Genomic DNA, 72,089 nt, shown 5'->3' on the forward strand with positions numbered 1-72,089 from the left:
GCCAGATTTGAAACGTGGCTGATAAAAGCAACTTTGAAATGAACTGCACACTGGACATGTGCACATGTATAAAGTGTGGATTCTAAATCATGTGTTACTCCCAGCTGATCTTAGAGTTTTTAAACGTGTTGGTGGCTAATTTTTTTGTTGTTGTTTTGGAAAAAAAAAATTTGACCTTTCACACATTTGATCTTTGACATTTAAAGGGGGTGTACTGTTACATCCCATCATTCTTGCTCTACGGATGTCGAAACGTTTAGGCTATGAGCGAAATTTAGACCTGAAGCAGCTTGTTTCGGACTTCAGTGACCTATGTCACACAAGTCTATATTTAGGCACCTGCTTGCTGTGGGAGACACGCCCACTGAGTGGTTGTTTACATCTCCCTCCCAATGGAAATGGGGCATAAAGACTACATACATGTGTCCAAATATGGACTTATGTGGTGAGCAGCGGCTCTTTCCATTTATCAAACAGGTTATTTATTTGAGCTCTGAATGTGTTTAAAATTCATCAACCTCTGTGTCTGTAGTATTATTGGCTACAGACTTATGCCCTGTCCACACGTACACGGGTATTTTGTATAACGTAGCTTTTTCTTTGTATTTCGTCCACAAGTAAACTGCATTTTATATCACTGAAAATAGAGCTTTTGCCAAATGTCTTCCAGGGAGAAGATTTTTAGAAACTCTGTTTCCATGTTTACATGTAGACAAAGAAAACAAAGCTTTTTTTTTTCTTGCTGTGACTGTTTGCATGAGACAGTTTTGTGCAATGGAGGTAGCTAAAATACAGTTTCTTTTAATGTTGCTATTGAGACTGTTACACATACACATTCAGTTACTGGCCTTCTGCAGTATGTAGAGAATCGGCTTCAGACGTTGCTGCTTCTGTCATGGCAGACACTTCTATGACCCAGAGACTGCCACCGACATCCTCATCAGTTTTGGATGAGACCCAGTGGGACCCTGTTGCTTTGCCATGCTCTTGACAGCATATTTTGTGTTTTCACGTGGATGTAAATGTATTTCAAAATGGTGCCTGTGTGGACGGAATTTAAAAAAAAAACACACAAAAGGGGAAATCCCTGTTCATAAAAGTAGCTGTGTACGTGCCGACTTGGCCTTTAATGTTTCATTTGAAGATACCCAGTGACCAATATCAGCTTGTTGAAAAGGCATGTAATACGACCCCTTTAAAAATATCAAACTGTGCTTTTTAGCAAAAACTCAGCCCCTGATTAAAGCACTTATAACCAAAATTACCCATGATGTTGTCCATAGTTCTTGAATTTGATCGTCCTCTAAATTCAGTTGCTAAGTGACCTGCAGTATTGACTAACTGATAATTGAGTTGTATACAGATTGAAGAGTTATCGATCACTTCCGAGCTAGGATGAGTTTCATTTAAACTAATGCTTGTTTTGTTATTTTGAGATCTGTCAACACAGAATATTCTATGCCTGACTGGGTGCTGATGTTCTATTTTTTGGACTCAGACACAATTTACACTTTCTTGTGGCTGAATTATAATTTGACTTGAGCAGTTCCAAAAGAGACAATATAATAATTGTTTGTCTGCCCCCCCCCCCACTGAAGGTTATGAGCTTTTAAACTGTTTAGAAAACAGTTGAAATATTGGACTTTATAAAAAGCAGAACCCATAACATTTTGATGATGAGTTTATTTTTTTAAAGTGCAATTTTGATGGTTTTCTTGTCGTTTTTGTGTTTTAATGAGTGCTGATCTAGTTTTTCTATGTTTTGCTAATTCAGAGTCATACTTTGGGTCCTTTGAGCCACTTTGGAGGATTTTGACATTTGTCTAATGCTTGAAGGAAAAGCTTTTTAACTTAAATGGACTGAAAACGTTTCCTCGTTTCAACTTTCTAGCGTTATTTGTACGAGCGTGTGCTAAACTTCCCACATGCACCGGGGGGTAATGCGTGTAGGTGCGTGTTACACTTTTATTCTGAATGTCTTTCTTGAGATGGAGGCCTCGATGGCAACTTTATCGATGGAGGAGAGCCGTGTCCTTTGAACATATCATTTTCTTCTCTGAGAAAGGACGGCCGTTTCCTTGTTAGCTCAAGCTGATGTAGGGTAGTTGTTTGTATGTCATGTCTAGATGACAATAACTTCTCTCTTAGGCGTTGTGTAGTTCACTGCTGCTGTGTGAGTGTGCGTAGTTTCTGTCGGTTGTGCACAGACGTGCAACAATTTTCTAGCAGTGCTTAAGCAATTATAAAATATAGACAGCAGGTAGTTTGTGAGACCTGCAAAAATAGTATTTAGCAATAGCAACCACAGTTCTTTCCTTACTTGAGTTAATGCTAGTTGATAGAAAATTTCGCTCATAATGCTGACATCCATCACGCTTCTGTTTTTTGCTCAGATTTGCAGACTTAGTGTATTTGCTGTGTGAGCTGTGCTGGGCATAGGCCCGGCATTCGAAGTAGTGTGGCATTTTGAAGCTACAGTGTGTAGGATTTTGAGGTGATTATTAGCAGAAATGAAATATAACTGTTTGTTCATTAGTTTGTAATCACCTCCAACAATGAAAGTGTTTTTCCATGAGCTCCTAATGAACCTTTCATATCTACAGAGGAGAGGGCCCCCTCATGAAGGTTGCCGTTTTGCGCCGCCATGTTGATTCAGTAGAACAAAGTGACATACTCAAAATTTCACATTGTTCAAAGTGGCCAGAAGACTGAAGGATGGAAAAAGAAATCAGTAGTTGCTCCCCTGTACACTGTCTACTGGTTGCTAGCGCAGGCTAACGAGTTTGAGAACACTCATTTTTATGAAATAGCGGCTCAAATACATTGTTTATCGCAAGAGAAGGCAAGGGGTCATGAAACCCGTCATTAAAGAAGCCAAAATTGAACGGAAACAAATTTTTGACACACAAGCTTAATGCATTCACCTCACCACTACATGACACTACATCCTACACACTGTAGCTTTAAATGCCTTTTCTTGACCATGAATTGAAATATTTCTAATTAAAGATGAATTCTTGGGGGTTAATTTCTGTTCCGTCTTGGTAGTGAGTAAAAAACACAAAACACTCCAAATCTACCTTCAGTGCCAGTGTAGGCCAAGGCCTGACATAAGACTGAGATTTAAAGGCATAAGACTTATGTACTTCTCTATTTCAAAATTACATTAGTCGATATTTGTACTACCTTTAACATGTAATGCCAAAACTTGGAAGAATGAGCCCACTAGTCAACATTGATAGACGATGTCCTCCGTTTACTTGTGCAACAGCAGTATTTCGATCCGTTTTTATATGTGCTAGTATGTGAATAGTTGAGATTATTACTACAACATACTCAACTTTGAGAGTATCTCTGTGCTATTTTTATTGCAGCTGTTTAGCGTGTTGTGTGCACGACTTATTGTCAACTGTGTTGTGCTGTTAAATCATTGTCGCTTATTACCAGGCCAAAGCCAATTATTATTTTTCATATTTGTTACTACAGATAGCCACATATCAACATTTTTAAGAGTGTGTCTTAAAGAATATCACATTAGTTGTGTACCTCTGTGGTGTGGAGACGCATATTTTTACATCACATCTCTTGGTGCTTATTTTGGAGGTAGAATTGTGTTTCGGTTCAGTGTCGTCTTTTGTTTATTCTGTTTCTGTAGATTTAACTGCTGGATGAAGAATTAAACTTTATTCAACACAAACTGTGGATTTCGTGTCAAAATAAACGCAATCAAGTGCTGCACAAATGTGTCCACGCGTCTGTATGAAACATGGCAAAAGTTTTGTTCTGGCAGCAAAAGAGTTCTGAACAGCCGCTCGGGATTTTTTTGGAAAGCTTCATTATTTCCACTGCAAACTACAACAGTTAGTGTACCATGTTTATGTTGACACCCACAACAACTCTTCCAATAATAATTTTATGTGTACAGATTACAGGTGGAACAATACATCGCACATTGTGATAATCATTGTGGAGGCTGTACTGAATAGTGTTTTTTTTTTTTTTTTTTTAAATGATACTGTCAAAATTGAGCTACTAGATGGGAAAAATGATGGCATGTTTCAGAAGAATCTACTACTATAAGCAACAGGTTGGTCATTGTCATGTCACAAGGTTCTTGAAATAGAGCAATATCTCCGCCTGGTGGACATTTTCAAGTAATGCAAGTACAACAATTAATGCAACTATGGTAGAATTTTCCCAAGAGCTTTGGTCATGAATGATTTATAAAATATACAAATAAGAAATATAAAATTTATACTTCAGAATAATTTGTTTCTTTGATGTTAAATACCACAGATTAGCTTTTATATTATTAGTGTGGCCCATGTCAGTGATGTCATGTATCGACTTGCAAGGCGGTCCATCGCTCCACCCTGACAGGTGTCTCTGTCTTTTATTTGGTTTCTAGACACTTCGCCCCCTTTTAATTTTGCCTCATGACACTTCGCTTTGCCTCCATGCTATTTCACCCTTGTATAACTGCGAAACAGACGGTTGTGGAAGACATTAAAACCACTACAAAGTTCACTCATGGTACCAACATTACACTTAACTCACTCATGGTAACAGCAACATAGCACTTAACTAAATTGACTAAACCAATTGAAAGACAAAAATCAATAACACAACACTGTTAAACTAACATGAACCACAATAACATTTAAGACCCCGAACTCCCATGCTGCATTTCAGCACAATGTCCATTGCTTATTGGTTAGCTAAAATTGCTAATTTCTCCAAAAATATTTGTCCTATCAACTTTCTGTTTTTTTGCAGCATTTCACCCTTGATCCAGAATATATAAGCATACCAAACTGCAAATGTCAGCTTTCCCCAGTTTTGTGCGATTGAAGCCATATACATGCACACAGAGGTCACTTGGCTATTATACATAATAACAACAGCCCATGTGGGTGAGGTATTACATCAAGTCACTCATCACATGGATACATTTCCGATTAAAAATGCACTTTTACATCTTATTTCCGCAGAATTGCTTTGCATTCTCGTGTTTACGTGATAAGGTGTCTAATTTCTATTTTTTTTTTTTTATATCCATATCCAGGGAAAGATTTCCAAAAAGCAACAAGACTGTTGCCCCCCCCCCCCCGCACTGTGATTGGTCCGATCGGACCAGCACCCACCCCTTGCACTGGCCACTCCCTATTCGCGTTTTCTCCACGTGACTTCTGTGGTTGGCTCCGTGCAAAGTTATAAACAGACTGTTTATCTTATAAGCTGTTTGCTGAAATAGTCTGACGAACTTTACCACGCAGATCCTTTCTTTTCTACCGCAGACTAAACGTTTACAAAGTGTTTAATTCCGTGTTTGGGTTGCGAGCATTTATTTTTAACATTTTTTTTTCCGTTCCAGTGCACACTTTGACTGCAGCACTTTTAAAGGGTCTCCTTTTCCGCGACCGTGTGTGGATTTGTCGCAGAAGCAAACCGTGAGGAATCGTGTTCTTTTTTTCTTTTGTTAATCGGGAACTCGTTTTTTGAGAGCGCCATGGCGGCCGACGTGGGGACGCGCTCCTCTTCTCAGCAAGCCGACGGTGAGTGACTCCTGCACAGTGTAATCGGTGCACGGTGTGCTGCTGCTGCAGGCACCTCGGTCCCGATCCATTGTCCCTCTGGCTGCTCGGAGGTCAGCAGCTGGGCCAGGCTGCGCCATGTGCTCCGAGAAACAGACGCTTTTAACGCTGTGACGCAGCGCGGAGCTTTGCACGTTCTCCGCTCCGACACGCAAACGAAATAAGTTGTGCGATATTTGGTTAATTTAATCGATTTCTCGTTGGGGCTTTCACTTTGACCTTTTCGCGCTCCTGATTGGCTGATGCCATGCTGCTGACTTCCGGTTTGGGAGACGTGGCTCGTGTCGCTGCCTGTCACAGCTGAGCGCGTGCACGGTAACGGCCACGTAGCTTATTTTAATTTTAAAAGATGAAGGGGCAGCTTGAATTTCACCAACAAATAAAATAAATTCACTATTGACTTTACATATATGCACGCCTTTTAAAGAGCCCAATCATTTATATTGAAATTAATTAACTCAGACAATTTTACTGGCGTTTAGATGAAGGCTCAGGGGTTTTATGACGTCACAGAATGCTTCACATATAACTCATTAAAATTCTGGATGTATTGCTTCAGGTTACATGTTTTTTTTAAGCAGTTTACATGATGGTGTAATGCATTTTTAAAAGTATAACCCTCAAAGTATGAGCATGTAATCAGTGAAAGTAGAAAGAATATGACCTTTTGACCCCTTAAAATAGGTCAAGGTTAGCCATCTTTGAACTTTTGAAGGTCTGTGTCTCAAGAATGCTCCCTGTGAATTTGAAGACCCTGGCAGTAATAGGACTGGACTTATGGTAAATGGACTGCATTTATATAGCGCTTTTCCATCTGCATCAGATGCTCAAAGTGCTTTGCAATTATGCCTCACATTCACCCCAATGTCAGGGTGCTGCCATACAAGGCACTCACTACACACCGGCAGCAATAGGGGATTAAAGGCCTTGCCCAAGGGCCCTTAGTGATTTTCCAATCAGGCGGGGATTTGAACCCATGATCTTCTGGACTCAAGCCCCACACCTTAACCACTAGACCAACACCTCCCTTAATGCTGCGCACAGAAGGATGGACACGCGCAAAGTCTTTGCAATACCCGATGGCTGTATTTTGGCCTCAGGTAACAATAAAATCTATACAGGTGTAATTCAATGTTGTTCATTGATAATTTGAAGACATTATACCCCTGCAAACAAAAATCAAATTCTTGATACGGCACCATATTTGTTTTACAGTACGGCATCCAATAAGAAACCGCCATGATTATTATAAGATAGACAGACATTATGGCATTGACGTGCAGTTGATTTCAAGCTCAAAATTTAGAGTTAAGGTTACCATATGAAGATGTGCACAAAAGGAAATGAAATCTGACGTCTTCAAGTAGAGATAATGGGGGATTTTCAAGTTGCGATAGAGCAGCGTCTACGTGCATGTGCAGTGACGTCACAACTCTATCCGGTTAGGGAGACGTGGCTTCATTCAGCAACAACTGTCGCGAAACTTTCTGGTCACTGTTTGGAGTTGTGTGGAGGTAGGAGTAGCTCTTTGAATGCTTGAATAACAATGTCAGTCGCACAAAGAAATCGAATAATAGTGAAAACATGTTCATTGCAGCCAAGTGTGAAGCGTCTGGGATGAAAATCAGCACCTCCAAATCCGAGGCCATGGTTCTCGACCGGAAAAAGGTGCCTTGCCCTCTTCAGGTCGGTGGAGTGTCCTTGCCTCAAGTGGAGGAGTTTAAGTATCTCAGGGTCTTGTTCACGAGTGAGGGACGGATGGAGCGTGAGATTGATAGACGGATTGGTGCAGCATCTGCAGTGATGTGGTCACTGTATCGGACTGTCGTGGTGAAGAGAGAGCTGAGTAGGGGGGCAAAGCTCTCGATTTACTGATCAATCTACGTTCCGATCCTCACCTATGGTCATGAGATTTGGCTCATGACTGAAAGAACGAGATCGCGAGTACAAGCGGCCGAGATGAGTTTCCTCCGCAGGGTGGCTGGGTGCTCACTTAGAGATAGGGTGAGGACCTCGGTCACTCGGGAGGAGCTCGGAGTCGAGACGCTGCTCCTCCACGTCGAAAGGAGTCAGTTGAGGTGGCTCGGGCATCGTTTCCGGATGCCCCCGGACGCCTCGCTGGAGAGGTGTTCCGGGCACGTCCCATTGGGAGGAGGCCCCAGGGGAAAACCCAGGACACGCTGGAAGGACTACATCTCTCGGCTGGCTTGGGAACGCCTTGGGGTTCCCCCGGAGGAGCTGGGGGAGGTGTGTGTGGATCGGGAGGTCTGGGCGGCTTTGCTTGAGCTGCTGCCCCCGCGACCCGATTCCGGATAAAACGGAAGAAAATGAATGGATGGATGGATGGATGGATGGACATGTTCGTTGCGCACAGAATGTTGGTATTTTGGTAACTGAACTTTCCTAGCAATGAATGTAAAGCCCCGGTCACACGGCACTAACGAAGGACACCAAAGCCAAAATGAAACAATAAATCTCGACTTGCATTGACCTTCGGGGGCATCGTTTAACCGGTGTCCAGCTTCAATCAGTCAGCCGTTCCGTGAGGCGTCATAACAACGGATCGGGCCGTGAGGCGTCATAACAGCGGATCGAGCCGTGAGGGGTCATAACAGCGGATCGGTCCGTGAGGCGTCATAACAATGGATCGGTTAGCTGCTCTGTGAGGCGTCATAACAACCGGGATTGACTACTGAACCAGTGGCCGGGCACCCACATTTGAAGTTTGCTATTCGCCCAGCTGCTGTCTCTCTCTGGCCGATGTGAATGGTTCAGCACTCCCCTCACACCGGGACAACACTGATGAACAGTCTCTGAAAGAAGCTCCTCAGCAGACGTCCATCACTCTTCTGTTTTTTGCTCAGATTCGCAGACTGAGTGTTTCGCTTTTTAATTTTCGTTTTTTTGGAGAACACACAACACTTCACAAACAGGGTAACTGGCCCATAACAACCGATCGGTTTCAACCAGGAAAATTTTTTTTTAAATATTTACTATAAACAAAAAAGGAAATGATGTAACAATGACTGCAGTGCATCTGTTAATTAGAATTTCTCAATGTGACATAAACCTCATGATGAAATCATTTTTTAAATTTAGTCATTGCAACATTTAATTATGTCTTTGACTACAGGGATCTCGTTAGCGTTATAACAGTGTAACGGTCCGTTACGGTGTTGCCTGAAAAAATTATGCTGCAGTTGCATTCCATTGCACTGTTTCTGAGGGTGCGTAAGGGACAAATGATAGTTCTCTGTGTTGATTGTGGACATACTGGTTCTCATTTAGAAGCAGCGGGTCCACAATTTAGTCATCAACCTCTGTCAAAGCCATTTAAAGATGTCAATCGTGACTCACCTGTCTGCAGATTAAGGATGTTACTGGGACTCCTGTCCGTTGTTGAAGGCAAGAAAAGAGAACTGTCTGCCATTTCACACATACAGTAGTTTTTTCATTTCTCATAATGTGCTTTTTCTGTGGGACAGCGCACAAAGGTTCTCTGGTGTGGACTGGGGGAGAACCTATCTCCCAGCACTCGCTACGAGGCTATCGGGGGAAAGAACTTTTCCCCTGAGAACATTTCCCATAGCTGTGCAGCGAGCGCCGGGGGTAAGGTTCATCTGCAGGTGTGAGTATTGTAGGGGGGTTTTAGGGGTTTTAAATTTAAAGTTTTTAAATTTCTAACCCTGTGAAACACCATTACCTGCATTTTGAGGGCCACATTTTGTGAAGTAAAGCCATAGTTTTTTTTTTTCTATGTTTGTTACAGCCTTACTTTCAAGCCAAAACAAATGAGACATCAGGCCAAAACACAGGAGTGTCGAAATGTGTGTCAGCAGCATCAGAACTGCTAATATATACACAGCAGTTTTCTAAAGAAAATACTTAATTTTTTTTTACTTCAAGATTAATTTCTGATTATTGTACATTTTGAAGTTTTTTTTTTTTTTTTTTTTAAGATTCTTTAGAAATCTTTGTTTGTCTGGAAATTAAAACCATAATTTATCTGTTGTTTCAGGTGAGATTATAAGGAACCTTGGGCAGTTATTTTTAGACAAATAAAATGGCATGAAAAGTAATGTGTACATTTTAAAGCCCGGTAGATTCATACATTCATATCGACAACCCCTGGCAAAAATTATGGAATCACTGGCCTCGGAGGACGTTTATTCAGTTGTTCAATTTTGTAGAAAAAAGCAGATCACAGACATGACACATATAAGACATCAGGAAAAAAAAAATTGTGGCAGTCAGTAATGGTTACTTTTTTAGACCAAGCAGAGGGAAAAAAAATATGGACTCAATTCTGAAGAATAAATTATGGAAACACCCTGTAAATGTTCATCCCCAAAACTAACACCTGCATCAAATCAGATCTGCTTGTTAGTCTGCATCTAAAAGGAGTGATCACACCTTGGAGAGCTGTTGCACCAAGTGGACTGACATGAATCATGGCTCCAACACGAGAGATGTCAATTGAAACAAAGGAGAGGATTACCAAACTCTTAAAAGAGGGTAAATCATCACGCAATGTTGCAAAAGGTGTTGGTTGTTCAGTCAGCTGTGTCTAAACTCTGGACCAAATACAAACATGGGAAGGTTGTTAAAGGCAAACATACTGGTAGACCAAGGAAGACATCAAAGCGTCAAGAAAGAAATTTAAAGCAATTTGTCTCAAAAACTCAGAAATGCACAACAAAACAAATGAGGAACGAATGGGAGGAAACTAGAGTCAACGTCTGTGACCGAACTGTAAGAAACTGCCTAAAGGAAATGGGATTTACATACAGAAAAGCTAAACGAAAGCCATCATTAACACCTAAACAGAAAAAAACAAGGTTACAATGGGCTAAGGAAAACAATCGTGGACTGTGGATGACTGGATGAAAGTCATATTCAGTGATGAATCTCGAATCTGCATTGGGCAAGGTGATGATGCTGGAACTTTTGTTTGGTGCTGTTCCAATGAGATTTATAAAGATGACTGCCTGAAGAGAACATATAAATTTCCACAGTCATTGATGATATGGGGCTGCATGTCAGGTAAAGGCACTGGGGAGATGGCTGTCATTACATCATCAATAAATGCACAAGTTTACGTTGATATTTTGGACACTTCTTATCCCATCAATTGAAAGGATGTTTGGGGATGATGAAATAATTTCTCAAGATGATAATGCATCTTGCCATAGAGCAAAAACTTTGAAAACATTCCTTGCAAAAAGACATATGGGTGATTCTTTAACTACGGGCACTATTGGCCTTGTAAATGTAATTTCCACCACACCATTGCCTTACAATATAAAGCGCCTTGGGGCAACTGTTTGTTGTGATTTGGCACTATATACATGTGCTCTGATGTCACTGTTTATCTCCATAGAAACTACCCAAACAATCTTTCATACAAACTGTTTAAAGGGACATTACAGTGTTATGGTGGAAATTACGGCAATAGTGTGGGACAACTACATTTTGTTTAAAAAAATCACAACAGTTGTATGACATTGAATACCCCAATTATGTTTTGATTATTTTACTGATATTTTATTCAGAGATATTTTAAAACATTAGAAAAAACGTTTCTTTACCATTCATTTTTATCATTGAAGATCAAAAGTCTGGGTGTGGGACAAGCACAAAACGGCAATATTTGCATATAACGATGCTGAAAAAAGGTGAAAAAGTCATCATAGACTACTAGAACACATTTCTTAACACACTTTCATTGTAAAGATAACTATAAAAGTGTGAAATTTCCTCCTTATTCTGTTTTTCATACAATATGATCAAAGGACATAATAAGTGCCCGTAGGCTAAGAATCACCCATATAGGGTCAATGTCATGGCCTGCTAATAGTCCGGATCTTAATCCAATTGAAAATCTTTGGTGGAAGTTGAAGAAAATGGTCCATGACAAGGCTCCAACCTGCAAAGCTGATCTGGCAACAGCAATCAGAGAAAGTTGGAGCCAGATTGATGAAGAGTACTGTTTGTCACTCATTAAGTCCATGCCTCAGAGACTGCAAGCTGTTATAAAAGCCAGAGGTGGTACAACAAAATACTAGTGATGTGTTGGAGCTAGGGCTGGGCGATCTGGGTAAAAAAAAGAATCACGACTTTTTTCCGCATATCATTCGATCTCGATTTTCGATTCGATCTTTAAACATTCTTATTCAAAATATCTAAATATTTGTTGTAATTCACTTCTATTAAAAAGACAACATAGATGTTTTAAAAGGTGATTTCTGGTTTTTATTATCAAGAAAATTTAACTATGCCATTTCAAGTACAATAATGAAAATATGAAACTTTTCATTGTAGTGACCTGCACATACAATGTTATTAAAAACAGCAAACAGACTAAAATAAAAAATAGTAATGTATAAAAATGTGCAAACTGGCAGTGGCCACATCTGTAAACTTGAAATTAAACAACTGTGTAAGAGTAAAGATGTAAACACACACTGAAGCTATTATAATTATGCATATAAATATAAAATGAAAGTGCACAGCAAACATTAGAAACAATGTAAACTTAAACTCTTCATTCACAGGTTTCTTTACCAAAAAATATGTGGTATAAATATAAAATGAAAAAGTGCCCAGCAAACAGTAAACAAAATGTAAACGTTACTCTTCATTCACAGGTTTCTTTACAAAAAATGTGTATAAATATAACTATAAAATGAAAAAGTGCACAGCAAACAGTAAAACACAATGTAAAACACATCCTTCACAGGTTTTTGGCCAGAAAAACGCGTCTGTCAACAGCATCTGGTTTTAAGGCTGCTCTGTGGCATGTGACAATATTGCCACTTGTTGCTGAAGGCACCCTCTGGTGGTGAGCTTGTTGCAGGTATACAAAGGTAGCGCTTGGCTAGGCAACTGACTCTGGGGTAAGTCAGGCTGTGCGGTTTCCACCATTCCAGAGGATCTGCTTCGCTGTCAACATCAGTCTCAGCTGCCTGCTCTTCAGTCAGTCCTGAAGCTGGAGTTTGAGGAGCTGATTTTTTTAAAGAAGCTCCCCAGAGATTTTTTGGGCATTTTTGCTGGTGTTGAAGCTGCTGAGGTATTGCTTGTGCTGCTGGGGGAGGGGGGTGGGTCAGTGACCATTTGTCCAAGAGCAGTAGCCTTAACTGCCTCCACTTTGACATCCTGGATGTATTTCGTTCTGAACCGTGGGTCCACAAGTGATGCCAAGTTCAGAACATCATCAGTGGAGTCGTCACTGTATTTTTCATTTAAGTATTTTGTGACTGTACTCTTGATGTGTCTTGTTAAATCCCAGTCATCATCCTGAATCTTCAGCACCTCCTCATTGAAAACATGAAGCACTGGTTTAATGTAGGACACAGAAACATAATGCTCACCAGAAAGTGCATCTGTGAACTCCACAAGTGGACTTAGGGCTTTGTGGACAGCTTCAAGGACCTCAGTGTCCTGCCACGAAAGGGTTAAGTGCCGTGTTTTTCTGTCTGCAGACAGTACTTTTGTTATTATGCATAATTTATTCATACATAACCTTTACCTACTGAGGCTATGAATGGACATTTGGTTATAATTTTTTATTATAGCAGTAAAATTAAGAAATAATGTTCTATGTGTGTGTACTTTGGTACCCTTTTCCAGGAGTACCTGAATTTCAATTATATTACACCTGATTAACTATTTATACACATTATTTGTAAGTTTTAGCATTTAAAATGAGAAAAAACACAAAAACAAACTTGATTTTATTTTCAGTTTTTTTAGTGAAAAATGATTATGTAAAGGAAGTTTGGATTTCACATTTTTAACAGGAAGCTGTAAGTGTTTACAATCAAAATAATTTTGTGTCTAGAACTCAAACAGTGCAGATTAGAAACAGTGCAAAAGTAAACATTTTACAAGGCGAAAATATGCAAAAAGTAACCAATTTTAAAGTGCAGAACCAAACGATATGAATAACAACAAAGTGCAAAACTATATATAAATATATCAGTTATTATCTGTATTATTAAAATGTGCAATAAATCACTCATTTGATCACTCATTTTGTGCAAAATTATACAATATTAATAAAACAATAAAGTGTCAAACTACATACAAATATGTAACCAAGAATCAAAATTAGATCTAAACTACATCAGTCCATTGTCAGTGTGGTACTGTTTGTAACAGTTTCTGTCTGGCTGAAGACAGAAGCCAATTTTACAAACACCCTGCCTTTTCCTCAAAAATTACTACATTTATGTTTGCTGTCTGTCTCTGTACTTTTCTGTCACTTTTGCGCTCTTTTTCATACTTTTCCCTCGTTTCAAAAGTCACCGAATGCACTTTACCGTAATATATGCAACATATAGCATGCTGTTGAAAAGCACAGGTTCTTGGCTTGCTGTCAGTGTTGAAATTTTTCAGATTGAGGGCTTACATGAGAACTTACGGTAATGAGAATCAGTGGCTCACTAGTGAGAAACTTCCGTGTTTTTCCTCTGCATGATGATGTCACAGGCTTACGTTTACCGTAATATACCATATATCATTGGGAAGCCTTTGGTGTTAGCTTAACAACGCACTTTGAATCATTCAGAATGGACAAACTATGGTGGAGTTATGGTAAAAAAAAAAAAACGCATATGGAAAATATGGTGTGGGCACCATCGCCGTAGATAAAGGGTTAATATTTATTTATTTATTTATTTGTTACATATGAATCAAATCTGTAAATATTTAAGCCTAAAACAAGCCTAAAACTAATTACTACAATACAAATGTTACTAATAATAACAATGATAATTTCTTATTATGGCAAACTTAGTAATAAAAAAAAAATACCACTCTCCACTTTCACTTACCAACTGCAAGGTGTACGCGGTGTCCAAAGCACTGCATCCTGTTCCAGCCTTTACTCCTCGTGGCTTTAACCATGTGGGCAGCGTTGTCTGTTGTGATGCAGACCATGCGCTCCTCCTGCAGCCTCCAGGAAGCGAGTGCATCCTCTAGGCCCTGTGCTATGATGTCTCCAGTGTGATCCTCAGGAAAGTAGAGTGTTTGAAGGCATTTACTCTGTAGGCTCCAGTTTTCGTCGATATAGTGGATAGTTAAACTGAAATAGGGCTGTGATGTCCGACTGGACCAAATGTCAGTAGTTGCTGCAAAGTAACAAACATTTTGTAGTTGTTTTTCCACTTCTGCGCGACATGTCATATACAACCCCTGGCAATAATTATGGAATCACCGGCCTCGGAGGATGTTCATTCAGTTGTTTAATTTTGTAGAAAAAAAGCAGATCACAGACATGACACAAAACTAAAGTCATTTCAAATGGCAACTTTCTGGCTTTAAGAAACACTAAGAAATCAAGAAAAAAAGATTACGGCAGTCAGTAACCGTTACTTTTTTAGACCAAGCTGAGGAAAAAAATATGGAATCACTCAATTCTGAGGAAAAAATTATGGAATCACCCTGTAAATTTTCATCCCCAAAACTAACACCTGCATCATATCAGATCTGCTCGTTAGTCTGCATCTAAAAAGGAGTGAACACACCTTGGAGAGCTGTTGCACCAAGTGGACTGACATGAATCATGGCTCCAACACAAGAGATGTCAATTGAAACAAAGGAGAGGATTATCAAACTCTTAAGAGAGTAAATCATCATGCAATGTTGCAAAAGATGTTGGTTGTTCACAGTCAGCTGTGTCTAAACTCTGGACCAAATACAAACAACATGGGAAGGTTGTTAAAGGCAAACATACTGGTAGACCAAGGAAGACATCAAAGCGTCAAGACAGAAAACTTAAAGCAATATGTCTCAAAAATCGAAAAATGTACAACAAAACAAATGAGGAACGAATGGGAGGAAACTGGAGATGACTGCCTGAAGAGAACATGTAAATTTCTACAGTCATTGATGATATGAGGCTGCATGTCAGGTAAAGGCACTGGGGAGATGGCTGTCATTACATCATCAATAAATGCACAAGTTTACGTTGATATTTTGGACAATTGAAAGGATGTTTGGGGATGATGAAATCATTTTTCAAGATGATAATGCATCTTGCCATAGAGCAAAAACTGCAAAAACATTCCTTGCAAAAAGACACATAGGGTCAATGTCATGGCATAGGGTCAATGTCAATGAGCAGATCTGATTTGATGCAGGTGTTAATTTGGAGGATGAAAATTTACAGGGTGATTCCATAATTTTTTCCTCAGAATTGAGTGATTCCATATTTTTTTCCTCTGCTTGGTCTAAAAAAGTAACCGTTACTGACTGCCACAATCTTTTTTTCTTGATTTCTTATAGTGTTTCTTAAAGCCAGAAAGTTGCCATTTGAAATGACTTTAGTTTTGTGTCATGTCTGTGATCTGCTTTTTTTCTACAAAATTAAACAACTGAATAAACATCCTCTGAGGCCGGTGATTCCATACTTTTTGCCAGGGGTTGTAATTGCGGCAAAGCTGTTTGGGAAAAGTACTTCCTCCCAGGGAGCGTGTATCTACTGTCTAATACCCGCATTAACTTCTTAAATCCGACCTTTTCGACTGTAGATATTGGCATCATGTCCTTTGCAATGCAGTATGCAATAGTGTTCGTTATTGTTTTTGCCCTCTTTGAATGTTTATCGTATGGCGTGACGGCTGTGAACGCTGCCGTGATCGATGTCTGCTGAGGCTTTGGTTGAATGCTACGAGCACTACTTGTGCTAGCAATGGCATCACTGCTACTTGCAGCGGGCTTGGTTTGTTTTTCTGAACACTCATTGTGTTGCACCGGGTGATACCGTCGCAAGTGATTGAATAAATTTGTAGTGTTCCCTGTCTTGGTGGATACTACGCAACGACAGACTTTACAAATGGGCTTTGCTTGTAGGTGGTCTGTTTGCAAGTAACCAAACCACTGCCATATTGCAGATGTAGCTCGGCCAGTTCTGTCAACAATCTCTGTTGTACCTGGGTCACGTATCTCTTCCCCTTCGCTCTGGATTTCAATGTCGCCATATTCCTCTTGCATTATTCAGTTTATAATCCACTTTCTGAAAATCCACTCCTCCTCTCACGGTCTCAAGGTTACTTCACTCAGGCACTTTCTTTGTCTCAACAAGTGGGCGGCAACTCCTCTCAGCCGCATGGTTTTTCTGTCACCTGATTGGTCAATAAATGTGTTGATTAAAATGCGCTTCACTTATAATCGAGATCGAGCACAGTGTGGATCGCGATTCATCAATCTTTCGATTTTTGGCACAGCGCTAGTTGGAGCGTTCTTTTGTTTTTCATGATTCCATAATTTTTGCCAGGGGTCAGTAGTTGCTGTTTAAGAACCTTTGTTTTGTATTTTTTCATATCTTTACAAGTTTTGGATCTTTCCCGGACCATAAGCGCATGTGCTTGGTGTAATCTATTCAGTCAGGCTGCATGTGAATGTGAGCACAGCCTGTGAAAAACTGGGCTCTGGAGTGCTTTTCCACAAAAGCCACATTGATGAATCCGCTCTGCACCCTGTTGATAAAACTCTGACCAAATCTGAATAAAGGCAGTTTTTGAATAAACCCGACTGACTTAAAGTGCACGTACAGCATAGAGCAGCCACTGGACCAAACTGTGTGTTTTTTCAAAATAGACTAACACACTACTTCGCTTCAAATGCACAAGTCTATTTCAGATAATCAGGATGGACACGTTCTCTTAAAAGGCTTTATTTTACTCTGTATGTCGCATTGGAAAGTTGTAGCTTCTGGTGCTACATTGATTAGCTCTTTCGCAGCTTATGCACATGCTCTAGTTGTCATCTGTTTTTTTCTGGGGATGTTACAGTGCCACACACAGGCCTGGCGTATGTACTACAACGTTAAACGGAGCTTTGAGGGACTGAATTTGCCTCGAACATTTTTTGTAATTGAATTATTCTAATTACTCGACTAATCTTTTCAGCCCTAGTGGAGTGACATCAACTCCGCAAGCTCATTGTGTCACACTTGATGGTCACTTGTGTGATAACTCTGGAGTTTTCCTTGAGTGGTGTTTCCCAGAGCACATTGAGATCCTGAAGAAGTATATCAATGTTCTGTTGATTTTGTATAGAGCCAAGCAAGGTGGGGCATTGAGTTCTAACTTTCCTTGTGTTCAACCTGAGCCATGCTGAGTTTGACCTGTCTGTTGGTGGAGTTGTGGGTGAACCAGAAGCTCGTGCATTTATTCTTGGGTGGTGTTACTAAGGCCCTTCTGATCTTGCCTGGTTGCAGTGATGCTGGACAGGATCATTTATGTTGACAGGCAGGTTCTTGGCCAGTCTTTGCAGGCATTGTACCTTTATGGGGATCCTTCATGATCAGTACTGTCTTGTGGTAGCCAGACAGAGTAGCTCTCAGATGTTAGTAGCCGATTGATTTGGGCTTTCAGGGCCACTGGGCATCAGTGTTATAGGATGCAATCTTTCTTCAATACGTCTTTCCATGATGAGTTCTGGATTCTTCGACCATTTTTTTCCTTGCAGCGGAGAGTCCACACTGGATTTTTTTTTTTTTTTTGAGAACAGCCCATTTGCCTTGGTTTTCCTAGAATATCTCTTCAGCCTTTTCATCAGAACTGAAACTCTTAGGCTGTTTCCACGGCCATGTGTCTCAGTGCAGATGGATTTTTATTTATTTTTTTCTTTTTGTATGAACTTGACTGACCTTATTAGGAAAGGTCAGCCGCGTTTGACTTGGCAGCCTGTATTGATGAGGTGGTCACACGCTGTCAAAAGGATCCATTGTTTGAGCTGAAAAAAAGGGGGAAACAATATTGTGGGTTAGTATAGCTGCTGAACCCCCACAGCAGCATGGGCAAATAACTAATCTCTTGAAATGCTGCAGCACAAGTGGACAGTGCATGGAGACAAAGGCTCCACCAGTAATGGCATTTTGTCTTCAGTGAGCAGTTAACATTATACAGGGATGAAAAATGTCCGCTTTTTATCAGATTGCCACTTTTTTGTCAGTTGCCTGGGTCATTTTTGAGATCAGTGCTGTTCAGTAGGAAGCGTTCAGTGCTGAATTTAGTGCTTTTCCATCAGGCACCTTGTTGGGCAGCTAAGGGGGCCTCTATATCATAATATTGAACCGTTGGCGCGGCGCTCTTGTTCACTTGACAGTCTGCGTTTGCGATAAAGGTGAGTTATGGTCTGTTAACGATTGTTAATTTGTTCTTAAAGGAGACCTGCATTGAAATAAATGTAGTCAGATTTCAGAAAAGAAATAGCTGATATGTATTTATAAGACCCTTGTGAATGCAGTAAAGTAAATCTGTAAGCCCAAATTTGTAATTCAGCGGAGAAATATTCGTTTAAAAATGACAAATTTGCAGCTAACATTTAGCCCTCTGTGAAAACAGTTTGTACATCCGGCTCATTTCCATGATGCCGGTGACAAGACGACGTGTTCCCGCCTTCAGTCCGATCCCGCATTGAAATTGATTTTATCTCTTAGTAATGTTACTGTTATACACATCCTGGTTTCAACATCCAAAAGTAAGCTGCAATGAATGTGAGATACAGCTCTGCTTGCTCAGATCCGGGGATCAGATCAGCGGCGGCATCGACAGCGGGCGACATTATTCCCCGACGCCTCGCTCTCACTGCCCCCGATACGCTTACCGAGTGCATGCGCTTGTTAAATGCCGCCGCGGCACTCACACCCTTGTGTCTGCTGTGCAGCCAGCACCACCTCTCTGTCTACTGAATGGAGTTGCAGCCAACTTGGCACAAGTCCAGAGACTACGCTCGCCGTTTTAATGCAGTGCGCGCGGTGACACCTGTTGCTCGCAAGGACAGACTTCTTGCTGCAAAATCTGCAGCGCCGCACATCTCGGTAATCAGAGCCGCAGAGCTCCGTGGCCGCTGAGAGAGGTTTATATATTTTTAATGACTTAAATTCTTTGCGGGTCTCCCCTCCGTAGCCCGCAACGGTACACCGGAGGTGAAAGACAGTAGATTTTCAATGCGACACCACTCAATCAAACGGGCGTATGAAAAAGTCCCCCAAAATAATTTTCAAGCACAAATAAAAGAAATGTGTACTCACCAAACGTGCTGCAAGACAATATGAAGTTTTAAAAAAGTAGATCCTTCCATATAAGACAAGAAAAAGGTGCAGATGAAAACTGACGTAAATCCACAAATTACAATTGGTGTAATGCATGCTGGGAGAGGGTCTTGTCTGTGACGTCTCGGCAGCGTCCATGATGAGAGGGACAATTTGCAGAGGGCTAAATGTTAACTGTAAATTTGTCATTTTCAAATGAAGATTTCTCCGTTGAATGACAGATCTGGGCTTGCAGATTTACTTTACTACATTCAGAAGGATCTCGTGTGTAAATGTAAGTCATTTTTTGTTCAAAAAATCTGATTGCATTTTTTTCAATGCAGGTCTCCTTTCATTTCTAAGACAACCTGTAAGCAGAATGCTACTTGTGCTGCCCCTTTAAGAGTTGGGTGAATGTTGACTGTGCTGCAGTCTTGAAGAAAAGCTGTTGTTTTTTATTCTGCATTCGCTTCATTTTCCCTGCTAAACCATAAAGAGCATATGTCTGTGAGCAATACTTACCTTTTTATGTTAAACTGACCTGTTATGGTCTTCTGAAACAGGTCATGGTTGTATTTTATAACTTAAAAACAGAGCGATGCTAACGCGTTAGCATGTCTATTTTGGGTTTCAGCTTTTTTGTTTTTTTGTTTTTTTTTCTTTGTACATGTGGTCAGCAGTAAATGAGTTGGGCTGTTTTGCAATCATAAGTACATAAGTTGATTTCGAAGATAATGTTTGGTTTAATGACAAGGTGGAAATGACAGTGACAAAGAAAAAGTTTAGTTTGCCAAACATGGATAACTACTACTGGTCTATCAGCAGCAATGGTCATTTGGTTTGTTATCCCCATTTGTTCACCAGAAGAACTTTATTTAAACCAGTTTTTACCAAAATATTTGTGTCATTTCCATGATGTTTAATTTTGATGGGGTACCTGAACTATTACTTATTTAGTAGCTAACCGCTAAATGGACTAATTTCCCTGTGAAAGCCTATTGTATAACAATCTAACTCCCACGATCATTGCCCAGTGGGGAAACGACTAGGGCTGTCACAATTATTACAGTATTCGTCAATCGCGATTATTTTTCATATTCGCGATTACCGTGAATTATTTATTTTATCCACAAAGCATAAAACGACTCAGAATCTCACGTCATTGTGCTGCAGCCTCGCTTTCCTCTTAAAGCAGGACAATAACATGGAGGCTGACGGCCGATTAAAACAGTGCCGTCTTCTTCAAAAGCCATCTAAAATGCGGAGCTGTCGGTGTGTGTGTCTGTATCTGTGCCTGTGTGTGTGCGCACGCGCTGAGTTAACAGGCTGCAGACTGCGAGGGAGGGGGTGGGTGAGGGAGATTCCTGAATGCAGGCGCGACTCGTTCAGTGCGCAGTGAGCGCGGAGCAGAGAGAGGATTTTAACCCGAGTGAACATGTTAACAAAATGAAAACGTGGAGCTGCCTTTACTTCTCTTTGAACTTTCTCTAAAGGTGTGATTATGCCGTTACCATCCTGTTCACACCATGTGCGCGTCGTATGCTGAATTTTTGAGATCATGAGATGAAATAAACGGTCAAATATCTTTAAAAACATATTTAAAAAATGAGAATGTATGAATGAACTGAGCCACAAAAAAAAAAAAAAAACCCTGACATGGAGAAGCTGTGGTGATGTTCAGATGCACAGATCACAAAAAGCAGGTGAGAACTCTGAACTTTAACAGCTGTTACTTTCCAAAGGTATTTATTTGTTCAATATTAATGCAGTGTTTAAGCACAAAACGTGACTGATAAGGAGAGACAATTTCAGAAATGCAACAGAAACAACCACAATTCAGAAAAAGTTGGGACTGTATGTAAAATGAAGATAAAAATAAAAATGTTGCACCATTCCCAGTTTCTCCACTCACAGAAGCCAAACGTTCTTCCAGAGTTGTGTAATTATACTACAATAGTAGAATATAAAGGGAAAAAAAATAGACAGTATATTTGTCAATCGCAATTATTTGTCTGACAATTAATCGTCTCCAGAAATTCCTAATCGTGACAGCCCTAGAAACGACTTGAAACAGGCATTCAAAAACAAAATGTCAAAAATGTCCTCTCTGGAGATAGAGTGCATTTCAAACACAAGCATCAGTGTTATGTGAATAACAGTTTGTTTGAAAGAGGCAGTCACTATCTGTGATGCCACAAAAGGATGTGAATTGGGGTGTAACTATCTGTCTTCTCCGGAAATGCTTTTAGGGGAGGTGATGGTCTAGTGGTTAAGCGTTGGGCTTGAGACCAGAGGATCCTCGGTTGATCGTCTCATGCAGATGGAAAAGCGCTATACGATGCAGTCCATTTATAGTCCATCACTATTTGAGATTGCAGAAACACAATAGCAGCACTAATCTTAGTCTGTATAATTTACACAGTTATCTTAGTGAAACAAAAAAGTCCTCTCTGGAAAGTACAGCGGATCATGTCAATGAGATCATCGACATACATCTGACAGGTCTGAAACTTCGGCATTTAAGTACCCCAGTCAGCAGTTACATATGGATGAACAACTTGACCAAAGTAAAGCACCTTTCACATCGGGCCTGCTTAGAGCTGCATCATGCGGCATCATGATGACGGCAAGTTGAACCTAACGACACAGTACCGTGAGGGACGCAAAGGGCAATGCGAAACAGACACAAAAAATTCAACTTTTAATTTTTTCAGCGTCAAGCACAGGATGCAGAAAGGAAGAAGTTTACTCGCAAGGTGTGACAACTTAATGGTACTTAATGTGACTGGATGCCACACTCACACAATATAACAAAACCTGATGCCAGTTTATGATTCCTGTTGTGCTCCATTGTTGCCGAGCTACAAATCACGCAGGATTGTTGTTGAACGTTTTATACCGTGTACACAAAGCAGTAAAACTATACCGCTCAAAGAGCACATGTGAACAATTAAAAGAAAAAAAAGCTCATTACAGCCTGGCTGCAGCTCCTTGCGCTTACCTGCTCAAGTTCCTTACTTTACTTGCCTCAGACAATTGGGCTAGCCTTATTTCTGAGTCCTGCTTGTGTGTGCACTTTTAACCCTGTGGTGATAATAGGAAACCCCAAATAATGTGCAACGTATAAAGTCTTTTATTTTTCTTTCTTCAAAAGTATATTTATGCTCTGATTTGCTTCAAGTCTGCACCAGTTCTATTTTTGATGGATTGTACATGATGGACACTTCTTAATGGCCAATCTAGTACCACTGTTCACATGAATAGGTGCTTTTTTTCCTGTCATCTTGTCTCATCAGGGTTTTACTCCTGCTATTTTTAGAACTCCCCTCCTTTATGAAGACATATTAAGACATTTTTGAATGAGGAAGAATGCATTTTTCTAGCAAAAACACAGCCACCAGTCTTGGATTTACTTCTTAAATCAATGTTACTGAGTGTTCTAGTTCTGCTAATACAATATTGCAACCTGTGTAATTTAGAAGATCCATATGAAATCGATCTGCTTGTTTATTTTGTAAAAAAAAAAAGTCTAAAACACTTCGAGGAGCAGTGTGGATTGAAGGTAGTTTTTCTTGATGCATTGCAGAGCTGTTGAATTGCCAAATGTGTAGTGGATTGATTTGACTGTGCTTGCAGTGTGCTCTGTGCAGTTTATTATCGAGGGATATACAAATACCAGATTGGTACTGGGCATATCAACAAATGCTCAGTATCAATTGACTCTGATTGGGATCAAGTGCAGAAACCAAAACAATAAAAAAACATTGATCGGGCAACATTTCTGGCTACTGTACGCGGGGCAAATACACGTCTTAAGAATAAGAGCCATAAATGTCTAGTTGGATCTCTTTGTGGCCTGCTGAGTAAATACTCAACTCTGTCTTGCTCACTCTTCTTTTGTGGCCCCGCCCACCCATTCCTTCACACATATTTGCATTTCGACTTTATGAACCTGACGAGCCGTAAACGGTCATTGGGAGGGGAAAAACACTCATTATCATAAGCTCATCCATTCATCTGATTAATTTTAATCTTTTGTGTGCGCCTCCCTTTGCACTTTATCCATGTTACTCTGCAGCTGCACCAGATTGTGATTAGAGAAGCACAGTCAACAGTCCTAGTTTTTTGTTTTTTTTTTTTCCCCCCTGCCTCTCTGAAGGAGAAAAGTGACACAAGTCACATTTGCTGTTTTCTCATCTCTATTTCATAAAGGTGCTGTGGGTGGGTTTTTTTCTGCCACTAGATGTTACAAGTCAGATTTCCAAACATAAGCAAAGCTTCCCTCCTCGGCTGCTCCTCCTCAATCCCCCCTCTGCACTGAGCAAAACGATTAGCAGTTGTAGTGTATTACCCGGTTTAATGACTGTGACTAAGCCACATAGGAAGCAGAAGCTAACGAGCTAATTAATGTTATTGTACCCGGTGACCAAGTGGTCAGTGCACTTTTTTCCAAAATAGAAAGTTCCTAGTTCAAGACAACTGCCTATTCGTAGTGTAATGCTGAGTTGTGCGAAAGTGCATCCAGTGTAAAACTTGTGCCGATATTCAGCCGACCAGAATATCAAACAGGTTTGATTTTCATCCGACCATACAATTGCCGATCGGGAGGTGGTCGTGAGAGGTTAAACGCAGCTCGTTACTCCATGTATACTACACGATGCAGGACGCGTGATTAAGCTGAAACTCGGTGCGATCCAAAAAATTCTCACACGAGTGAAAAATCGGCTGAAAAAGGGCCAAAACTCGCACAGTGTAAGGCCATCTTAAGAAATAACCTAGGATTAACATATTGGCAGTAAGGATACATATGTCTTGAAGCTCCAGACTAGTTTGATGATGAATGGCCTTAATCTGTTTTTGAAGGTCACAGAGCCAAAACTTGTGTCCATGTGTGATGAAGATGACCCCTCTATACATTTGTAGGGGATTTCATTTGCAGCAAGGGTGAATCCCTTGAAGATCTAGGCCAAGTTGCTCCTCGGGCACTGCAACCTTCATGCCCTTTTCACTCAATTTCACATCTTTTCCCACACCTCAGCAAACTTGATAAAATTGTTCCTGGTTGCCTTTTTTTCCTCTGAATGTAGTCTCTTTAATAAAAACTTGGAACCTCGTCTCCACACTGATCATGCAGTTTGAAGTTACATTTTTATTATTTTGACATGACTGCATGAAAATCTTGCCCACTCACAAATACATCTGGGACAAAACACATTTCTGCAATGGGGAGATGAGGCCTTCAGACAAATATCATATTTTATTAAAAATGGAGGAAACAAGTTCTGTCTGGGGGCAGGGAATAGACTCTTTGCTCTACTGACCTCCTTCTCAGTCAGCGCAGACACCAGAGTCCACAATGCTGCTCAGACACGACGGCTGTTGTTAGCGCCCATGCAGTGTAAAGGTCAGAGGTCAACTGCTGACCTGCATATGGATTTTTTGTTTGTTTGCTTTGGTGTATTTAAGGGGGCTGTGAAGGAAATGAGAACTATTCTGGTTGAGGTCTGCTAAGCCTCGTGTTCTGCACTCTGGTGGACATTTGCTCTGTGCAGCAAAAGTGTGTGTGTTTATTGTTTTGTGTGTGTGTGTTTTTTTTTTTTTGAACACTTACACTTTGCTCAGTTTTGGATGCATTTGTCTTGCTTGTTTTGCAACTTTTTTTCTTGACAAATGGCTCCAAATTCTGCTGCCTCATTTTTCTTTTTTCTTTTTCCCCCCCCCCCAGATTAGTCAGTTCTGTGTTTGGCACACTGCCAAGGGTTAGTCCTGAATTTACTGCTCTCTGAGAGCATGCGGCCTTCTTGAGGAGGCGCAGGAGGAGGTGTTGACACGTGATCGGTTGTTGATGGTTTTGGCTGGTGGAGGGTGTGGAGCTGCCCACAGCTGAAACCTCCTCTATTCTGCTGAGAGAGAAGCTTCAGTCAGTACATGATGTTATCTCTGAAATATCAGAAAATCGTGTGAAAATGGGGTTACTTTCAGAATTTATGTCTGAGTTTTGAGTGCAGTTTATATTTACATGTAGATAGATGGAGAAAAGCAGCCAATCTTCTTATTTGGTGCTCAAATTACTGACTGATTGCTGTTATCAAAATTATTCAAAATGTCACTGTACAAAATGCAAAATTTGCACTGGGCACAATTTCTCCAGTCACAGCCACATAAGCCTATAACTTCTGTGTTGTCTGGGTGTCTTGGTGGCTTTCCTCACTCTTCTCCTTCTTGCACAGTCACTCAGTTTTTGAGAACTGTCTACTCCATGCAGATTTACAATAGAGTGCCATACTGTTTGTATTTCTTTGTAATTGATGTAAATAAAGTCCAAGTTCAGTGGCAGCTTCACCATCAGAGAGCCTCATCCACAACAACCACAAAAGACCCCAAGTTGTCAATGATGTGAAAGGGGGCAATGCACGGTATTAAGAACAGGAGTGTGTAAACGTTTGATCAGGGTCATTTGGTATTTCTGTTGTCATTATGATTTAAGAAGAGAAAACAGTTGTTTGACAATAAATGGCTTCATCCAACCACTAAACATGAGTGAAATTTTTTTTTTTTTGTATTATCATTCTTATTCTCTGAAAAATGGCAAAAAAAAAAAAAAAAATCTGCCAGTGTATGTAAACAGTTCAGCACAACTGTATGAACTGAAATAATGTAAACCAGGTTTTTTCTGATTATCGGATTACTGAAGTGCATGTAAACGCAAGAGATCAGATTATTACTGTTATCTGATTCTGATCATGTAAACGAGCTCAACTCGACAGGGGAGCTCATCTCCCGTGAAGTGCACGCTTGATTTTTTTTCCCACAGCAGCACCCCAAAAATTGGGTAGGAGTACATGTACTGTTTTCAGGATGGAGCTTAAGAAAATCCTTCTCTGTTCCACTTCATCATGAAGCTGCATAACTGGTGATACAAAATATCCTCATATAAAATCAACAATAATGATAATAAAGCAGACTGTATCGGCAGATATCCAAATTCAGATAATCTGGATTGGATCAGGGCAGCACGGTGGCTTAGTGGTTAGAACTGTTGCCTCACAGCAAGAAGGGCATGGGTTTAATTCCCGCCTGTGGCCTTTCTGTGTGGAGTTTGCATGTTCTCCCCGTGTTTGCGTGGTTTCCTCCGAGTGCTCCTGTTTCCTTCCACATCCAAAGACATGCAGATTAGGTGGATTGGAATCTTTAAATTGTCCGTAGGTGTGCAAGTGGGTATGAATGTGTTGGTCTGTTTGTGGCCCTGTGACAGACTGGCGTCCTGTCCTGGGTGTACCCCACCTTGCGCTCTATGACTGCTGGGATAGGCTCCAGCCCCTCGCAACCCTTCATTGGACTAAGCGATTGTAGATGTGTGTGTGTGTGTGTGTGTGTGTGTGGGGATTGGATCAGAAGTGAACAAAAATATGGATCCCTACCATCGGTTAGATGTTTTATTGTTGTTAGTGTGCCTTAATTGAGAGAGTGGCGACATGACAAGTCGGAAAAACAAACAAAAAAAAAGGTCATTGTGCCATCTGGAAATCCAGGTATTTTATTTATTTATTCACTGAAAATGATGGGCATTTGGAGGCACAAATAGACACAGCAAGGGCTTCAAGATGTACAGATTCCCTTAAGATCTGAACAGAAGAAAAATTTAGGAAAATAACGTCAGCCGTGTGGGATGATTAGCCGAATTCATTGTCAAAGCTTTGCGAAGTAAACTTATTGTTCAGTCCCATGTACAGTAAAACTCACCTAAACTGTCATCGTATGAACCAGATATTCACAGTCAACAGACAAAAATAGTCCCAAAGTTTTGTTATTGTTTTCCATGTAATAAACACCGTATATAACTGATTTTGTACAACAGATTTTTTGCTCACATCTGATAAAATGTCCCGTCCGATCGCAATGTATTTCCATTAAAACCCCTTGCATGTGGGACTGGAGTCATTTCCCTGATTAAAAGCCCCACAGTTTTTTTGTTTTTTTTTCGTTTTTTTCCCCCACACTGCTCAGCCTCGGAGCCGCAACGTGCACCTGTTAAGACACAGCAAAAGGCTGTGATTTCACACTTTTCTGCTTTCGCTCCTTCGTCTGCCATCATATTTTAATAGTTTTTGCAGTGCGCACGCTGATTAAAATTGGATCAGAAAAACTTTACAGCACAAAGTCGGAAAAAGTAAATTGTACAGCTTACGTGTGATTTGGAGGTTACTCCAGAATAAAGTATAATCCAGAGATGGAGAACTTTAAAACTGTCATGCATGACACAGAGCTGCAGGAGCATAAATTAATTAAGCATAAATTAATTAATAATTCATTGTAAATTTGATAGCTTAACTATATTTATATTTATTTTGATAGTACCTGTACCTGGCTGTGTTGCTGTATGTGGTTAAATGATTTAAAAAAATGTTGAAAACATTAACGGTTCATTCAGTAGTTCAGCGCAGTTGGAACCAAAATGGCACCATGTTCTGAGTTGACGCCACTCTCTCAATTAAGGCATGCTAATTGTTGTACCCCCCCCACCACACACACACACACACACACACATACATACATACATGCAAAACACCTGTAACTTTGTGGGGTGTTGTGCAGAGAAGTGCCTCTTGTTAAAATGAAATGAATTAATGCAGAATGCACAAACAAAACATCATTTTGACTCTCTTTGTCAGCTTTGAAATTGAACCACAGCTTTTCATGTTCTCTGAGAGAAGACAGATTTTTGGGTTTGATCTGTGGCCTGTGAGCAGTTTACGGTCCTCCCTCTGTTTTGGACTCGGCTCTTCAAACTGCCATTTAGGCCCATTCAGAAACGATCAAGTATTCATTACACCCTCAGACATTCTCGTGGTGTCCCTCTCCTGCTACGGTCAGGTCATGTGACTGGTCATAGACCCAGCGATGCCATATGTAGTCAGGTCCGCCCTCCCTGCTGTAAACAGATCGCGAGAAGTCAGAGGAATAAAAAAAAAAATCCGGTGTCAGCATTTCTGCAGCATGTGTTTGTTCCCCTTTACTTCCTCACTCGTTGCATGCCTGCAGCAGTCACGTCCAACTTGTTGTTGTCGTTGTCTCAGTCTCCACGGTTTGAACGAGTAACCACATATTTACCAGCATTTTATTTAAAAACTGTACTATTGCAGACCCTGTGACTCACCTTCCACCTCCTGATAGAGCTGGTGAGTGTTAAACCAATAGTACTGTTGTTTTGGATGTTACCTGACCTTTGGCTTGTTGTTGTCACACTTGCAGCGAAGATAGTTTTGTTTCACTGTCCTCTGTGCGCGTAGTTCAGGATGTTTGGTCTGGATCAGGGATGGCTACTCATGCATGATGAAGAGGCTGCAGGTCTTTGTTCGAGCTGATCATCTCAGCATTTTTCGTAACCTATTCAGAAAAAGCTGCATCATACTGATAGAGAGACTGAAACTCAAAATCCTTACAGCAGAAATTTATGGAGTGCAACATGTTCAGCAAGCCAACCAGGGATGTGCTGCTGGGAAATGACTGGTTAGCTCAGTTCTGAGAGCATGCATCAGGCCCATGTGTTGCTGCATCCACCACACAATCAGTGCATCTCCACTTCTCAAATGTAAAAGTTTGCTGCAGCCAGGTGAAATGTGGACAACCCCTTGGCCTTCTTTAGCTGTTGGGGTTCTCAACATTGAGGCATCTGCATGTTGGATAGCCAAAATGTCATAGCTGAAGCTCCCTCTCGGTGCAGGTAAGACTCATCAACTAAGTGACTGCTTATTTGACAGTCCTCCCAGTTGTACCAAAAATCCAGTAGATTACTTCGGTCACTGAAAATGCTGGGAATCCCCAGCACCAATTAGGCTTATGTGCTTCCCTGATTAAATACTTCACCTTGAATAGGGACCTGCCTCATTTAAGGACCAGGTCAAAACTTCGTCTGAAAAAAAAAATTGCCTGTATTAAATAAGCGCCCAGCATGATGTGCATTAAAAAGATTAAATTTGGACGAGTCACTGTTTTTCCTGTCTGCTTTGGAGTGGTACCTTAAAATCCTGAAGCCTGACTTATGCTTCTCCAACTCCATAGCTTTGTATCCATGCAATGATGTCAATGTGCGTGTGACACTTTTAAAGTTCTACATCATGTTGGTGGGTGTCGTAATGCAGTTTACTGCAGGAACAGTGTCTTTTTCTGGATCAGTTTGTCCTTTGAGTTCCACTTTTTTGTACAATTGTCAACCTCCAAACCAGCATTACAGTACATGCAGTTTCCTTCCATGAATTACAGGTCATTTAGCAAAATGTTCTGCCAAACGTTCCTCTTTGATCCATGATCGAAATGTAATTGCTGTGTGCACTGCAAAAACTTGTAAAATATGAAGGGAGAGAAAGAAGTGAATGTGAAAAAGTGACCGATCACAGCCCTTGCGGTCTCCGCCGTTTCGACCGGGCTCCGGAGAGAGTTTGTAGCCACGCAGAGGGCTCTGATCTAGAGCAGTTGTCTTTGGTTTGTCACACCCAGGGACATGTGAACCTTAATACTGTATTACAGTGCAGACAGCAAGCAGCATTTTGTTAATAATCGTGGGGCCTTAAATAAAGGCCTGTCTTGTTTAGGCACCAGGTCTGGTATATGTGTGGAGTTTTAATGGACACACTGAGATGGGGCAGAATGTTCAGTATATACAAGCTTTATTTCATGGAAAAATATATAACGACATTGGGACTTTTGCGTTTGTCCGGTGAGTGCAAGTGTCCGGTTTATACGATGTTGGCTTAGGCGTGTGTGTGTGTGTGTGTGTGTGTGTGTGTGTGTGTGTATACATACATACATATATATATTATACAGACAGTTGTACTCAAAAGTTTACATACCCTGGCAGAGTTTATGGTTTTTTGGCCATTGAATATGTCTTAGACTTTATTTACATCAATTAAGAAATACAAACAGTATGGCACTCTATGGTAAATCTGCATGGAGTAGACAGTTCTCAAAACTGAGTGACTGTTCAGGAAGGAAAAGAGAGGAAAGCCACCAAGATACCCAGACAACCCAGAAGAAGTTATAGGCTTATGTGGCTCTGAGTGGAGAGATTATGCAACGTGCAAGCTTTGTATTTTGTATCACCAGTTATACAACTTCATGATGAAGTGGCATAGAGGAGGATTTTCTTAAAGAAGACCTGAAAGTTAGCTACAAATTGCCAGAAGGTACATCTAAGATACAAGCCTCAATTTCATGTGTTTTGGTAAAAGAATATCCTTCTCCGCTCTACTCCACTATGAAGCCAAGAGTTTGCCCGGTAGGCAAACTGACTACCGGGCAAACAAGTCAGTTGAGGATGCAATCATCATGGTACTGCATTACCTCCCGCAGCACCTGGACTCTGCGGGTACATACTTGAGGATCCTGTATGTGGACTTCAGCTTAGCGTTAAACACCATCATCCCCAATATTATCCACCACAAACTTGCCAACCTCTCTCTGCCAGCTCCCACTTCAGTGGATCTCCTGATGGACAGGACACAGCAAGTGAGCCTGGGGAGCATCACATCCAGCACACGGACAATAAGCACTGTCACCCCCCAGGGGTGTGTGGTCTCCCCACTGCTCTTCTCCCTCTATATGAATGACTGTACCTCAGGGAACCCCTCTGTTAAACTCCCGAAGTTTGCAGACGACACCACCATCACTGGACTCATCCAGGATGGTGATGAGGCTGCAGACAGGAGGTGGAACAGAGGTCTCTGTTGTGGTCAGAACAACCTGAAGCTGAACCCGCTCAAGACTGTGGAAATGATAGTGGACTTCAGGAGAAACCCGCCATCACTCCCCTCCATCCTCAACACTGTGTCTACTGTGGGCACTTTCCAGTTCCTGGGATCCACCATCTCCCGGAATCTGAAGTGGACCTCCCACATAGACTCCATCAGGAAAAAGGCACAGCAGAGGATATACTTCCTCAGACAGCTCAGGACGTTCAACCCGCCCCAGGAACTGCTCACCATCGTTTATACATCCATCATCCAGTCTGCCTTGTGCATCTCCATCTCTGTTTGGTTTCCCTCTGCCTCCAAACACGACAGACACGGACTTCAATGAACTGTCAGGAAGGCAGAAAAAAATCATTGGAGCCAGCCTGCCCTCCATCCAGGACTTATACCGGTCCAGGACCAGGAAGCGACCTGATAACCTCTCTGCAGAACCCTCAATCCCTGGACACACACTGTTTAAACTCCTCCCCTCTGGTTGACGTTACAGAACTCTGTACATCAAAACAACCAGACACAGGAACAGTTTCTTTCCAAAAGCTATCACACTGATGAACAGTTTAACCTGCCAAAACACTCACTAATTCATGTACCTCATGTACAACTTCAGTCTGTTTCCGTTTGTTCTTGCACACATTTTTTACTACATATTTTATTTGCACATTTCTATTTGCACAATCTTTTATTGTGAATTATTTTATTTAGTGTATATTTATACATGCTTGTACAGAGAGTACAGTTCAAACTGGAGTCAAATTCCTTGTATTCTTTGATACTTGGTGAATAAAGATGATTCTAATTCTGATCAATTCTGTCAACTGCCATCAAGTAAAGTCACCAACTGTAATTGAAAGTAACAAAGTCCTTTTAAATGTAGATGAATGACAGTGAACAAATAATGTTCAACAGTCAGTGTTACAGCTGATGGTACATCTTACTTTGCACAGTAAATAAATCTGGCAGAAATGAATTGACTGCTCCAGTTTTGCAGCCTGTTATTTTCCAGAAAAGTGCCTCTAGGAGTGATTTGTGACAAAAGGGTGTCTTGCAGATGTCCCTTTGTCACTTTTTGTTGTATAGGATTTAGATGATTTCTAATCAACCCTGTCCCGATTACAGCAATGCTCTCTACTGAAGACAATCAGGCGGAGGTTGACTGTGCCTACAGCGACGAGGACGACCCGCTGAATGAGGTGGAGTTGAACGGTAACTGGACACCCCAAGAAAAAGCTCTCCACGAGGCTCGGCTCAAAGCAAAGGCCAAACGTCGTGTGCGCAAGACTTCGTCCCGCAGTTCCACCAGCGAGTCATTTTCCGAATCAGGAGAAGTGGCCGGAAGTGACCCACACAGTCCCAAGGGTAAAGTCGCTGCCCATGACCGCAAATCCAGAACAGGCAAAGGCAGAGGACTGCCAAAAAAAGGTACTAGAGCACCTCACATAAACCTGCTAAAAGCTGTTGGTTATTAGTGTTGGCTGTCCACAAACATTTCTGCTGTTTTTAAGCTTTTTGTTTCTAGGGGGGTGGCCACGTCCAGCCATGAAGTCAAATTAATACCTTTTGAAAATTTTAAGTTGACAGTGACCTATAATTTAGATACAGTGTACAGAAACGGCAATGAAAAATGGTTAACTCTGTCCTTTCTTCAACATATTTGTTAAAGTGAAGATGTTCTCACATTTTATTTGCTGCTCTTTTTGTGTCCTAGGTGGGGCGGGTGGTAAAGGAGTTTGGGGTGCTCCTGGGGTAGTTTATGAAGATGAGCAGCCAGATGTACGGGACCCCAACTATGATGAATCCGCTCAGGTGAGCCCACCGCATGCTACACAGTGACATACGAGGTCTATCAATAAAGTATAGGTCCTTTTTATTTTTTTCAAAAACTATATGGATTTCATTCATATGTTTTTACGTCAGACATGCTTGAACCCTCGTGCGCATGCGTGAGTTTTTCCACGCCTGTCGGTGACGTCATTCGCCTGTGAGCACTCCTTGTGGGAGGAGTCGTCCAGCCCCTCGTCGGAATTCCTTTGTCTGAGAAATTGCTGAGAGACTGGCGCTTTGTTTGATCAAAATTTTTTCTAAACCTGTGAGACACATCGAAGTGGACACGGTTCGAAAAATTAAGCTGGTTTTCAGTGAAAATTTTAACGGCTGATGAGAGATTTTGAGGTGATACTGTCGCTTTAAGGACTTCCAACACAGCAGGACGTCACGCAGCGCTCCCAGGCGCCATCGTCAGCCTGTTTCAAGCTGAAAACCTCCACATTTCAGGCTCTATTGATCCAGGACATCGTGAGAGAACAGAGAAGTTTCAGAAGAAGTTGGTTTCAGCATTTTATCCGGATATTCCACTGTTAAAGGAGATTTTTTTAATGAAAGACATGCGGGCGGATTGCAGCGTCGGCTCGCAGCCGCCGCGACGCTCCGCCACAGGAAAAACATCTCTGTTGGAAGCCTTAAGGACAAGTTGGAACATGTCCAGCTGTTAAACAATTTCTCGTATACTCACTCCACTGAAAGCCATCAAAAGCCGCCTGGATTTTACAAATGGTTATCAACACAGGTGTTTTTCCTGCACCGGCACCGCGCCGGCTGCGTCCTGACGCGCTGACCCGTCTTTCATTAAAAAAATCTCCTTTAACAGTGGAATATCCGGATAAAATGCTGAAACCGACTTCTTCTGAAACTTCTCTGTTCTCTCACGACGTCCTGGATCAATAGAGCCTGAAATGTGGAGGTTTTCAGCTTGAAACAGGCTGACGACGGCGCCTGGGACCGCTGCGCGACGTCTCGCACCGTGGGAAGTCCTTAAAGCGACAGTATCACCTCAAAATCTCTCATCAGCCGTTAAAATTTTCACCGAAAACCACCTTAATTTTTCAAACCGTGTCCACTTCGATGTGTCTCACAGGTTTAGAAAAAATTTTGATCAAACAAAGCGCCAGTCTCTCAGCAACTTCTCAGACAAAGGAATTCCGACGAGGGGCTGGACGACTCCTCCCACAAGGAGTGCTCACAGGCGAATGACGTCACCGACAGGCGTGGAAAAACTCACGCATGCGCATGAGGGTTCCATCATGTCTGACGTAAAAACATATGAATGAAATCCATATAGTTTTTGAAAAAAAATAAAAAGGACCTATACTTTATTGACAGCCCTCGTATTATCGTCCTTTTCGTGTCAGAATGTGTCACCATAGTGCAGCACAAGGATCCTGGAGCAGTGCAACGGGTTATGGTCCCATCTGTGGTCATATTGAGGGTCAGGAAAGACTGATTTGGGGAAAAAGTGATTAACAAAGGTCAAAATTTGGACCTGTGATACCAGTGTGTTGGGATTAATTAGAATGGTTATTTTGAGGAATTGGTTAAACCTATGGGTACTGTAAAACACTAATATGTTGCCAAATATCTATTAGTGACATAGCATTTGACCTTGTGTGACCTTGGAAAGTCATCCTCATTTGGAATAGCTATTTCAAGGGATTGGTTAAAGATGCATGTATTGTGAGGAAACACTAATGGTCACACATCCTGTGACTGTGAAAGGTTGAACACTTTTAGATGGGCTATTTTGATTACTTGGTTAAAGATACAAGAAAACACCCATACAGTCGTGTCAGCTTTCTATTGGTAATGTGACCACGAGCGGTCAAACACTGGTGGAATGCTTATTTTAAGGAGTTGTCTGTAGGTACACAAGCACATACATGCGTAGTTACTATTAAACACTAATATAAAGTCGTATATCAACTTTATTTTGGCCATATGACTGCAGGCAGGCCAGTCTAGTATCTGCACTCTTTTACTACGAAGCCACACTGTTGTAACACATACAGAATGTGGCTTGACATTGTCTTGCTGAAATAAGCAGGGACGTCCCTGAACAAGATGTTGCTTGGATGGCAGCATGTGTTGCTCCAAAACCTGGATGTACCTTTCAGCGTTGATGGTGCCATCGCAGATGTGTAAGTTGCCTATGCCATGGGCACTAACACACCCCCATACCATCACAGATGCTGGCTTTTGAACTTAGCGCTGGTAACAGTCTGGATGGTCTTTTTTGTGTTTTGTCCAGAGGACACAGTGTCCATGATTTCCAAAAACAATTTGAAATGTGGACTCATTAGACAGCAGCACACTTTTCCACTTTGCGTCTGTCCATTTCAAATGAGCTCAGACCCAGGGAAGGCAGCAGTGTTTCTGGATGTTGTTGATGTATGGCTTTCACTTTGCATGGTAGAGTTTAACTTGCACTTGTAGATGTAGCGACAAACTGTTAACTGACAATGGTTTTCTGAAGTGTTCCTGAGCCCACACAGTAAGATCCTTGACACAATGATGTTGGTTTTTAATGCAGTGTCACCTGAGGGATTGAAGGTCACGGGCATTCAGTGTTGGTTTTCGGCCTTGCCACTTGCGTGCAGAAAGTTCTCCAGATTCTCTGAATCTTCTGATTATATTATGGACTGTAGATGATGGAATCCTTACATTCCTTGCAATTGAACGTTGAGAAACATTGTTCTTAAAGTGTTGGACTATTTTTTCATGCAGTTGTTCACAAAGTGGTGATCCTCACCCCATCTTTGCTTGTGAATGGCTTAGTCTTTTGGGGATGCTCCTTTTATACCCAATCATGACACTTACCTGTTTCCAATTAGGTGTTCTTTGAATATTCATCAACTTTCCCAGTCCGTTGTTGCCCCGTCCCAACTTTTTTGAAATGTGTTGCAGGCATCCATTTCAAAATGAGCAAATATTTGCACAAAAACAAGAAAGTTTATCAGTTTGAACATTAAATATCTTCTTTGTGGTGTATTCAATTGAATATAGGTTGAAGAGGATTTGCAAATCATTTTATTCTGTTTTTATTTACATTTTACACAATGTCCCAACTTCACTGGAATTAGGGTTATATCACTAATGAATTATGTACTCTGTAACTCTGACTTATTGTCAAAAAAATCTTTGGACAAAATCACACATTGGTGCTATGTTTTTTTGTGAATATGGAATTTTTTTAAAAACTTTTTTAAACTTGGGTCGGGTTGGTCATGTAAAATATATAATATTAAAGACAAGGGTGTATAAAACAAGATTGTGCACATGGTCACTACACCCAGGTGGCTCAGTCCCATTGCAGTCAGCATTTATTTTCCTTTCAATCTTTAACTGTGTTATCAAGCAAACATGTGGTGTGATAATGAAGGCCGGGTGTGTTTGTCCTCTGCTGTGGTCTGGCTGTGATTGCACAGTGGGAATAGAGCTTCTGTGAATAAAAAGTTGATAATGCTTTAGTAAAGCCAGCATGAGTTGTCCTTGGATGTGGTGGAAATATCTGGATGGGAACTGTTAGTGGGTTAAAAGTGAACTGGAACAGTGGGGCACAAAAGTACATGGCACACATTTCCGGCAACGACATTTGTGTGTGTGTGTAGTGCCTCCGGAAAGTATTCATAACACTTCACTTTTTCCACATTTTAATTTACAGCCTTATTCCAAAATGGATGAAAACATTTTTTTCTCAAAATTCAACACACGATACCCCATAATGACAATTTTTTGTGTTTAAGATTTTTTTTTTTGCTAATTTGTTAAAGAATAAAACAGCTTAATTGGAGTCCACCTGGGGTAAATTCAGTTGATTGGACATGATTTGGAAAGGCACACACCTGTCTACATATAAGTTCCCACAGTTGACAGTGCATGTTGGAGCACAAACCAAACATGAAGCCCAAGCAATTGTCTGTAGACCTCTCAGACAAAATTGTCTCGAGGCACAAATCTGGGGAAGAGTACAGAAACATTTCTGCTGCTTTGAAGGGCTCAATGAGCACAGTGGCCTCTATCATCCATAAATGGAAGACGTTCAGATCCACCAGGACGCAACGCCTCCACAGTGGAATGTAGTAGAGTGTGATTCCTCTGGGCAGGACGCAACCGTCTACCTGCATCTAACAGTAAATGGACACACTAAAGAGAACAGCGTTCATACAACCCCAATTCCAATAAAGTTGGGATGTTGTGTAAAACGTAAATAAATGTGTTGCAGGCATCCATTTCAAAATTAGCAAATATTTGCACAAAAACAAAAAAGTTAATCAGTTTGAACAGCAAATATCTTGTCTTGTGCTGTATTCAATTGAATATAGGTTGAAGAGGATTTCCAAATCATTGTATTCTGTTTTTAATTTACATTTGACACAACGCCCCTACTTCATTGGAGTTGGGGTTGTATTTTAGATGGGGATTGGTGGCACCTACAGTCAGCAGACTAAGATCATGAACAAAGAGGAGGAACATGAATGAACACGTCAGGCTTTTTGCAATCTTCAAATCTGCTTTTAGACTATTCTTTTGTCCGTGTTTCCTGACTTTTCTCTGTAGCACAACTAGTTTTCTCACATTCTTGACATTCACAAAGGCCAAGTGTTGAGTGGGGATGTTGAGTGTATTGATTGTGACATTCACCGTGTGTGTTGGTTTGTGTAGAGGTGCATTTTCAGGGGAGGTGATGGTCTAGTGGCTAAAGTGTTGGGCTTGAGTCCAGAAGATCATGGGTTCAAATCCCCACCTGACTGGAAAATCACTAAGGGCCCTTGGGCAAGGCCTTTAATTCCCTGTTGATCCCGGTGTGAGTGAGCCCCTTGTATGGCAGCACCCTGACATCGGGGTGAATGTGAGGCATAATTGTAAAGCGCTTTGAGCGTCTGATTCAGATGGAAAAGCACTATATAAATGCAGTCCATTTCTCTTTTCCCAATGCTGTGCTTGTCCTTTCAAAGGGGGACACGGTTTATGCAACAGTGGTGCCAGAGGTCGACGAGAAGGAATTGGAAAAGATGGTGAACCCAATTGTGCAGGAGTACTTTGAACATGGAGACACCAAAGAAGTCCAGGTACACAACCTAGCCTGAAGCCTTTTCATTGCAGTTCACCTAACGGTGCACACTGGCTGTTTTAACCTTTAAGCTTAAAGCACAGAATTTGCATTTCTGGCAAGTATTCCCCCCCCCCCCCCCCCCCCCCCCCCAAAAAAAAAAAAAACATCAACTGGATTGGTGAGTGCGCAAACATTATGTCCTGCTGCAGTAAAGATGGCATGACAGTCATCAGTCATAATGGTTTCATGTACACATGATCACTCTGTAAGTAGACACTTCATATTTACAACATATGTACCTCTTGTACAGTAGAAGCACTGTCGATTTTGGGGGATTTATGTGTAAAAAATATACATATTAATGAGGTTGAAGTGATTTCTCTTTTGAAGACTAATTTACAGATGATACTTAAAGGATATATAGTGTATTTAAAGAATGTTCTTATACAGTGCGAAACGTTTTGCACTGTGTATTGCATCCACATGGGTCATGTTGATGTGCATAAGTGTACTGTAGTAATTGTTTATTGTAAAGTGTTTGAGAAATTAGGCAGTCAAAGTGCATGTTGTGTTGTACTTTAAATGAGTGACAACTACACAGGACCACAAGTGTCACAGAAATAATGAAGAATTTAGTTGAATTATCAATTTTGCAATAAAAAAGCAACACTTTAGATATGACTTTACATACCCTCCAATAAAAAAATGTTAAGGGTGTATATAGGACACATCTGTCCATGAGTCTTGCAAGTGCAGTGTCTCTTGTACTGTTTTGTGGATTTCAATGAAACGTCACATAGTGGTAGCACACTGTGAAGGTATGTATGAAGGAAAATAATTCTGGTGTGACATGCTGGTACCCGTTTTTTGGCAGCATTATTCCTGATGTCTACATTAATCTTTAAATAAATAAACTAAATTGCAGTGTAATAATTGACATTTTAATGGATAGAGGGATTTAAAAAAATAATGTACAAATCAAATATTATTTCATCAAATAGTTGAAATAAAAACTGTTTTTTACAAACAAGTGATTGATAAGTATATCATTTAAAAATCCGTAAATTCATAATGTAATCTCTTTGAAAGTACAGTTTAGAATGAGAAGGAAATTCACTTTTTTTGTAAGTTGTTGCCGAGAACAACTGCTACATAGCTCGCATGGATTTAGTATTTTCCTAGGTGGTGCATTCATGTACTGCAGTGAAGAACTGACAAGTGTTTCACATTCAACTGCTTTATTGTAATGTTGGGAAGTGGAACACTGAGAATCCAACACTGACTCAAAAGATTTGTGTGGTCTTTTTTTTTTTTTTCTTTTCTCCGTGTTCAGTTTCTCAACGTGTTCATAATGCAGCTTAGGGTGAATTGGTCTGTCTTTGATCACAGCATGTGAACGCATCACTGATGGGATCCTACTCAAAGTCAGCTTGAAGTATCAGAGTTCATTTTATTATTATAATGTCTTGAACGTAATGGAAAAGTAAAATCGGAAAAATACATTTTGAGAATAGTTGCCATTCATGTAATCTTTCATTCTAAGGGGCTCATATAACAAATGGTCTCTTTGGCCATTTGAAGGAAGTCTAAATTTCCTGATTGTTTGTATCTTTGTTTCAGATGTTGTTGAAAGAGCTCAACCTTGGTCCTCATAAGTATGAATTCTCCTCTGTGGCCGTGTCCTTGTCCCTGGAAGGCAAAGCCAGCCACAGAGAGCTGACATCCCGCCTGCTGTCCGATCTGTCGGGAAAGATGCTGTCGCAAAGTGACATGGCCCGCGCCTTCGACAAAATACTCAAAGAGCTTCCAGACCTCATATTGGACACGCCAGAAGCACCTCAGGTACAGAAGAGAAACTCATCCAGATCCACTAGAAACAGTTATGACTTGACTTGTGCAAACGTTCGAGGATACTTGAGACGCGAACAGTGTATGTGCCAGTGCACATACAGACCCTGCCCTGACTCACTCACTCACTCACTCACTCACTCATCTCCAACCACTTACTTGAATTAAGGGTCACGGGAGGCTGGAGCCTATCCCAGCAGTCATAGGGTGTGAGGCGGGGGACACCCTGGACAGGACTCCAGTCTGTCGCAGGGCCACATATAGACAAACAAACGCATTCACACCCACACGCACACCTACAGACAATTAAGTCTCCAGTTCACCTAACCTTCATGTCTTTGGATGTGGGAGGAAGCCGGAGCACCCGAAGGAAACCCATGCAAACACGGGGAGAACATGCGAACTCCACACAGAAAGGCCACAGGTGGGCATCAATCCCATGACCTTCTTGCAGTGAGGCAACAGTGCTAACCAGTAATCCACTGTGCTGCCCCCCCTGACTGTAGCATTTAAATATAGACCACTTTCCATTCTTCTGTCTTACCCATGATGCATCTCGTAATGCTATTGTTGGGCAAGTCGCTATAAAGCGAAAGTGGAAATGTTGAAAGATCTTTTAAAAATGCTGTAAACACCTCTGTTTTGATGCCCCACACACGGTGTTGGAATTCTTTGGATGAAGCTACATTAGCTTGCGACAGTGAGAAGCTGAAGGTGATTGATGGCCTTGATCCTTACGATATATAAACTGATCTTGATGGTCTCAGAAATGCCAAATCCAAAACAACAGATCAACAACGGAGCTAAATTTCACATTGTCTGAAGTGCTATTTCAACACACTAAATAATTTATGCAAATGTTTCTGATGGTCACAGATGGGTCGGGGAATGCAGTGATAAATGGAGAATCAAATGGCCAAATTTCACTGTTTTTAACACTTGCAATAACTAAATTACCGAACCATGTATTTGCTCATTTCAGAACATTTTTAAAAATTCAAACCTGAGATAAATCTTCAGGTTGAAATTTGCTTTGTTGATCTGAACTAACTACAGTCACCATCACTTGCTTGAAAGTTCCTCTGTCCTTCTTCCTTGTGTGTCACGACTCTCAGGATGTCAAAAAAATTTTAGTGACCCTTTGTTTGCATTGTCACTGTTTGTGCAACTGAACACCACACATGAATTAACCACACTCTGTGCTAACTGGCGCTTCATGGCTCACCGACGCTCACTCTGTTTATGTTCTCTGCCTCACAACATGGCAGCACGATAAGTCATTTGTAAGGACGGCCACAATGGGAAGGGGTCATTTATGTCTGTAATTTGATATTGATGCACATACCCAAACTGTCCAGCAAGTGACAGTGCAGCATGTGACATTTTGTTTTCATAGTGTCTCTGAAAAATCTGTGTATAGACTGGGTTTTTTTTTTTGTTATTTTATAACACTTAAATAGTTGCTTGTCATTTGACTGGTGGTTTGTATGTCATGTGATACTGATCATTTATTCCATTTACCTTGCAATTTTGGTTCCATACATTTTGTACCATTGCACTCCATAACCACCTCTCGCTCTCACTAGTGGCAATGGCACTTGGCTTAAAAACAAACATGGTCGTGACAGATGACTATTTGAACGAGGTTATTGATGGTGCTCATTGTTCTAACACACACAAGAAAAAAACAAATCCAGTGCACCGCAAGCCATCTAGAAGCATTTGCCGTATTCGCTGAGACATCTCGAGCTGAAGCTGTCTGATGAAGAGCTGGACAAATTTCTGTTGTGATTTTTTGCAGGACTGTGGAAAGCAGATGGCAGTGTGTATAGGAAGAAGTCAATGTGTGGCATCAGCTGCAGACTACATCATCAGGATTGTTTTTGAACTATCTGACTGTTTTTGCAAGTTGATTGAGAACAATTTTGGATTGGATTATTTAAAGTTTGTGTTGGACTGTTTGGAACCGCTTGAGAGGCTTATGGTGGAACACTGCTGTCCTCAAATGGTGCACGACTCCAAACGGTTTCAGTACAGATGAATTATGTCTTCATGTTGACATGTTGGTGTACATGTTTAAAGCTGAAGGATGTGGAGGCACAGCTCATAACTCCTTAATTTAACAATTTGCCCCCTTTATTGCAGATGTTGGGCCAGTTTATAGCCAGAGCCATAGCAGACCATGCACTTCCCATGTCCTTTTTGGACTGTTACAAGGGCAAAGTGGACTGTGAACATGCGAGGTGAGGCACAAATCAAAGTTAAAAATTCAGTTTAAGAAAAAAAAGAGGCTGATACCCACCATCACCCACCACCCCCAAGGAGCAGGAGTAGGAGTAAAACACTGCTTTATTGCCTTTTTGGAATACAAAAAAACCCCCCAAAAAAACAGTCAACACAGGAAATCTATGTACATGTGGCTTTTTACACGAGACCATCAAATATGGCTATCGGGTGTTGCGAAGACTCGGCTAACCTTGACATATTTTAAGAGGTATTTAAGACGTTAAAATGTCACATTCTTTCATATTTTTATGCTATGAATCATGCAAATCCTTGTTTTATTGAGGGGTGGGGTGACAGCCAATGAGAGTAGAGTGGCACCATGATGTCACTGGCTGGTCTCTCTGGCACTCCAAACCCACTTTGTTTATGAGTGAATATAAACATGTTTCTCATATATTATGTAAAAGCTAGCAAGAAATGAACACTTCTAAAACTGAAAATGCTGTTTTTGTAACCTGATAACAACCTCTAGAGAAATTTAAATGACATTTTGGGGACATCAGTGTGCATGCTAACTTCTGCTAACTTACGATCTTGTCAAAAGCTCATAAACGTAAATATTGTTTGATCAGTTTATTGATAGAGGGGCTTTATTGAACATGTACAAATTGTAAGTAAGACAATAGGATCTTAACATTTAATGTAAATAATAAATGTGTAATTATTTATTTTTTGCACTAGGATACCAATTAAACAGCTGCAAATTATAAAGAAGACAATGCTCATACAGCTGAGGGTATTTTAGCATTGCATTTTATATAGTTTTTCTTCAAACGGTGTCTTGGAAACTTGTACTTCAGCTTATGTTCTGGTCATTCCTCAGAGTGGCGTTGGACCGTGCTGCCGTGCTCCTGTCAATGAAGAGGGAGATGGTTCGTCTTGACAACGTGTGGGGCGTGGGCGGAGGCCTCAGACCCGTCAAACATCTCATCAAAGAGGTAAACTCGGAACAAGCTCCAAGAATATGCTAATTTAAACTAAGACTGATAAATAACAACGCATCACTGCAAAACATTTGTTTTTACGTTCACGGTATGTTAACAAAGAAAGCATGAAATGCATTATGGGTACAGTGCACACATGGCACACATCAGGCTTTAACAGAGACATTCAACGCCCCGTGCACTCCAAGTTTTGTGTTTGCTCACAATTATTCCTCAGATGGTCTTGATTTTCTGGAATTGTCTGCGCTCCTGTGGGATAGTTACAGAGGCAATTTATTACCATATTGTAATATTATAAATTACACAACATTTTCTGTTTACTGACAGATTTGAGAGTGATTCAATGAGTCACAAAATGTGCGAGTCCCAGTAGACCCTCAGAATTCTTGTCCAGGTTTGACTTCCTGCCTGGTTGTTTACAGCTTCAGTGAAAACCTTTTTAGTTTTTAAATCTGTACTGAACTGGAGGAGTCACTGTGCTCACTCCTTCTGACTCATGCTGTTGGTTGCTTAAATGAACACTTTTTTCCCCCCTCCGTGTGAATTCCTGCTTCTCTTCCTCTGACACCGTCCTGCTGGTACAAGTCATTTTCGCCACATCCTTTTTTTTTTTTTAAACCCCAGATAATTCTGAGATTACATAAATTCCTCTGTGTCCGAATGTTTGACATACAGTATGTATGCGTGTGTATGATTGTCAGCTGAAAGGTTCTGCCTCCAATATATAATATTTCAGTAACAAACAAGATACGAGGGGCGATTGAGAAGTTTTGAACCTGACCCAGAAATGTAGGGTGTGGTTTTCCAGTTTTTGCATTCTGAGAAACCAACATTTCTCATACCCCCGTCACACAAGAGCACAAATTGCACAAAATGACATTTGTGCTGCATTCGAACTGCACTCTAATGCCTCATACAGCATTCCAACAGCAGTTATCATATTCGTGTGTCGCTTGTGCTGGGAAACATCCGAACGGTGATGAGTCAGTCGTAGCGCATTCGTGCTGCCGTAGGAATGGATATTCAAATGTCATTCGTGCAATTCAACCTGCAGTCAAACTGCGTTTGACCTCCAGCACGACTCGCATGAATTCTGTACACATTGGGATTCAAATGACATTTGTGCAAGTCGTGCTGCATTTGAATTCCTCGGGCAGCATTCGTGTGGCACTTAGGGAAATATGCCAAATTGGAGGGCCAGCATAAATGTAGAGAACAAACACACTACTGTCGTGCTGCTTTCGAACGGGAATATTCGTACAGTGGCCGTATTGATGTGACTGCTAGCTGCAATGGCATATGAACTGGCATCCGAAATGGCCACCCACCAGCATTCAGCGCAGTCTGATTGTGTAGGCACATCCCGATTGTTCCCCCAATGAGCCGACCCCCGCATCCTGTTCAGTGCATAAATGAAATATTGTAATATTGTAATGTGTAAAGTCTGTGGCACCCAATCATCTTGTGCACTAGACGTGAACATTGTGCAGTCACAGTGAGTCAGCACGTCTCCATCAGGTGGACACGAGTTTAAAGCCCAAAAATCCAGCTGTTGCTGGTCTGTATGACCAAGCCCAAAGAGGGCGCCCCTGAGCAGCCACAGATGTACAGTATCAAGTGCAGGTGCAGTGGCATAGTCCTTACAGAATTTTTGCAACATTACAACACCGACAAATATGGAGACGCTTTACTAAAGCTGCATGCATGTTTGAAGTTGGTTTGTCCTGGAAAAGACACAAATCTTCAGCACGACTGCTCTTCCACACAGAAGTCGACAAACACATGATGCACAAACGCCGTTGTTCTGTGGTTTTGTGAAAAGCTTCTGCATCATGTTGATGCGTTTATAATGTAACTGTGTCACACTGTAGCTTTGTGTGTTTTCTGCTCAGCTTAACTTTTGTTTCTTGCTTCAGCTTTAAACGTTGAGCTCCTCACATGCAGCACATATGTAAACAAGTTATTAAATACTGTATTTGCCCATCGGAGGGCGCCGGGCCAAGCATCAGCCCACCCTCTTTTTTTTGAAGAAAGTTGGTTAAATGCCCATCTGAAATTTAATTAAATTACAAGGAACACATTTAATGAATGAGAAAATGACAGTCAGGTGAATAATTTGTGAGTTTCTTCTGTATTTTTTTTATTTGTGCTGAGATTAGTGGTTTTATTGAAATTGGCATTCTGATGTACATGATATCAACCATGCTTGTGCATCGGCCCACCCCCTCTTCAGGCAGAATTTCGCGTGGAGAGCCATGGGCCCTCTGATAGAAAAACGGGTATATAATTAATAACGCAGGATGACAAATTCCCATCGCATGATGAATTTCTACCAACGTTAGACAATGTCAAAGCAGATTTTCTCCGACAGCATTAACACATGTAGACCTCCTCCAGCGACTGTTTCATGTCTGATTTCACGAAGTTAGCGAAGTGATACAAAGCACCCAAGTCTTACTTCTCTTTTTCTGTTTGTGTTCTAGATGAACCTTCTGCTTCAGGAGTATTTGACATCAGGGGACGTGTCTGAGGCGGAGCACTGTCTGCGGGATCTGGAGGTGCCGCACTTCCACCATGAGCTGGTCTATGAGGTATCAAGAAGCTCGTCTTCTACACATTATGGGCGAGCTAATATACACAGACCTCCAGGTGTCTTAAAAACGGATATGGACCTTTGTGGCCAAAAAACAGCCCACAGACACGTCAGGAAAAACAGCACATTTTCAGGTTTCTAAGCAACCACCTCTTTCCATATCTGCTGCTTTAAATGTGGAGACACCGCTTTTATTTCAGAGCGACACGTCTCTGTTTTTGAAGGATAGAGGTGCCAGATTATGTTGGACACGTCTTGCAGTCAGCCTGGTACTGTTTGACTCGGAGCATGCAGGAGTCCAGAAGCCAGATTTGATAACCGGGCAAATGAAACAGGCAAATCGACTATTTGCCATTCATTTTCAATCAGAGTGGGCGTTTTGCAGCCACGAGATCACGGATGCTATACTGCCAGCGAGGCTGGGCCAAAATAGATGAGAAGAAATAAACACTTCTAAATCTAAACGTTCTGTTTTTGTAACCAGATAATACCCCTGAAGTGATTCACAGGACATCTTACAGAGAAGTTAGCATGCTAACTGGCGGTACAGGTCACGTTAAATAATATTTGTCACACATTTCAGAAAGGGATCTTATCCTTTAAATTTTGTTTTTGGCAGGACAGTTTGTGGACACATTTGCACAATTAAATGTTGCAGTAACATATATAACCATAAATTCAGAATTTTTATTTTTTTATATAATGATTCCTTTTAAAATGCTGTTATTGTGGATGCAATGTCTCTTTTAAATTGTAACCCTTTAAGCAATAAAAAAGCTAAATTAGAATTAATGAAGTTATTTTTAATGTTTCAGTGATTAAAATAATGTTTCTCGTTGCTGTTATTGCAGTGCTTAACTCATTGAGTGCCATTGACGCTTAAATGCGTCTTCATATAGTAACGCTCAGTGCCAAAGACGGGTTATCCTGCCAATTACATTTTTTATGGGGGGGCAGGGTAATCAGCTGATCTAGCTTGTGTAAAAAAAAATTAGAGTTGTAATCACAAGGGAACCCATTCTGTGGGTGGTAGCAGTGTGAGTGTGGACCGGAGCGCGGCTCGCTCTCCACCGTTGTGCGGACGTCTTACGGTTGTACCGCTCCTAATCCGACTGGTTTCCACCTGGCTGGCTGTCAAACTGTGATGCAGTCGCGGGCTCCAGTCGTTCCGTCTTTTTCCTTGGAATGAAAAAACGCAGAGCGCACGACACACCTCACACAAAAGCTGCTTACAAGCAAATGACGCAGTCGACAGGCTCATGCAAGCACACGTGATTCAGATCCATCAGGTTTTTGAAAAAAATAAAAAGGTCCGATACGTAGGAGCCAGAGGGAAAAGACGCGCTGCTGAGAGAAGAGACAGACGGAGTCCCTCCCCTGATGTTTTTTTTTTTTTTTTTTTTTGGTGCATTATACAGTAGGATCACTTTTCATAATGTTTGAGATGTCACTGAAGCAAAAACAATTATAATCAAAGACATTTTCTCCTTGAAATGTTGCTTGTCACAAAAAGCCAATTTTCTCAGTTTTTTTGTCAGAAATCAGCATTTATAGTGATACCCACCCATGTTCTGCAGACAATTACTAAAGAATGGAAAGAGGTACAAACAAACGTTTTTTTCTGATGATAAAGGAAAGTCTGAAGTTTCTTTTGGTATGTTTGTTGTTGACATGGACATAGAACTCAATTTTCTATGGGTCTTGAAAAAAACACTCAAATGCTGAAAAATCCTGGCACTGGGATGTTCTGAACTTTGAAAATGGCTGGCACTCAATGAGTTAAATGGTCTGCATTTATATCGCGCTTTTCCATCTGCATCAGACGCTCAAAGCGCCTACACATCAATGCCTCACATTCACCCCAATGTGAGGCTGCTGCCATGCAAGGCGCCCACTACACACCAGGAGTAACTAGGGGATTAAGGACCTTGCTCAAGGGCCCTTAGTGATTTTTCAGTCAGGCTGGGATTTGAACCAGCTACAACTACAGTTAAGTACTGCTTAACTGTAGTTTACAAAGTAGCTTTACTGGTTTAACAGTGTATTTTTTTTTTAAGATTTAACTCATTAAATGGATTTTCTTTGGCACCACTATAATTTTATTTATTAACATTTAAATCAGAGATGAGATTTTTCTGTGGATCCGCGGATTTCCGCGGATTTGACAGTCCCAGGGGTCGATTTTGTGAAACGTCCAAATCCGTTGAGAAAATTTTAGGGGGGGGTAAGAATGCAAAAAAAATTAATGCCAGGAGTACCTTTAGGGGCTTTCACAGTGGTGTATTTGTAGAGCTGCTCATTACACCGTTGTTTCATTTAAATACGGGCGAAATACGCGTGTACTCAGCCTTTAACAGTGTTTGTTCATACTTGCAGCTGCGTGTGTTCGCGTTTTAATGTGCACACAGTCGCGTGTACCATGCTGCACCAGTTTCAGTGCTATTTTCTGAGAGAGAGAGAGAGATTTTAAGGAGTCTGATAGAATACGCCACTGTGACATGCCCTTTTGTTTAATAAAATTGTCGTCTATTCAGAACAGTGAGTGGTCTTTGTTTGTTATCGCCGACGCAGCAAGTTTGATTAGTGTGTCAGTCAGCCGAACGCGGAAGTAACGCTGTGCTGACAGTGACCAGTATGAAGTAGGTGCACAATGAGCATGTAGTGTAAGGGAGGCAACTGTGTAGTCTTTCAACTTCCAATAGTCGGTAGTTTTCCTTCCAACAAATCATAAAAACCGAGACGGTATCGAAGCGCAGTCGAAGCTGTTACTTACGCACGTTTTCATTGGTTATTACAAAGCTTATGACCAATCAGCGCAAAGGTTATATATGCGTTTCTCCGGCCCTTTCTTCGGTGTTGCTCACACACACACACACACACGCACACACACAGTCAGTGGATTATGTAAACAGATATTTTGACATTATTGTAGTGTGCTAGAACATTGTAAATATATATACATGTATGTGTGTGTATATTATATACATGTATACACGTGATGACAGTGTTATAGGTGGAGATCACATCGACTAAATATAAACCTTATATGGTCTGACAGTTCAGTGGACATAGAACATTGGATTATAAATGTACATGTATTTGAGGATATACATGTATGTTTGTTGACAAGTGTGCCATGCTGAAAATCAAGTAAGTCTAGTTATGAAAAAAATATTTTGGTCACAAAAATACACATGTACAGTAGATGGTCTTAGTAAGCGTTTACAGTTTGAATTATAGATATGAACACCTGCCATTCATAGTAGTTTTTAATATCATTTTAGTGCAATTTACATGTTTTAAAACAGCAAAAATGCTTTGGCTTCAGACCCCCTGGCCAGGGCTCTGCCCTGGACCCGCCGGGGCCTGCGGCCCCTGGACCCTGGCTTATTTTCCTCTGAAAATCGAATTTGCCAATCTCATCCCTGTTAAATAGAGAATTCATAATATGATATTGCCAGTATTTTCAAAATTCACTTTGTCTAGAAGAAATTAATAAAGTTCCCCTGAAGGGGCAAATTTCAAATGAACAGAGAGCCTTGAACTACATTCAGTCGCAACCTGTACATTCTACCAAAGTGATGTCATACGTCGCATGGTGGGTTCTCCCAGCTTGTGTAAGGAATGGTGGGAAGTACACTGCGATCACCAATCAGAGGAGAGAGGCACAGTGATGTCAGCTGGCTGCTTGCGCAAACAAAAATAATCCAATATGGCGGAAAACACTCCAAAATAACTTATTTCTGTATAAATCTAATATGTCTCATATATTGTAAAAGTTAGTAAGAGAAAAACACTTAAAAATCTAAAAACACTGTTTTTGTAACCAGTTAACACCTCTGAGGTGATTTTTTTTAAATTTTTTTAAGACATCTTAAGGATGGCAGCGTGCATGCCTGCGTTCACGCATCACCTGATATCAAAGGTGACTTCCAGTACTTTGAAAACCTCATGCATGTACGCACACACCATTGCCCCCAGGTCTATGTTCTCTTCATTAAAATGTTTAAAAAATAAACTGACATAATGCTTGGTTTTCAGTAGAAACTAAATTTTGTCAGTTTAAAGAAATTTGAAAGGTTGTACAGCTTTAATGTAGCATCATTACAAATATAACAGAACTGGAGATGGTAAAGCCTAAAATAAATGAATACAATCAATTATGAATCAATATTTCTTTATCATCCCACCTTTGACTTTCCTGAAAACTTTGCTAAAATTGATCACTTACAGTAAGTAACTCATTGCTTGATGACAAATGCCTCCTGTGTGTATAAACACTGCCACCATGTGGTGTAATGCGTAATGTGTAATGGTGTAATCCTCACGTTTGTGCTGTTCCTTGGGTTAACTGTTGCCTCATGTTCGTCTTACAGATACAGTATATTTCTGTTTTTTTAGGCTGTGGTGATGGTGCTGGAGTCCCAAGGTAACACTGCCTCCAATATGATGATGAAGCTGCTACAGTCCTTTTGGAAAATGGGCCTTGTCACTGTGGATCAGATGAACAGAGTCAGTCCTCTTCTGTTGTACTCCCTCTGTGAACAATTTGTTTGGAATGTTAAAGTAAAAATATTATGTCAAAATTACTGTACAGTAAATTTGTGTCAAGTAAACCTACGTAGCCTATTTTTCTTATGTTAACGGAAAGTTTTTTTTCTTAATAGGCATAAGCATTTTCTTTTAACAACTCAGTCAAAAACAAATATTTGCATGGCAGTTTTTACTCTGCATGTTCTGTTCGTCCAACTGTGTATGAACAAAGCGAGTGGAAGAGTTTTGATCAGATTTGGGTCAAAATTGGTGGAATGACTGAACATCAGCCAAGGACAAGGGCTTTCAATTTTGAGAAACATTGGTTACATGTGGAAGTCATAAGCCTAGGTCAACATTTGGCTCCAATGTTTAAATATATAGGGTGTCTAAAAAATGTACCCAAGAGTACTCTGAAACATGAATACCAGGAAATGATTTTACTAGGAAATAATGGTGTTTTTCACATTTCAGGAATTCTGTTTGTTCTGCAAGACATTAAAGTCCAGGAAAAATGCCGCAGTTGACCCTAATTCAGAGAACAAAAATTGTCGAGTTCTGTGCAACGCATCCTAAGGGGTTGACTTGTATCTCTTTCCGTACAAAATTCAATCTCAGAGCGAACTAACTCCCCAGCAAATGGCAAGGAGACTTGAATTTGCTCAGTGGTTTTCTGGAAAACCGGAGACGGGTGATTTGTTTCTTAGGAAACTTCAGATGAGGAGGTTACATTAATCATGTGGCGTAAAAGACAAAGGGTTAAAACATCAAAAAGGAAAGACTGAACTACAAACCTCAGCAAAAATATAAACGCAACACTTTTGGTTTTGCTCCCATTTTGTATGAGATGAACTCAAAGATCTAAAACTTTTTCCACATACACAATATCACCATTTCCCTCAAATATTGTTCACAAACCAGTCTAAATCTGTGATAGTGAGCACTTCTCCTTTGCTGAGATAATCCATCCCACCTCACAGGTGTGCCATACCAAGATGCTGATTAGACACCATGATTAGTGCACAGGTGTGCCTTAGACTGCCCACAATAAAAGGCCACTCTGAAAGGTGCAGTTTTGCTTTATTGGGGGGGATACCAGTCAGTATCTGGTGTGACCACCATTTGCCTCATGCAGTGCAACACATCTCCTTCGCATAGAGTTGATCAGGTTGTCAATTGTGGCCTGTGGAATGTTAGTCCACTCCTCTTCAATGGCTGTGCGAAGTTGCTGGATATTGGCAGGAACGGGTACACGCTGTCGTATACGCCGGTCCAGAGCATCCCAAACATGCTCAATGGGTGACATGTCTGGTGAGTATGCCGGCCATGCAAGAACTGGGACATTTTCAGCTTCCAAGAATTGTGTACAGATCCTTGCAACATGGGGCCGTGCATTATCCTGCTGCAACATGAGGTGATGTTCTTGGATGTATGGCACAACAATGGGCCTCAGGATCTCGTCACGGTATCTCTGTGCATTCAAAATGCCATCAATAAAATGCACCTGTGTTCTTCGTCCATAACAGACGCCTGCCCATACCATAACCCCACTGCCACCATGGGCCACTTGATTCACAACATTGACATCAGAAAACCGCTCACCCACACGATGCCACACACGCTGTCTGCCATCTGCCCTGGACAGTGTGAACCGGGATTCATCTGTGAAGAGAACACCTCTCCAACGTGCCAAACGCCAGCGAATGTGAGCATTTGCCCACTCAAGTCGGTTACGACGACGAACTGGAGTCAGGTCGAGACCCCGATGAGGACGACGAGCATGCAGATGAGCTTCCCTGAGACGGTTTCTGACAGTTTGTGCAGAAATTCTTTGGTTATGCAAACCGATTGTTTAGCAGCTGTCCGAGTGGCTGGTCTCAGACGATCTTGGAGGTGAACATGCTGGATGTGGAGGTCCTGGGCTGGTGTGGTTACACGTGGTCTGCGGTTGTGGGGCTGGTTGGATGTACTGCCATATTCTCTGAAACGCCTTTGGAGACGGCTTATGGTAGAGAAATGAACATTCAATACACGAGCAACAGCTCTGGTTGACATTCCTGCTGTCAGCATGCCAATTGCACGCTCCCTCAAATTTTGCGACATCTGTGGCATTGTGCTGTGTGATAAAACTGCACCTTTCAGAGTGGCCTTTTATTGTGGACAGTCTAAGGCACACCTGTGCACTAATCATGGTGTCTAATCAGCATCTTGATATGGCACACCTGTGAGGTGGGATGGATTATCTCAGCAAAGGAGAAGTGCTCACTATCACAGATTTAGACTGGTTTGTGAACAATATTTGAGGGAAATGGTGATATTGTGTATGTGGAAAATGTTTTAGATCTTTGAGTTCATCTCATACAAAATGGGAGCAAAACCAAAAGTGTTGCGTTTATATTTTTGTTGTGTACATTGGGTAGAAAACTGACATGCTTTGGCCACATGGTCATGCAGAAAATGTCTGAAAATATTGATTGGTTTTTCTGTGCTGTCAAATTACTTTTGGGTACATTTTTTGAGACACCCTATATACAGGGTGCACCCCCCCCCCCCCCCCCCCAAAAAAAAAAACAAAAAACAGAACCTATAAACATTGTAGTAAATCCATCAAATTTCTTGAAATTTGCTGGACCTTTGCATGGCATAATTATCTTGGTTGCTTTGTTGGGGAAGACTATTGATCGCCTTCCACAACAAAGCAACCAAGGAAAAGGCATTTTGCCTGGAGGCCTATTTTACCAACAAATGATACCATTTAGAGCGTAATTTGGAAAGAACATGGCTGTTATGCAAAGTGACCAAGATAACTGAAACTTTGGGGAATGATCATACACAGATTGAAAATAGAAATTGTAATAAATCCTACAGTCCTATTTTTGTAGGATTTATTACAAGTTTTATGGGTTCAGTTTTTTGTTTTTGGGTCACCCTGTACTAGGGGATGGCTAATCAAAGGAATTGCTTAAGGATATGCTCATGATTACTGTTATACATTAATATGACATTGCAGATTACCTTTCTTACATGATGGAAAGGTTTTCTTTGTAAAGGATAAATGCAAATAATCAAATATTGAGGCCAAATAGAGTTGTATACTATAGCGTTCCTGAAACAATTTGAGTACCTTTTGTGTGAAAGATCTAAGGTTCAGGTGTTGCATCACAAGTGCCTGTTACTGATTGCTTAATTATTATTATTTAAATACAACCTGTTTTTAATGCAGGGTTTCCAGCGTGTTTATGATGAGCTCCCAGAGATCAGCCTCGATGTTCCACATGCACACACCATCTTGGAGACCTTTGTGGACCAATGCTTCGAGGAGGCAGTCATCACCAAATTGCTGAGGGACGCCTGTCCCTCCAGGTTAGTCCAGACACTTCACAACATTTGTGTTCACCTTTTATCACATTATTTAAATAGTCTCTTTCCCTTTTTCCACTCACCAGAGGGCGAAAACGATTTGTGAGTGAAGGCGATGGAGGAGCAATTAAGAATTAATCCAGCGGGAGGAGATGAAGGTGGCGTCCAGGTTTTTGCAGTGCCCTCGCTCTCCCCCATTCCCCCCCTTTTTTTTTTTTTTTTTTTTGTGGGGGCAGGGGCGGCAGGTTGGCAGTTCAACTTGTTCCTCTCCTAATGACGTCATTTTACAAACCAACATTGACGTTTGCAGATTGAAGAGTGCACTAGGCAGTGAGGTCTTTTCACCCCCCCCCCCCTTTTTTTTTTTCTCCAAAGAATGTTCTTTAATTCTGGGGTGTTTCCGCCCCTCTTGTCTGAGTCTTTGGACCTATTTGTCAACAAAAATGGAAGTCAGAGATGGATGGTCCGAGGTGTGTGGGAGATTGTTGTTTGCTTTGCTTCACCTGTTGGCAGTTGTTTGTGTTGTGCTTTAAATGAAAAAGCACTTGTATTTTCCAAATAATACTGAAAAGGAGAATTTAAAAGCATTTTTACGCTAATACACAAAACTTTACCAAGTATATTTTTCATTCTAGTCAAAATATCTAATCCACACTTGGTATAAGACAAAATCGCTTAAAGTTTCAGTAAGATATAAGATTTGTTTTTAAATAATACATCTTAAAAATCTTAAGTTTTCTCATCAGCGATGAAATGAGATTTTTTTTAAAACTTTTCATAGGATTTTTAAGCTGCTATTATTTTTAAAAGCTGACACTTCTTAATATTAGTAAAATTTAAAAAAAAAATGAAAATGAAAGTTGAATAAAAAGTTGAAAATGAGTTTTCTGAGCTTATTTCAAGAAATTTTATATATATAAAATATATGTCGCATTACTCAGCATTATTTTGGGCCTGCCTAGGTGGTGGCATAGAGACAACTTGTCTGTTGTCGCTGTAAAACACCCTCTGACTGAAAATGAAAGACAACTGGTCACTTTTCTTCTGTCTCTTGTAGCTAAAGGGTGAAGGGGGTCCCAGCCATGCTTAACAGCATTCAAAACAGTGCCACTGGACCACCCCCTGCTGGACAGATTATGTAATGACATTATTTTCAACATTTTTCTCTGTTTTCTTTATTTGGTAAAATAAGTTTTTGTATTATAAAAATAACACTGGTATATGTTCACGAAAGGCTCATATTGGCCGATATTATCAGCCAACTGATATATCAGTCTGGCTCTGGAAAACTCATTTAAGATTTCTTGATATAAGGTCTTGAAAGTACATGAGAATACTCACTTTGAGCTTTATTTTATGAGTATTAAGAAGCGTTGCATCGTTTCCAAGCAACACAGTGGCTTAATAATTTCCAGGTGAGTAAAAAAAAAAAAACGAAGCTTGTTTCCAAGCATTTTACTTAACAAGATTTTTAAGATCTAAAAATAAACTCTTATAGTGTACTGAAATTTTATAGAAGTGATTTTTGTCTCAGTACAAATGAGGCAGATATACTTGGCAAGTTTTTGCAATGAACCAGCGTTTGCAGGGTACCACTGACTTCATTCTGTAACTAAGATAAAATCTAAATGTTGATATTTGAAACACTTTATATAGGCTAATCTTGCGTAGTTAACTATATGGCTGGTCAGAGTTTTGACTGAGTGCTGGTTTCAGTGTTGCTGTACAAGTTGGACAAATTAGTTTTACATTGAGCTGTGTTGTAGTCCTACTGGGAACCTGACCGCAGAACAACAGCTATCTGAAATCGATGCAGGGTTTTCAATCACTCTTTGATAATCGGTTTTATACTCTGTTGTACTTTTCAACATGATTAAATTGCAGTAGAAAGGGAGTCTATTATACTTAACCAAAATATAAATGCAAGGAAAATAAACCTTTTGTGTGCATAGAAGATGGGAGTGAAAAGAAGAGTGAGAAGATGGGAGTGAAAATGGAAGTGCATTTATAGTTTTGTAGAGTAAATTTCAAACTCTTACAGCAGTACGGCACTTACAAGGAATAGACGAACTGCAGACATTTTAAGTCAGATATGCAGACGTTATTCAGCCATGGATTGTCTCCTTCAAAGGCATTTTACGTGTCAGCAGGTTGGTTGAAAGTCTCACCAGAATGATGTTTATGCTCAGAGGAGGCATCCCAAAGTGCTTTTAATGTCTTCTTTTCAGTTTTAGAAAGTGGTTGCCACTAATAAAAATATATTCACTTGTATATTGGGCTTTGAAATCAAAACGTTGAATATGATCATTAGAAAAAATTGTGTGATCACACAATAATTTAGCTCGATAGAAATAATTTACAGTTTTTATTTTTTGTTTTGCTTTGTTTTGGTTTTTTTTTTTTTGCCAGTAGTTGTTTTGGTAATTACTTGGAGGACAACATGCTTTATGCTTCGCGGCACTTCTGGCATTTCTGTTTGAGCTTTTTGCATCTCTGAAGCCAAATTTGTTTCTTGTAAAGCACTACAATCAAACCTAAATAACTGTAGGTGTTAATTTGGAAGTTGTCTTTTGGTTTGCTTTGTTCTAGAGGCCAGACCTGCTGCAAAGGACAGAAATGTTTAATTTGGTGATATTAATCTTCAATTGTACAAGCAGTGTTGGAGGTGATGTCAAAGTGGGAACTAGGCATAAGTGGTCAGTCATGGGGACTTACGTCAAATGTGTTTACTTAACAGTTATTAGTTCAACATCGGCCTGTTCACTTAGTTTCTCATTTCCAATCTTTCTGAATTCTTTAAATGAAAAAAGGTTCTTGACCCCAATTCAGGTACATCTACGTTACCTGGCTGTGCTTATTATAATATACAATATTGTAAATACCTGCTTGGGGGAATTCATGTTAACTGCTTCATTTTTCTTTCTTTTTTGAAACAAAAACTGGTGTAACTCAGCACATTGTTCATGCATGCAGCTGTGCAGTCTATGTGTCAAATGGAGACTAATCTTTGTTCGGTTTTCCCAGTCTCAACATTTGCTTTATGAGTTTATTTTGGAAAAAGAAGCTGTTCACCATCCACTGCCCTGCATATAAGTATCTTTTTTATATATATATTTCAATAAAATGGCACATTTCCCTCTGTCATGTTTTCCTTTTTTCCACTTTTAATTTGTCTATAGTGATTGTTCCAATTTTGTGCAGCTACCTGTGTTCCGGTTTGAGAAAAAAATGTCTGCACTGTTTAAAAACCCACTGCTTTAAATGTTGAGTGCAAGCCCAATGATACACATCCTAAATAACCCTGGGCATGATCCAGCACACAGGTGCCTCTGTGTTCACCAGTACAGCAACTGGAGAAGGCCAAAGACTCACCCATGCTTCACCTGGCTCCAGCAAGTTGATGGTTTGAGAGGTGGGGGTGGTCCAGTTGTCTGTCTGGATGCATGCGATTCAGGACTCGGGGCAGTTATGTGGTGTGGTGGATGCGGTACCGTTGCATCCTCCCACACATGACTTATGAGTAACGGTGAGGGCAGCATCAATCAGTGTGTGGATGCTTCAGTGCTGCAAGTCCTGAGAGCTTTTGAGGAGAATGCAGCAAAATGCATTGAAACCCTGTTGCAGTCCACGTGAAAGCTGTACCTGTTCTTTAGCAAGACAGCTCCCAAGACTAAAGACACACAGTGCCCTCCGAAAGTCTTGGAACACTTGGTGTTTCACACATTTTAATTTGTTTATGCCATTTCAAATGCAAAAAATACAAATTTCTCAAACTATCTTCCTTTAACTCAAACTGAAATTAAATCTCTACAACTTGATATAAATTAAAAATCTAAAAGCCAAGATGATGGGTTGCATAAATAATGGGCCACTTTGGCGTAATACCTGTAAAAATTTGTTTTATTGCCAGTTTTTTTTTTTTTTTTTTTTTTTTTTTTCCCCCCCCAAAGTTAGGGGATGGATACATGATCATTTCCATGTCACTGAATACATCTTGGACTTTATTCACGTCAATTATAAAGAAATACAAACGGTGTGGAGTAGACAGCTTTATTCACGTCAGTTATGAAGAAATACAAACGGTGTGGAGTAGACCTCAAAAGCTGAATGAATGTGCAAGAAGAAGAAGCGTGAGGAAAGTCACCAAGACACCCAGACAAACCAGAAGAAGTTATAGGCTGTGGCTGTGATTGGAGAAATTGTGCATAGTGCATGTTTTGCATTTTGTATCCCCAGTTATATAGCTTCAGGATGAAGTGGTATAGAGGAGGACTTAAGAAAATGACATTGTTACAATTTTGCCTCTGTACACACCCACAAAGTTGAAATAAGATATGCCTGGAGTGTAACTTTTGTCTTTGATCAAAGGGGTTTTACAAAAATATTTCATGAACAATTTAGGAATTTCAACTATTTTCCATCCACAATCTCTCCTTTATCTGAGCTCATCAATAATGTGACATGGTATAAGGATATTTTATTTTTTTCAGGAATCAGAGAGCATTTAAAGATCTTGATTTGTTACTTATCCCTTCTGGCAAATTATCTGAAATTTTAACTCCTATGAAGAAAAGCTTTCTCTGTTCTACTTTAGCATGAATCCGTATAACTGATAATGCAAGAGAAAAGTTGCGCTGTCCAGAGTCTCTCCAACCACAGAAGCATGCAATTCCTTTAGAGTTATCTTTGTGGCTTTCCTCATTATAGTACTGCAACAAACCTTACAAAGAGATCTATATACAGTATGAGTAACCCCTCGCCCCTGTCCAACAAATCACAACCATATTATTCTTAACCCTTGGGCTATGGATGATGAAATGGGTGGTTGTGAAAATATTTGTAATAAAAGTGTTTCAAGCTCTCTTTGCTTGCATTTGTGTGTGTATGTGTTTTCACTTATTAACCATCCTTGAAAAAGCAGAAAAATTACCATTTTCATTTTTGAGCAGTGTGCATCTTAAAGGTGTCAAAAGACCCTAAATTCATGAAATATATCAGGAATTTAGGTTTAACAAAGTACATACCTAAACATATTACAGTTACCATAAAAAAGACTTTTTCTATGTATGGTCTGAGGTTTTCTTAATTAAACTTAAGGGCCAGCCTCACATCCTTTACCTGAATGCAGCTATTTATTATGAGCTAATAAGAGCGATGAAGTGAGAAGTAAAATGCTTCCCATTTCTGTCTTTTAGATGTAAGAACCTGTATTTTGTACAGCCCATTATAAATCTTTGACCCTAACATACACACATTATGGGTGATGAACCACCAAAGAAGAAAAAAAAAAGTGATTTATTTCAAACTCCTTGGGATTAGGAAAGGAAAAGCTTGTGATAATGAATCCTACAACAGAAGACAAAACTATTTTTGCTGTTGTTCAGACAGAATGACGAGGTTTTTGCAGCACTCTCTCCACATGAATAACACCTGATGCCAGGAAAGCTGAACTTCTCATTTCATAAATCATTTCTGCAAGTACTTCACTAGATGATTTAGGCTATTTATGTGTAATCAAGACTTTGTAATGCAACAGTATGCTGAGCAGTTTCTTCAGCATCCTCCTCTCTGACACCACCACCACAGACTCCAGCTCAACCCCCAGGACAGAGCCAGGTCTCCTGGTGAGCTTGTTGAGTCTGTTCGTGTCAGCTGCCTTCAGCCTGCTGCCCCAGTACACTAAAGCGTAGAAGATGATGCTGGAGACCACCGAGTGATACACCACCTGCAACATATTTCTGCAGACATTGAAAGAGCTGAACCTCCTGAGGAAGTAAAGTTGGCTCTGACCTTTCTTATACACAGCATCTGTATTTACAGTCCAGTTACTTGTAGTCCACAATGTCCACATTTGTTCCTTTGATGGTAACTGGGTTTGGATGGGTCTTCTGTGTTCTGAAGTCCACCCCCAGCTCCTTTGTCTTAATACAGTAGTGTTCAGAATAATAGTGCTATTTGACTAAAAAGATTAATGGGTGATTCTTTAACTATGGGCACTATTGGCCTTGTAAATGTAATTTCCACCACACCATTGCCTTACAATATAAAGTGCCTTGGGGCAACTGTTTGTTGTGATTTGGCGCTATATACATGTGCTCTGATGTCACTGTTTATCTCCATAGAAACTACCCAAACAGTCTTTCATACAAACTGTTTAAAGGGACATTACAGTGTTGTGGAAATTACGGCAATAGTGTGGGACAACTACATTTTGTTTAAAAAAAATCAGTTGTATGACATTGAATACCCCAATTATGTTTTGATTATTTTACTGATATTTTATTCAGAGATATTTTAAAACATTAGAAAAAACGTTTCTTTACCATTCATTTTTATCATTGAAGATCAAAAGTCTGGGTGTGGGACAAGCACAAAACGGCAATATTTGCATATAATGATGCTGAAAAAAGGTGAAAAGGTCATCATAGACTACTAGAACAAATTTCTTAACACACTTTCATTGTAAAGATAACTATAAGTGTGAAATTTCCCCTTTTTTCTGTTTGTCATACAATATCAAAGGACATAAGTGCCCGTAGTCTAAGAATCACCCTAATCCAGGTTTTGAGTATATTTCTTATTGTTACATGGGAAACAAGGTACCAGTAGATTCAGTAGATTCTCACAAATCCAACAAGACCAAGCATTCATGATATGCACACTCTTAAGGCTATGAAATTGGGCTATTAGTAAAAAAAAAAAAAAAGTAGAAAAGGGGGTGTTCACAATAATAGTAGTGTGGCATTCAGTCAGTGAGTTCGTCAATTTTGTGGAACAAACAGGTGTGAATCAAGTGTCCCCTATTTAAGGATGAAGTCAGCACCTGTTGAACATGCTTTTCTCTTTGAAAGCCTGAGGAAAATGGGACAAGACATTGTTCGGAAGAACAGCGTAGTTTGATTAAAAGGTTGATTGGAGAGGGGAAAAATTATACGCAGGTGCAAAAAATTATAGGCTGTTCATCTACAATGATCTCCAATGGTTTAAAATGGACCAAAAAAAAAAAAAAACGCGTGGAAGAAAACGGAAAACAACCATCAAAATAGATAGAAGAATAACCAGAATGGCAAAGGCTCACCCATTGATCAGCTCCAGGATGATCAAAGACAGTCTGGAGTTACCTGTAAGTGCTGTGACAGAAGACGCCTGTGTGAAGCTAATTTATTTGCAAGAATCCCCCCGCAAAGTCCCTCTGTTAAATAAAAGACGTGCAGAAGAGGTTACAATTTGCCAAAGAACACATCAACTGGCCTAAAGAGAGATGGAGGAATATTTTGTGGACTGATGAGAGTAAAATTGTTCTTTTTGGGTCCAAGGGCCGCAGACAGTTTTCTGTGATGACCCCCAAACTCTGAATTCAAGCCACAGTTCACAGTGAAGACAGTGAAGCATGGTGGTGCAAGCATCATGATATGGGCATGTTTCTCCTACTATGGTGTTGGGCCTACATATCGCATACCAGGTATCATGGATCAGCTTGGATATGTCAAAATACTTGAAGAGGTCATGTTGCCTTATGCTGAAGAGAACATGCCCTTGAAATGGGTGTTTCAACAAGACAATGACCCCAAGCACAGTAGTAAACGAGCAAAATCTTGGGTCCAAAGCAACAAAATTAATGCCTCGCAGATGTGAAGAAATCATGAAAAACTGTGGTTATACAACTAAATACTAGTTTAGTGATTCACAGGATTGCTAAAAAAGCAGTTTGAACATAATAGTTTTGAGTTTGTAGCGTCAACAGCAGATGCTACTATTATTGTGAACACCCCCTTTTCTACTTTTTTTTTTACTAATAGCCCAATTTCATAGCCTTAAGAGTGTACATATCATGAATGCTTGGTCTTGTTGGATTTGTGAGAATCTACTGAATCTACTGGTACCTTGTTTCCCATGTAACAATAAGAAATATACTCAAAACCTGGATTAATCTTTTTAGTCACATAGCACTACTATTATTCTGAACACTACTGTACGTTGAGCTGCAGATGGTTGAGTCCACACCACTCCACAAATCTGTCCACCACACTCCTGTACTCAGGAGGCTGAGTACAGGAGTGTGGTGGACAGATATCAGAGTATAATACTACTCATACGCCATGAAAACACAATAAATACATGCTTAAATTGTGGAGATGCTAAACTAATACTTATAATTCTGGTTCGCTTGACACCTTGCTGATGCCTGTAGCATTAGAAATGAGATCAGAATGTTATTCTTAGAGACTTTTTTTATGATTCATCAAAATGAATTACGAGCTTCATACACAACACAGGTTAAAAGTACATAAAACACTGATATGAATTTCACAACCACTTATTTCATAGTCCAAAGACACCAGGGGCTGAGAAAAAATTGTTTGTGGTTTGTTGGAAGGATAAATCGGTCATCTGAAAAAATGGGCCCTCTGCTGCAGCAGTATATTATTCTTGCACAGTTGGTTTTTGAGAGCTGCTGACTCCAGACCTGTCACCATACTGTTTGTATTTTTTAATGACGGATGGAGTGGGACCATGAGACAGATTATTGGAGAATGTTCATGTATCATGTATCTGCCATCTGGTGGGTATAAACAAAACTGTGAAAGTGCTATTTTTTTTAAAAGTCATTCTCCTATTTAGTTACTTCACCATAGGTTGTGTAAAGCAAAAATGTTGAGTGGGTTGGAGGATAGGACCATTATAGATAGGCTGTGTAGGCAATTACTCAAACAATAAACACTATCAGCTTGTAATTTATTTAATTAAAACACCACACAATGAGGATGAAATCATTAGTGGTTAAAATTGATGCACCAGATTATTGTTTTTTTTCTAATTAACATCCCATATGATTTAAACTCAATTTCAAATTCATATGATTTAATTCCCATTTAATTTCAATTGCATTTGCAACCTCAGAATCACAACTAAGGAACTGAAAGAGTTGGAGGAATCAGAAAAAAAGTGACATCTTCCACATTTAGGGCCCCTTCAGACATAGTACAAATAAGTCCAAATCAGGGCGACGCACGGCGAAACAGCTCGTATGAGCAAACCATGAAAACATCAAACTGACGGGCAGGTGTGCACGATCCTGGTGCGACGGTGTCATGCGAGGAGGAACACAGTGCAAGCAGCTGCACCGCATTGCGCTGCTGATGTGGAGGAAAATAAAATAAAACCAGCTGTATAATTAGTGAATATCACTGGGTTGATATAAATAAATAAATATCCCTGGTTAAATTAAAAAAATGCCACTCACAGGATTCAAACACGTAAGCTGTGATTACCAACCGGAATTTTACCACTGCGCTACAATCACTATCTTTTAAAAGAAGTGTGAAATGGCTAAAGTCAACAAGCAGATACACGTATTTTTTAAAAAAAGAGAAAAAGTGCTGTGATAACTGACAAAACACCGTATGGTACGGTGTTTTTCTCTTGATACGTGACTGAAAGTGGCGTATTTGTCCTTGTCTTACGGCGTGCCTCTCACGGCCCGACACGCGTGTCCTGTCAGAAAGACGTGACATTCAGATCGCCTGCTGCGTGTTCACATGAACCGATGGTCTGTTTCTCCAGCACGTGGCAAAAGTGATATATGTTTTTATGTATTTCCAAGTGATGACAGCAAGCACACACGCACGTGTGTCCATCAATCAATCAATCAATCAACTTTTTTTTTATATAGCGCCAAATCACAACAAACAGTTGCCCCAAGGCGCTCTATATTGTAAGGCAAGGCCATACAATAATTATGAAAAACCCCAATGGTCAAAACGACCCCCTATGAGCAAGCACTTGGCTACAGTGGGAAGGAAAAACTCCCTTTTAACAGGAAGAAACCTCCAGCAGAACCAGGCTCAGGGAGGGGCAGTCTTCTGCTGAGACTGGTTGGGGCTGAGGGAAAGAACCAGGAAAAAGACATGCTGTGGAGGGGGGGCAGAGATCGATCACTAATGATTAAATGCAGAGTGATGCATACGGAGCAAAAAGAGAAAGAAACAGTGCATCATGGGAACCCCCCCACAGTCTACGTCTAAAGCAGCATAACCAAGGGATGGTCCAGGGTCACCTGATCCAGCCCTAACTATAAGCCTTAGCGAAAAGGAAAGTTTTAAGCCTAATCTTAAAAGTAGAGAGGGTATCTGTCTCCCTGATCTGTGTCCATCAAAGCAAGGGACGTGATCTGCAGCTACGACATCCAGGAACAGAGATGTCTTAACAGCTGTTGGCAGCCAGCCATGCCCCCTGTTCATTCAGCGCACAGACCAAGAGGTCACTCTGTGATCAGATGAGAGGTGCCTCACCTGCGGACGGGGGGTGGGTGGGGTGGGTGCGAACCACATGCACACATGTTGAGGGGGCAGGATGGGAGTGCGCGAAACACACACACACATGTTGTGGGGGGGGGGGGGGGGAGCTGACATTCTGGCATGCCACATGTACACTTGGCAACTCCACAGTCGTGGGGGCACTTGCACAAATTTCACATCCAGCTCCACAGTGATTGTCTGCTGACTGTTATCGTGCTAATAGTGCGAATGGCCACACATTTTCTAAGTGCCAAGCAAGCGGTGTTAGATATTTGTGTGTGTCAACTGGAATTTGGCCCACACCTGCAGCGAGAGGGATCGAATGGACTCTCAGAGCACACACTCTGTCTTTTAGCCACTGGTGTGCGCACATAGTTGTAGCAACAGGTGTATGAGGTGTTGGAAGCAGCTCCGATTTTACACGTATTACATACGATTCCTGCTTCATGCGCACTTCATGCGCAATTCGGCCACATTTGTGTTATGTGTGAAGGGGCCCTTAAGAGCGTGCCATCAGTGCTTAGAGACTGCTGTTGCTGGACAAAGCATTAATTCAAAATTGTAAGAAAGGAAGTGTGGGTTCACCATTGTCCTGGTGATCAAGTGTAAGTGCTTGTCAAGTAGTTTGACTTGGTAATGGACTCTTCTTCAATGAGGTTAAGTCTATATTATTAACAGGTTGTAAATTTGCTTGTGGTGCCATAAAGCTTTAACTAATAGCTTCTGAGAAGGAAGTGAACTTGTGGAGATCTGAAATGGTACTTTAAAGCCTTGGAATTCTTCAAAGATTTTTTTTCTCCTAAATACAAGAAGGAAATGGTTCTACAAATGTGCCCTCAAACACAGACAAAACTTCTTCAAAAAACATTCTTTTACAAGTTCCGCCAACTTCTGGAGTCCTCTGGAATCTTCCATGCTGTTGAAAAATTCACCTTGGCATATGCAAACTGTTGACACACTGAAAATCTGACATAGCGAATAAAAAAAATTGAAATGAATCTTGTAATTATTGTTTTTAAATACCATTATATCGAAACATAGGAGACATTGTAACTGAGGTAACACAAATTGATTAATAAAACTGAATAGGTGTAGTAGAAATAAAATGTGAACGTTTTAGCCTTGGTTTATATATATATGTATATATATATTGGGGGGTTGTCTGGCAATTTTTTGTCATACCACGTAAATAGTATTTCTTATTTTTTTTCCCTTAAAAACTTTTAATTGCCATTTCAAAATACAAAAACGAACGCCGCTGCTGCTGCTGCTGCTGCTGCTGCTGCTGCTGCTGCTGCTGCTGCTGCTGCTGCTGCTGCTGCTGCTGCTGCTGCTGCTGCTGCTGCTGCTGCTGCTGCTTCTTCTTCTAATAGATTCCGGCAGGCTATACGCTGGCGTAGCATAATGCTGCCCCCCACAGGTGATAGTTAAATACTTTATCTTATGTTGGACTCTCAAATAGAGGTTGGTGGAATGGAGGAACTTAATCACAGCTTTGTCCACTAAATGCGAGTAACTGCTCTCAGAAAAAAATTGACCTAAAATAAAACACAGTCAATCCACAGTCTGACAAATCTTTAAACAATTTCAAAAACGAACACTTATATAAATGCAGAAAAAAAAAGAACACAATCTGCTTTCTTTTTGGCGAACCCCTCCCCCCCTCCCCTCTGTGACGTAACACGTACGGGAGCCAGCGCGTGTGCCACGTCAGTAGAAACGACTCGTAACCAGGAAGTGGCTGTTTAAGCTAGTGACGGACTATGAGTGACGAGTCTGCTGTTTGACAGGTCAGTAATTATCTGCGGAAGGGCTGTTTTTCTGTAAGCAGTAATTGGCTTCGTGTTTTGAGGCTGCTGGACGTATAAACCGGCGTTTTATTGAGGCAGGCGGTCAGTTTAGCTAAAAAAAAAGGCCAGAATGACGGTGAGCAGCACGGCGACACGGCGCGCTGTCAATCACACCGACGACTTACGAGTTAAGTGTCAACGAGCATTTTCTGTTGCGCAGAATGAGCGCCGATTTACGAAAGTTCGTAAGGTGTAACCAGTGAAAGAAAAGAAACCAATGACATTCTGACAGGGTTTTCTATATATTAGCAATATTATTATCAAATATTAATGTCTTGTCTTTGCTTATTAATGTCTTTACGTTGATGTACTGTCTTTGATCTTGTCTTTGATTCTGTTCTCTATTTTCATATATACATATATGCATGTGTGAGAGTTCATGTACCATTACTCTTAATTAATCACTTATTGTCAAAGCGATCATATACACTGAACTGTTCAAATAATCATTAAAACTGCTCACACGGGAAAGTGAACAGATGATCTTTGGCTTAGTGAATGTGCAGACTGTTTTGCTGAGATCATGTTTTTGCTGAGCACAGTTGTACGTTCTAATTAACAGTCCAGCCTTGAGCAGGGAGGGGTGTGACCTGCGTATTAGTTCAGGGTTACGCTGTTTACTTCATGAGACTGGAGGCTTAAACCCATAACAGTTTCATTTCGATGTGAGAGCAGACTTTGTGTCGCTAATGTGTTTTGGTATTTTGTCCTTCCATATGCTTGTATGTAACTTTATTCTAATAAATATGGAAGGCAGATGGGCGGGGCCCTTCAGAGCTGACGGGACAATTGTTAGCGGAGGGTGACGCTCGTTTGCTCTCTCCTGATCAGGAAAAGAAATTCAGTGTCTCCTGCATGATTATTTTCTGTGTTAACGGAGTTGTTTTCAGGTCCAGCTCTGAACAACTCTGACACATTCATAGCTGTGAATCTTACACCAAAATGAAAATCATCTCCAACAGGAGAATCAATTTTGTGTTTCTCCACATTTCAATAAGGATGCAAGACTGGTATTACCATTAATTATACTAGCATGTTGCTTTCAGTGACAAGAACTGACATTTTAGTCTCTGTATCTCCAAACACTGCATCTGCAGCTTTTGTTTTCATTGCATCTAGGCTGTATGAAAGTTTGCAAAGCCTCCAGGGCACAGTGGCACACAGCAATGCATGCAGATTCTATTTGGTCTTCCATGTGCATGCTGGTATGCAGTTCCACCATAGAAACCATTACATTTAAGAGAAAGTGACTTTTTGGTAGCTGTCTACTGCGGTGACAACAATACACCAAAGGGTTAAACTGTAGTCTAGCTGGTATTCAGCACATCTGAAAAGTATTCACAATGCTTCACATTTTTCTACATTTTGTTATGTTACAGCCTTATTCCAAAATAGAGTAATTTAACTTTTCCCTAAAATTATACTTGCAACACCCCATAACGACAACATGAAAAAATGTTTTTTTTTTTTTGCAAGTTTCTTAAAAATGAGATCACACCAAGTGTAAACACCCTTTGCTCAATACTTTGTTGATGCATCTTTGGCAGCAGTTACAGCCTCATGTTCTTGAATATGATGCTATAAGCTTGGCACACCTATCGTTGGGCAGTTTTGCCCATTCCTCTTTGCGGCACCTCTCAAGCTTTATCGTGTTGGATGGGGAGTATCGGTGCACAGCCATTTTCAGATCTTCAATCGGATTCAGGTCTGGGCTCTGGCTGGGCCATTCAAGGACATTCACAGAGTTGTCCTCAAGCCACTGCTTTGATATCTTGGCTGTGTGCTTTAGGGTCATTGTCCTGCTGAAAGATGAACTGCTGCCCCAGTTTGAGCTTCAGAGCACTCTGAAGCAGGTTTTCATCCAGGATATCTCTGTACATTGCTGAATTCATCTTTCCCTCAATCCTGACTCATCTTCCAGTTCCTGGTGCTGAAAAACATCCCCACAGCATGATGCTGCCACCATCATGCTTTGCTGTAGGGCATGGTGCGTGGTTTCCTAAAAAAAAAAAAAAAAGTTTGTCTCATCAGATCAGAGAATTTTGTTTCTCATGGTCTGATGAGACCACTGTGTTTCTCGAGGTCTCATCGTTACTGTCAATATCTCGGTCTGATATTCCCGTGCAGACTGAGCAAGCGAGATGAATAATTAGTTTGAGTGTAATGTGGTCAAACTTTCTGCTTCCTGTCAAAAGTGTGGGAACAGTATTTTGAACCAATTAGAGACCCCTAATGCTGGACTGCGGTAAACCAGAAAATAGAACATTGCAGTAGTCCAATTTTGAAGAAACAAATGCATGAATCAGGGTCTCAGTATCAGCCATAGACGGGATGGGACGAATCTTCATTATATTTTGCAGGTGGAAGAAAGCAGTCCTAGCAATATTTCTAATGTGTAGGTCAAAGGACAATGTAGGATCAAAAATTACCCCAAGGATCCTCACTTTGTCATTGTGATGTATGTCACACGAGCCAAGGCTAATCATTAGCTGGTCAAATTGATGCCGATGTCTCACTGGACCAAGGACCATCATTTCAGTCTTGTCAGAGTTTAAAAGTAGGAAATTGCTAGACATCTTCTAAGGATTTTATGTGGATGAGATTGCCAGCAGTTATGGGCATGCTATGAGGAAAAACTCAAAACAGTGATGTCATCATGATTGACCGGATAGCTATGAGTTGGCGATAAAATTACCATAATGTATTTTACTCTAAAGATGTTTAGCGCTGGGCATTTATACTCTACGGGCATCTACAGGAGGTAAATCTCAAAACATCTGTAGTTTTTAACTTGTACATCAAAGTATACGACTATTTATTACTGCAAGTGTTGTTTGAGCTACAGAAGAAACTGTTGGAAAAGAGAGAGGGAAAGCGGACCCCACGGAAAGATCCAGCCCCGGCACAACTTCAGCTTTGTCACTGATTCGTGAACATTGTTCTCAAGAATCTGCTGATATTGACTGGAATCCATGTGACCCTCAACTTTAACAAGATTCCCAGTACCTGCACTGGCCCCACAGCCCCACAGCATGATGGAACCACCTCAAAATTTTACTGTCAGTAGCAAGCATTTTTCTTGGAATGCTGTGTTCTTTTTCAGCAATGCATACTGCCCTTTGTTATGTCCAAATAACTAAATTTTAGTTTCATCAGTCCACAGCAGCTTATTCCAAAATGAAGCTGGCTTGTGCTTTAGCATACCTCAAGCCACTCTGTTTGTGGCGAGTACGCAGAAAAGGCTTCCTCTGCATTACAGCATCATACAGCATCTCTTTGTGCAAAGTGTGCTGTATAGTTGAATGATGCACAGAGACACTATCTGCAGCAAGATCGTGTTGTGGGTCTTTGGAGCAGGTCTGTGGGTTGACTATGACTGTTCTCACCATCCTTCGCTTCAGCTTATCTGAGATTTTTCTTGGTCTGCCAGTTCAGGCCTTAACTAGTACTGTGCCTGCGGTCTTCCATTTCCTCACTGTGTTCCTCACAGTGGAAACTGACAGCTGAAATCTCTGAGATAGCTTTTTGTATCCTTCCCCTAAACCATGATGTTGAACAGTCTTTATTTTCAGATCATTTGAGAGTTGTTTAGAGGCCCCCATGTTGCCACTCATTAGAAGAGGGGAAACACTTGTAAATGGCCACCTTAAATACCCTTTCTCATGTTTGGATTCACCTGTGTAAGGAGGTCAAGGGTCAGTGAGCTTACAAAACCAAAAACCATGAAAATGATCAGGGGTGCCCAATCTTTTGCATACAACTATAAAATGTGTGCTGGACACAATTATTGGCAGCCTTTGATGAATTTGCAGTAAATCATAATTTTTACAGACAGTTTTCTTTAGAGAGTCATGGGTTGGATACTTGAACAGTTCCAAGCCACTGAATATTAATTAACTAATTGATCTGGGTTATCAACATTTCTTTCATACATTGTTTTCACCAACACTTGTAAGTAGGTCATATAAATCAGTTCAGAGTTTTTCCAAGTATTTGTGTTAAAAATACACTGTATCAACAATAAATATAACTTTTCTGGTTGAGGTTTTTAATGTTCCAGTACAAATCTCTCTCCTCTTGTTTCCAGTTTCAGCAGGTAGAATGGGCAGGCAGAGGAAGAGGGTGGTGACTGGTGAAGCTGTTCCCCTACCCAGGAAAGATGAGAAGCCCTCTGCTTTCCACCGCAAGGAGAAGAAAAAGAAAGTTGATATTGGCAAAGTTTTCATCAATATCTCTATTGGCCTTTGTATATTCAGCCTTATCTGGTTTTTTTATGCACTGTACATGCGATCCAGCCTGGCAAACCGGGTGGTGACCCTGCACCCTTCACGTCCCATCCTAGATGCCAACAGCACCAGTGCCAGTGTTTCTCCAGAAAGGTTCTGGGGCTCATACAGACCCCAAGTCTACTTTGGCATGAAAACCAGGAGTCCCAGGTCAATTGTGACAGGTAAATTGAAATCAGCTTAGTATTGCAATAAAGGTGCTACTTAAAGGCAAAACTAGAAGGCCACTCAACAGAATCCATAACTCTTTCAAGGCTGGACAGTCTGGCTATTTATTAATGGGATTAATAGCATTGCATACTTAAACCATCATTGACAGCAGCATATTTAACTTTCTGAGATTTATATCTACATCTGCCGCATATTTAACTTTGTGATATTTCTCTTTCATTTGATATTTTTGAGTAACAGTTTTCACAAAGTTCTGTGTGTTGATTAATTATTTATGCTAAGAATTTACACCTGAAAAAACTTTCTGTGTCAAACAAAGCCAAAAAAATGACCCTGAATTAACATCTGCATTATGAATGATCGTCTGGAATATTTATGAATAATACAACAGACAAAAGGACAAATACGGAAGGCCACATGCTAATTTGCTAATTAATTTTATTCAGATTAATTGGCTTAATTCAAAGTTAATTGGAATACGTTTGGCTGTAAAGGACTTCTTGAAGAACCAGTGTTTTCTTGTGTTTATGAGTCAGAAAAACAATTACAAATAATTAAACAAGGCTTCTAGAGCAGAATTTTTGGATCTACATGTCGTTGCTTCTTATGAGCCACCTTAAGAGTCATGACGCTATGAGAAACTGTACCATCTATCATACAAAAATATAAGATCCTTTTGGCAATGTCGACTACACACCATTGAGGAAGGAAACTGAAATTAACACCTAGGAATGAACAAACGTTTGTTCTAAAGGTCTTTTTTTTTTTTTTTTTTTTTAAAGTATAAGGATTTTGGGACAACAGATTTCAGCACCAATTTTCAACCTGGCAGCAGTGCAATGCAGGTGTCACTGTTAGTGTTCACCTGCCATAGATGTTATTAATATGCTCAGGGCCTGTGTCCTATCAAGTACAACAGCACTTGTGCTAGTGTGTTGGTATCATCCTAGACAAGCAAAACTTGTCTAAAGTTTAGTATGAAGACACTCAGAACTCTCACATTCACAGAGTTGCCCATAAGTCACTCCTTTGATATCTTGGCTGTGTGCTTTGGGCCATTGTTCTGCTGAAAGATGAACCGACCCCGCAGTAAAGAGTGTTCTGGAGCAGGTTTTCATCTAGGATGTCTCTGTACATTGCTGCATTCATCTTTCCCTGAATCCTGACTAGTCTCCCAGTTCCTTCCACTGAAAATCATCTCCACAGTGTGATGCTGCCACCACCATGCTTCACTGTAGGGATGGTGACTGGTTTCCTCCAAACATGACGCCTGTCATTCATGTCAAAGAGTTCATTCTTTGTCACATCAAACCAGAGAATTTCATTTCTCATGGCATGAGAGATCCAAAGAGTTCCAGTTTGAGGAAGTTTTCTCAAACAAAGGTCTGTGTCATTGTAATGTCTGACATGCATTATGATTCAGTTGCATCTATTTTGAATTAGCCCAACAGTTGTATCAGTGGCTGTATGTAGTCAAATAAAATAAAAGGACAATTAAATAGTATTTCATCAGTGTTTAAGTAAAGTAAGGTTTGCATTTAAAAATAAAAAATGCTTTTGAAAAAGGCATCATAATAAAATAAAGTACTTAGTTAAAAAAATAGTGTAATTTGAGTTACTTGGGTAGTGAATAATTGTGTCAGAATTCTGCT

The 72,089-nt window shown here is 40.6% G+C and overlaps 2 protein-coding genes across 2 annotated transcripts in view; both read left to right on the top strand.

Moving 5' to 3' along the window:
* The first annotated feature begins 5,200 nt into the window (after positions 1-5,200).
* pdcd4a (programmed cell death 4a) lies at positions 5,201-53,975 on the top strand. The gene is made up of 11 exons (XM_034188339.1): positions 5,201-5,555; positions 32,502-32,804; positions 33,091-33,188; positions 38,171-38,284; positions 39,889-40,110; positions 42,262-42,359; positions 43,226-43,340; positions 45,830-45,937; positions 50,341-50,451; positions 53,696-53,835; positions 53,919-53,975. Exons 1-11 carry the CDS (start codon positions 5,510-5,512, stop codon positions 53,968-53,970), a joined length of 1,407 nt encoding a protein of 468 aa, XP_034044230.1. The 5' UTR covers positions 5,201-5,509; the 3' UTR covers positions 53,971-53,975.
* Positions 53,976-65,838: 11,863 nt separating this feature from the next.
* The window catches only part of mogs (mannosyl-oligosaccharide glucosidase), a 24,244-nt gene continuing 17,993 nt past the window's right edge, over positions 65,839-72,089 (top strand). Inside the window, exons 1-2 of the mRNA XM_034188187.1 lie at positions 65,839-65,920; positions 70,068-70,430. Coding sequence (XP_034044078.1) covers positions 70,082-70,430 — 349 coding nt within the window. The 5' untranslated portion in view covers positions 65,839-65,920; positions 70,068-70,081. The remainder of the gene's footprint in view (positions 65,921-70,067; positions 70,431-72,089) is intronic.

The sequence above is a fragment of the Thalassophryne amazonica genome, chromosome 15 (genome assembly GCF_902500255.1).
Source record: "Thalassophryne amazonica chromosome 15, fThaAma1.1, whole genome shotgun sequence".
NCBI classification, from domain to species: domain Eukaryota; kingdom Metazoa; phylum Chordata; class Actinopteri; order Batrachoidiformes; family Batrachoididae; genus Thalassophryne; species Thalassophryne amazonica.

Excerpts from the sequence above, each read along its gene's own strand:
- pdcd4a (XM_034188339.1), top strand. The coding sequence starts at position 5,510 with ATGGCGGCCGACGTGGGGACGCGCTCCTCTTCTCAGCAAGCCGACG. Across the intron at positions 50,452-53,695 it reads CTGTGGATCAGATGAACAGA|GGTTTCCAGCGTGTTTATGA; the intron begins GTCAGTCCTCTT and ends TTTTTAATGCAG. Across the intron at positions 53,836-53,918 it reads AGGGACGCCTGTCCCTCCAG|AGGGCGAAAACGATTTGTGA; the intron begins GTTAGTCCAGAC and ends TCCACTCACCAG.